Below are 64832 nucleotides of genomic sequence, written 5' to 3' on the forward strand. Positions count from 1 at the left end.
TCACCCATCCTCTATTATCATATCTACCTACATACACCTCACCTCCACCTGTCCTCTCCTTACTGCACCCATCCTCTATTATCATATCTACCTACATACACCTCACCTCCACCTGTCCTCTCCTTACTGTCACCCATCCTCTATTATCATATCTACCTACATACACCTCACTTCCACCTGTCCTCTCCTTACATTCACCCATCCTCTATTATCATATCTACCTACATACACCTCACCTCCACCTGTCCTCTCCTTACTGCACCCATCCTCTATTATCATATCTACCTACATACACCTCACCTCCACCTGTCCTCTCCTTACTGTCACCCATCCTCTATTATCATATCTACCTACATACACCTCACCTCCACCTGTCCTCTCCTTACTGTCACCCCTCCTCTATTATCATATCTACCTACATACACCTCACCTCCACCTGCCCTGTCTTTATTCTGTCTGTATCCAGCTGCAGTTGAACTATCTGGGGAACTATGTCCCGAATGCCTGGACCCATGAAGGTGGCTGTGAGATTTGTGACGATGACCTGTTGGACATCTCTGAGGTTGAGGTGAGTACACGCCTCACACCACCATATTCACAAGATCTTGTAAATGTCACGTAGGTGTGGGATAACCCCTGTAATGAGATTCTTAGTTATTACAGACTGGATACATAATCAGTGCTGGATGATAGAATATATATATAATATATTTTCTCTTAATCGTCATTGGGGCCGAGAGCCCCTCAACTTGACCAAGATGGCTGCCTCAGCACTGCTAGTGTTAACCCTCAGTGCTGCTGCTGTAAATGGGTTATACCTTGGTGTAAGCCAGGAGAGTGTGATCCGGGCCGCAGCACCGATTAACGCTCAGCCCCAGTGCGGTTTTATTGTTATTTATTTCATATATCTGCACCTTCCTATCCATGCTGTTATACAGGGATCTGATGTCCATCACGGGTTGTTGCTCCAGTTCCCACGCTGGACGCTTGTGTTTTGCCACGGAGTCCCCCCACCCTTTTATAGTCGAGTGGGTGGGGTTGCCTTGTAGCTCTTGGATGGAGCAGTCTCTCTCGGCCAACGCAAAGACCCCTCCGGCCGGCAGCGGCAAGTGAGACTAGCTGCTGGAGTGTCTGGTAATGGAGCCTCCTGAGTCCCAGCCAGTGAGCTGCTACACTGGAGCCCGGAGGCTGGGGTCATCCAAGGAACTGTCCTCCCGGAATATGGCCACTCTCCCTCTGGGAGCCCATTTCGGCCAGATGGGAGAGACAGGACCAGGGGCCAAAGTCTCTGAAAGTAATTTTTTAGGTGTGAGATCAGCAGACTAGAGCCCTCATCTAGGTCCTCAGACGCCGGGGAGTGAATCCTCTTCTCGCCGACAGCTTGTGGAAAGGACTGAGGAACACTCTCCCCTCTGGACACTCCGTATCGAGCTTTGGAAACTGTTCCGGGGGATGTACTTGGGCTTTCCACCACTTGCATTGGTTTACGGAGACTGGTCCACTGCTGTATTATGTGACTGGCTATACAAGGGGCTCTGCGAGCCCAGGAAGAGGAGGTACCATCCTGACCACATTGATGTAGGCGGTGTGTACTCTTGGTAGTGTCACTTTAGCGCTACAATAACGCTTGCATCTGCTGTGTATCCTGCCAATGCTGATTCATTCTCTGGCTGTCCTGATTTGACCCCAGTGTCTCCGAGCTCGCCTTCTGCTCGCTGTCAGAGCAGAACTGGCCCACAGTAAGTGCCCACTGGGGAATTAGCTGTCACCATCCAAGAGGTGCCTCAGCAGGGTGACCTCACACATACCCAGAGGTAAGCCGTTCCAGCTCCGATGGTTGGATTCACCTTCAGACTCCAGGGAGAGATGGAACAGAAGTCCAGTGATGTACAATTGGTCTTCTGAAGTCCCCACACAAATGGTCTTTAGTAGAGATGAGCGGTTCGGTTCTTCTCGGTTAAGTTGGTATCTGAAAACCGGCATCTTATGGGGCTATCCAGCTCTCGTGTGTTTTGGGTAGCCAATGAGATAAATCCAAACTTGTGCTAATTTGGATGAAAAGAACTCGCAACTCGAGAATCTCCCCCTTTGAAACTTTTGGCTCTGCCGGAGTTGAGGTTTCACTTTTCTGTCGGTTTTCTTGGCGGTCAGGCGCTATTGGCTTATGTCATGGCCTCCTTTTCTCATCTATCATGAAGACGGGGCTGTCCTCTGGGCTAAACCGTCCTTTCAAATAAGGAAAGTAGTGAATTAGGAGGGCACGGGGCACCCGGGTGCAGCTGCGGCTACGTGAGAATTACCAGGTGACACGGAACACGCCTTATAGTTCAGTTGGATACACAGAATGTGTAAATGAATGTAAAATCACACCCTTATATTTAAGCCTTAAAGAGGGACTTAATTTTGACAAATGGTTGAATTACAATTTGTTTTGTCACATTATTGCGTTGATAAGTGGGAATAAGTTTTCAATTAAATCGGTCCTAGTTCCATGTTGTAACTCTGGGAGGTATAGACCTTATTATGGCCAGTGTATCCGCCGGTTTAGTCCCCTCGTCAGCGGAGCTGGTTATTGGTGTGACCAGGCAGTGACCTATCCCGGTGACGCTGCTAGGCCTAAGCTTGGCTGACCGCAGGAATCCATCTTGTCTCTTGCAGGATGACGACCTGCCCCATATCCTCCTGGGCGTCTTCATCGAGCAGCCAACCCCGTTCCTGCCTCAGTTCCTGGAGAGATTGGTGGCGTTAAACTACCCGCGGAACCGCCTGTCTCTCTACATCCATAACAGTGTAAGTGTGGATTCCCCCTTTACCCTCCCGACTTGCATCTGAGACCCCTGACCCAAAACTACACCGACACTCCGTAAACCCCCTTCCCCCCCACTCATGACGTCTCGCAACGCTTTTACTGTCTCCTATACCCCTGAAGTCCTGACTTTTGTCCCTATTTTTTGTCCCTACAGGAAGTTGTTCATGAGAAGCACATCCAGACTTTCTGGGAGAGTCACAAAAACCAGTTCCCCAGTGTGAAAATTGTGGGTCCGGAAGAAGCCCTGGGCCAGGCGGAGGCCAGAGACATGGGCATGTATGTACAGGCGCATCCCACCTGTGCAGGGCTTCTGAACGCCGGGATGAGGGGTTTAATACAGCTGCCTGTACCGGGTCTAAGGGTAACTATTTCATAGCATGAGTAACGTGTGGTCTTCCCCCCCCCCCCCCCCCCCCGCAGGGACCTGTGCCGCCAGGACGAGACCTGCGACTTCTACTACAGCGTAGACTCGGACGTGGTGCTGACAAACCCGGACACCCTGTACATTCTCATCCAGGAGAACCGGTCAGTGCGGGTGACGGGAGATAGAGGTGGTATCTGGGTCTAGACCGCTACTAACCCCCTGTCACCCTCTCATTGCAGGAAAATCATCGCCCCCATGGTGTCTCGTAGCGGGAAACTCTGGTCCAACTTCTGGGGTGCGCTGAGCCCCGAGGGATATTACGCCCGGTCAGAGGACTATGTTGATATTGTACAAGGGAAAAGGATGTGAGTAATTCAATAACTCCCTACAAGGGGAGGGACAGGCTCATGGTTCCCTTCTGTCTGTGTAACCCTGCAGGGGGAGGGACAGGCTCATAGCTCCCTTCTGTCTGTGTCACCCTGCAGGGGGAGGGACAGGCTCATAGCTTCCTTCTGTCTGTGTCACCCTACAGGGGGAGGGACAGGCTCATAGCTCCCTTCTGTCTACGTCACCCTGCAGGGGGAGGGACAGGCTCATAGCTCCCTTCTGTCTGTGTCACCCTGCAGGGGGAGGGCCAGGCTCATAGCTCCCTTCTGTCTGTGTCACCCTGCAGGGGGAGGGACAGGCTCATAGCTCCCTTCTGTCTGTGTCACCCTGCAGGGGGAGAGACAGGCTCATAGCTCCCTTCTGTCTGTGTCACCCTGCAGGGGGAGGGACAGGCTCATAGCTCCCTTCTGTCTGTGTCACCCTGCAGGGGAGGGACAGGCTCATAGCTCCCTTCTGTCTGTGTCACCCTGCAGGGGGCGGGACAGGCTCATAGCTCCCTTCTGTCTGTGTCACCCTGCAGGGGGAGGGACAGGCTCATAGCTCCCTTCTGTCTGTGTCACCCTGCAGGGGGCGGGACAGGCTCATAACTCCCTTATGTGTATCTTTCAGTGGGGTGTGGAACGTGCCGTACATCGCCCATACCTACCTAATTAGGGGAGAGACTCTGCGGAAAGAACTGTCTCACAAGAATGTCTTCACGTTGGCCGGATTGGACCCGGATATGGCGTTCTGTAAGAGTGTGAGAGACAAGGTAAGTGTCTGCATTGTGTCCTTCCACCCACATAATGTACAGAGCGATCTCGCAGTTACATGGCTCCTGGTGATGTCCTCTCAGCGGTCAGCCTCATGGCAGGGACCTATTTCAGCCTGTACAGTAGATTAGGGGCTCATTCAGTTATGTTGTTCGTTGTACCCCCACGTGCACGTTGCGCAGGGCGCCTCTGGTAACCGGTGTGTAACACGCGTGTCATTGTTCCTAGAGCGTGTTCCTGCACATCAGCAACAGAGATGAGTTTGGCCGCCTGGTTTCCACGTCCCGATACAACACCTCCCATCTGCACAATGACTTATGGCAGATATTCGAGAACCCTGTGGTAAGGAGCTCTTACCCACTGATCCCCCCCAGCTGCGGTCCCGTCACATGACTGATAAATCTGCTAACCAGTAGTCTCCTCTCCCCCTGCAGGACTGGCGGGAAAAGTACATCCATGAAAACTACTCCAAGATTTTCGAAGAGAATCATTTTGAGCAGGTAATTTCCATAATTCTGCATATTCATGAGGACACATCGGGGGGGGCGGAGCTTCCTGATGTCTGCAACCTGCTCCCAATCCTATACATGTTCCACCTATACATATACAGACGGGGGAAGGGTGCTGGTCTCTGTCTGCATAAAGATCTTTCTCCTTCATCCACTAGGGGACACTGGAGTATTCATGACAGTGGGGTATAGATGTGTGCTAACCGGGAGCTGGCACTTTAAATTAGAAAGTGTGACTAGCTCCTCCCCCCTGTATACCCCCACCTACAAGCCAGTCTTAGTATTGTGCCCGAGGGAGCTGGTCACACTTTGGGCTTCTCCTTAGGGCATATTTCAGGTTTTTTTTATAGACAGATGAAGATCTTCAGAAGCATTGAGGATATGACAGGCAGCTGGCTTCCCCCGCCTGTCTGCGATGATGGAGCTGCCGGGGGGGTACCCTATCGCCTGCTGTTCGTGCATGGGTCCTCTGCTACTCTGGGGTAGTACCCGACTCCGCGGCGAGCGTCGCAGTCCCCCCTTAGCCACGCCGCCACGTACGGGCTGGCCTCGGCAGTCTGTGAGTATGGGAGGCAATCGGGAAGCCGACTGCCTATATACCGGCAGCCGGCTTCCCGACTGTCTTATCCCAGCAAGATGTAGACGCCCGCATTTCCCCGACGCCGGGAGACCGGTGCCCGGCATCATTATTGTAGTGATGCCGGGCGCCGCGAGCGGACAGCCGCGGGGGGGAGGGTTAGGGTTAGGGATCCCGGGGGGGACTTAGGGTTAAGCACTTCCCCGGGAGGGTTAGGGTTAGGCTAGGGGGAGGGAGGGAGGGTCAGGGTTAGGCACCCCCCCGGGGGACTTAGGTTTAGGCAGCGGGGAAGGGGGTGGTTAGGGTTAGGTACTTAGAGGTGGGAATTTAGGGTTAGGCACCCCTAAGGAGGGTTAGGGGGGTTAGGTTAGTAAATACTCACCTCTCCACGATCGGGATTTCTAGCGCTGTCGGGCTTCCGCTGCGTCGCACTCTGCTCCTGTCGGGCTGCCAGGCGGCCGGCGGTATTTCATACCAATCCCGTGAGTATAGCCTAGCTCCCCGATTAGCGGGGTTGCCAGGCACAAACAAATGGCGCTTTTGCATTAGGAGCCACAGCAGCAGTCTACTGGCGCCATATTTAATGGTTAAAAATGGGCGCCATAGCGGGTGGGCAGAGCCTAACTCTGTGAGTCTGCTCCCAGCTTCCCTGGCGCTTCCTGTAAGCAGTCACATGCCAGCAGCCATTACAACTCACTACCCTACCTGCTGCTGCTGGCTGCGCTGAGACTGAGACCGCTTACCCAGGATTTGTGAGTGATCAGTGGGGTTGAGGCTTGTTAGGAGAGCATTTGGAGCACAGGGTGACATTAGTTACTGTAGCTAACGGTGCCTAGCGTTTTACCACTGCTAACAGCGCTGTTAGGGCGTGTGTGATTCTCCTGCCTCTCTGCACATATAAGGCTCTACCCTAACACTGTCCACTACGCTACTGTGTTGTTTGTGTGTCAGTGTTGTGTACCATTACTGTAAAGGACTCCACAGGCGCAGGAACCACCGGCTTTGGCAGCGCAATTCACTTCTGTTCTGTCACACCTGTCTGCAAAACTGGAGGCCTCTCGTAAAGATAGAGAGGTTTCCAGATCACAGAGGTCTGCCCTCTTCCCAGACCCTTGAACCGGCCTGGGCTCAAGTCCCTAGCAAAGTCGGTGGAGGGGGCTCACTAAAGCCATGGCCCCGTCCCGTGCCCCTTCCGTGGGGCCTTCACCATAGGTCTCCTGTTACCCTCAGTCCTGCAGACGGAGGATGAGGATATGCCCCCACTAGAGCAGTGGTCGGGGAACAGGGGTAAATTGCTCCACATGGGGTAAAAATGAAATTCCTGGGGGTAATGGACGGACAGCCGGGCATGCATATGAATCACTCTATAATCAATGATTCATATGCATGCCCGGCTGTGCCGCAGGGAGGCTCTAAGCCGGACGCCCGCTGAGGTGTTATTACCAGCGGTCGCCAGGCTACTTACCTGCAGCGCTGCGTTAGCCGGAGGCTGGAGTTCTCTTATTCCTCTCATAATGCGCACTATGGGAGAGAAGTCATGACATCTCTCCCATAATTCCGAGGAGCAGCCGGGCGGACAGGACGGCGGCGGATGCAGGAGCGGGGATTAAGGTAAATGGTTTTTTGGGGTTTTTTTTTTGTACAAGCGGCACTACAGGGGCATTATATGGGGGCACTGCTACAGGGGCATTATATGGGGGCACTGCTACAGGGGCAGTATATGGGGGCACTGCTACAGGGGCATTATATGGGGGCCACTACTACAGGGGCATTATATGGGGGCACTGCTACAGGGGCATTATATGACGGCACTGCTACAGGGGCATTATATGGGGGCACTACTACAGGGGCATTATATGGGGGCCACTACTACAGGGGCATTATATGGGGGCCACTACTACAGGGGCATTATATGGGGGCCACTACTACAGGGGCATTATATGGGGGCACTACTACAGGGGCACTACTACAGGGGCATTATATGGGGGCCACTACTACAGGGGCATTATATGGGGGCACTACTATATGATTTCCTTCCTTTCAAATCAAGGGGGTAACGTCGGCGTATCTAAATATATTTTGGGGTAAAAGGTAAAAAAGTTCCCTGACCCCTGCACTACAGGAAGGCAAATTTCCACAGGATTCTGGGGAGGGGCAGGTCCCGGAGGCGCCAGAAACCTTTGTCCCAGGGGATAGAGGCGTTGATTTTAGTAATCCGCCAGGTGTTAAACGTGGAGGACGCGGACCAAGGTTCTGCACGGCCGTCTTTCTTTGGAAAAAAGCGAAGACCCGGCTGCCTCCTTTCCAGCATCAGAGGAACTGGATTCTATCCTGGCTACGGCTTGGAAACACCCGGATAAAAAATTCCAGGTATCCCGCCGGCTTTGTCCGCCTACCCTTTCCCTGCAGGAAGCTATGCGAGACCCCCCCCCCCCCCCCCGCTTCGGTAGATCCCTCAGTGTCTCGTCTGTCCTAGAAAACTGTTCTGCCGGTCCCAGGTCCTTTTAAAGGAGAGTTTGGACAGGAAGTTGTGAAAACACCCTAAAGTCCACATACACAGCAGCGGGCGTGATTCTTCGCCCTGCGCTAGTGGGCTGCTGATTCAACAAGGTGATTGAAGCCTGGGCAAAACAACTATCTGAGGGTCTGCGGGCAGAACTTTCCCCTGAGGATCTTATTCCTATAGCAGAACAGATTGGGGAGTCGGCCGCTTATTCGGTATGTATTTTGAATTTCACACATGTTATGTGTTATGGTTATGTGTACTTGCTTCAACTTCTCCTCTGCCGTTTGTTCTTCCAGCTCTCCTCGGGCACAGTAGGGGGGGTACATAGGGGGAGGAGCTAGTCACACTTTCTAAATTTAAAGTGCCAGCTCCCGGTTAGCACACGTCTATACCCCACTGTCATGAATACTCCACTGTCCCCTGTGGAATCGGAGAAAGGGATTTATCCTGTTTTGTGTTTGTGTCCTTAGCCGTGCCCCGATGTGTACTGGTTCCCCATCTTCAAAGATGTGATGTGCGACGAGTTTGTGGAGGAGATGGAAAACTACGGACGGTGGTCTGGTGGAAAGAATGAGGTAATATTTACTGCGATTGTGTTTACAGAATGTTTTTTTTTCTATAGATGGGAGACTGTTGTTGTCGGCAATAGTCACAGTCACTGGTGGTTCTTTACAGATGGGAGACAGTTGTTGGTGCCAGTCACTGTCACTGGTGGTTCCTTATAGATGGGAGACAGTTGTTGTCGGTGCCAGTCACTGTCACTGGTGGTTCCTTATAGATGGGAGACAGTTGTTGTCGGTGCCAGTCACTGTCACTGGTGGTTCCTTATAGATGGGAGACAGTTGTTATCGGTGCCAGTCACAGGTGGTTCCTTATAGATAAGAGACAGTTGTTGTCGGTGCCAGTCACTGTCACTGGTGGTTCCTTATAGATGGGAGACAGTTGTTATCGGTGCCAGTCACAGGTGTTTCTTTATAGATAAGAGACAGTTGTTGTCGGTACCAGTCACTGTCACTGGTGGTTCCTTATAGATGGGAGACAGTTGTTATCGGAGCCAGTCACAGGTGGTTCCTTATAGATAAGAGACAGTTGTTGTCGGTACCAGTCACTGTCACTGGTGGTTCCCTATAGATGGGAGACAGTTGTTGTCGGTGCCAGTCACAGTTACTGGTGGTTCCTTATTGAAGAGAGACAGTTGTTGTCGGTGCCAGTCACAGTCACTGGTGGTTCCTTTTAGATGGGAGACAGTTGTTGGTGCCAGTCACTGTCACTGGTGGTTCCTTATAGATGGGAGACAGTTGTTGTCGGTACCAGTCACTGTCACTGGTGGTTCCTTTATAGATGGGACACAGTTGTTGTCGGTGCCAGTCACTGTCACTGGTGGTTCCTTATAGATGGGAGACAGTTGTTGTCGGTGCCAGTCACTGTCACTGGTGGTTCCTTTATAGATGGGAGACAGTTGTTGTTGGTGCCAGTCACTTCTGGTTCCTTATAGATGGGAGACCGTTGTTGTTGGTGTCAGTCACTGTCACTTCTGGTTCCTTATAGATGGGAGACAGTTGTTCTCGGCGCCAGTCACTGTCACTGGTTGTTCCTTACAGATGGGAGACAGTTGTTGTCGGCGCCAGTCACTTACACTGGTGGTTCCTTATAGATGGGAGACAGTTGTTGTTGGCACCAGTCACTGTCACTGGTGGTTCCTTTATAGATGGGAGACAGTTGTTGTCGGTGCCAGTCACTGTCACTGGTGGTTCCTTTATAGATGGGAGACAGTTGTTGTCGGTGCCAGTCACTGTCACTGGTGGTTCCCTATAGATGAGAGACAGTTGTTGTCGGTACCAGTCACTGTCACTGGTGGTTCCCTATAGATGGGAGACAGTTGTTGGTGCCAGTCACTGTCACTGGTGGTTCCTTATAGATGGGAGACAGTTGTTGTTGGTGCCAGACACTGTCACTGATGGTTACTTACAGATGGGAGACAGTTGTTGGTGCCAGTCACTGTCACTGGTGGTTCCTTATAGATGGGAGACAGTTGTTGTTGGTGCCAGTCAATGTCACTGGTGGTTCCTTTATAGATGGGACACAGTTGTTGTCGGTGCCAGTCACTGGTGGTTCCTTATAGATGGGAGACAGTTGTTGTCGGTGCCAGTCACTTCTGGTTCCTTATAGATGGGAGACCGTTGTTGTTGGTGTCAGTCACTGTCACTGGTGGTTCCTTATAGATGGGAGACAGTTGTTGTCGGCGCCAGTCACTTACACTGGTGGTTCCTTACAGATGGGAGACAGTTGTTGGCACCAGTCACTGTCACTGGTCTTTCTTATAGATGGGAGACAGTTGTTGTCGGAGCCAGTCACTGTCACTGGTGGTTCCTTATAGATGGGAGACCGTTGTTGTCGGTGCCAGTCACAGTCACTGGTGGTTCTTTATAGATGGGAGACAGTTGTTGTCGGCGCCAGTCACAGTCACTGGTGGTTCCTTATAGATGGGAGACAGTTGTTGTCGGTGCCAGTCACAGTCACTGGTGGTTCCTTATAGATGGGAGACAGTTGTTGTTGGCGCCAGTCACTGTCACTGGTGGTTCTTATAGATGGGAGACAGTTGTTGGTGCCAGTCACAGTCACTGGTGGTTCCTTATAGATGGGAGACAGTTGTTGTTGGCACCAGTCACTGTCACTGGTGGTTCTTATAGATGGGAGACAGTTGTTGGCACCAGTCACAGTCACTGGTGGTTCTTATAGATGGGAGACAGTTGTTGGTGCCTGTCACTGGTGGTTCCTTATAGATGGTAGACCATTGTTGTTGGTGTCAGTCACAGTTGCTGGTGGTTCCTTATAGATGGGAGACAGTTGTTGTTGGTGCCAGTCACTGTCACTGGTGGTTCCTTATAGATGGGAGACAGTTGTTGTCGGTGCCAATCACAGTCACTGGTGGTTCCTTATAGATGGGAGACAGTTGTTGTTGGCACCAGTCACTTTCACTGGTGGTTCTTATAGATGGGAGACAGTTGTTGGCACCAGTCACTGTCACTGGTGGTTCCTTATAGATGGGAGACAGTTGTTGGTGCCAGTCACTGTCACTGGTGGTTCCTTACAGATGTGAGACAGTTGTTGGCACCAGTCACTGTCACTGGTGGTTCCTTATAGATGGGAGACAGTTGTTGTCGGTGCCAGTCACTGTCACTGGTGGTTCCTTATAGATGGGAGACAGTTGTTATTGGTACCAGTCAGTGTCACTGGTGGTTCCCTATAGATGGGAGACAGTTGTTGTTGGTGCCAGTCACAGTCACTGGTGGTTCCTTATAGATGGGAGACAGTTGTTGTCGGTGCCAGTCACTGGTGGTTCCTTATAGATGGGAGACAGTTGTTGTCGGCGCCAGTCACTGTCACTGGTGGTTCCTTTTAGAAGAGAGACAGTTGTTGTCGGTGTCAGTCACAGTCACTGGTGGTTCCTTATAGATGAGAGACAGTTGTTGTCGGTAGCAGTCAGTGTCACTGGTGGTTCCCTACAGATGGGCGACTGTTGTTGGTGGTGCCAGTCACTGGTGGTTCCCTATAGATGGTAGACAGTTGTTGTCGGTGCCAGTCACTGGTGGTTCCTTACAGATGGGAGACAGTTGTTATCGGAGCCAGTCACTGTCACTGGTGGTTCCTTATAGATGGGAGACAGTTGTTGTCGGTGCCAGTCACTGTCACTGGTCTTTCTTATAGATGGGAGACAGTTGTTGTCGGAGCCAGTCACTGTCACTGGTGGTTCCTTATAGATGGGAGACAGTTGTTGTCGGCGCCAGTCACAGTCACTGGTGGTTCCTTATAGATGGGAGACAGTTGTTGTCGGTGCCAGTCACAGTCACTGGTGGTTCCTTATAGATGGGAGACAGTTGTTGTTGGCGCCAGTCACTGTCACTGGTGGTTCTTATAGATGGGAGACAGTTGTTGGTGCCAGTCACAGTCACTGGTGGTTCCTTATAGATGGGAGACAGTTGTTGTTGGCACCAGTCACTGTCACTGGTGGTTCTTATAGATGGGAGACAGTTGTTGGCACCAGTCACAGTCACTGGTGGTTCTTATAGATGGGAGACAGTTGTTGGTGCCTGTCACTGGTGGTTCCTTATAGATGGTAGACCATTGTTGTTGGTGTCAGTCACAGTTGCTGGTGGTTCCTTATAGATGGGAGACAGTTGTTGTTGGTGCCAGTCACTGTCACTGGTGGTTCCTTATTGAAGAGAGACAGTTGTTGTCGGTGCCAGTCACAGTCACTGGTGGTTCTTTATAGATGGGAGACAGTTGTTGTTGGCGCCAGTCACAGTCACTGGTGGTTCTTATAGATGGGAGACAGTTGTTGTTGGTGCCAGTCACTGTCACTGGTGGTTCCTTATAGATGGGAGACAGTTGTTGTCGGTGCCAATCACAGTCACTGGTGGTTCCTTATAGATGGGAGACAGTTGTTGTTGGCACCAGTCACTTTCACTGGTGGTTCTTATAGATGGGAGACAGTTGTTGGTGCCAGTCACAGTCACTGGTGGTTCCTTATAGATGGGAGACAGTTGTTGTTGGCACCAGTCACTGTCACTGGTGGTTCTTATAGATGGGAGACAGTTGTTGGCACCAGTCACTGTCACTGGTGGTTCCTTATAGATGGGAGACAGTTGTTGGTGCCAGTCACTGTCACTGGTGGTTCCTTACAGATGTGAGACAGTTGTTGGCACCAGTCACTGTCACTGGTGGTTCCTTATAGATGGGAGACAGTTGTTGTCGGTGCCAGTCACTGTCACTGGTGGTTCCTTATAGATGGGAGACAGTTGTTATCGGTACCAGTCAGTGTCACTGGTGGTTCCCTATAGATGGGAGACAGTTGTTGTTGGTGCCAGTCACAGTCACTGGTGGTTCCTTATAGATGGGAGACAGTTGTTGTCGGTGCCAGTCACTGGTGGTTCCTTATAGATGGGAGACAGTTGTTGTCGGCGCCAGTCACTGTCACTGGTGGTTCCTTTTAGAAGAGAGACAGTTGTTGTCGGTGTCAGTCACAGTCACTGGTGGTTCCTTATAGATGAGAGACAGTTGTTGTCGGTAGCAGTCAGTGTCACTGGTGGTTCCCTACAGATGGGCGACTGTTGTTGGTGGTGCCAGTCACTGGTGGTTCCCTATAGATGGTAGACAGTTGTTGTCGGTGCCAGTCACTGGTGGTTCCTTACAGATGGGAGACAGTTGTTATCGGAGCCAGTCACTGTCACTGGTGGTTCCTTATAGATGGGAGACAGTTGTTGTCGGTGCCAGTCACTGTCACTGGTCTTTCTTATAGATGGGAGACAGTTGTTGTCGGAGCCAGTCACTGTCACTGGTGGTTGCTTATAGATGGGAGACAGTTGTTGTCGGCGCCAGTCACAGTCACTGGTGGTTCCTTATAGATGGGAGACAGTTGTTGTCGGTGCCAGTCACAGTCACTGGTGGTTCCTTATAGATGGGAGACAGTTGTTGTTGGCGCCAGTCACTGTCACTGGTGGTTCTTATAGATGGGAGACAGTTGTTGGTGCCAGTCACAGTCACTGGTGGTTCCTTATAGATGGGAGACCGTTGTTGTTGGCACCAGTCACTGTCACTGGTGGTTCTTATAGATGGGAGACAGTTGTTGGCACCAGTCACTGTCACTGGTGGTTCCTTACAGATTGGAGAGAGTTGTTGTCGGTGCCAGTCACTGGTGGTTCCTTATAGATGGAAGACACTTGTTGTCGGTGCCAGTCACTGGAGGTTCCTTATAGATGGGAGACAGTTGTTGTCGGTGCCAGTCACTGTCACTGGTGGTTCCTTATAGATGGGAAACAGTTGTTGTCGGTGCCAGTCACTGGAGGTTCCTTATAGATGGGAGACAGTTGTTGTCGGTACCAGTCAGTGTCACTGGTGGTTCCTTATAGATGAGAGACAGTTGTTGTTGGTGTCAGTCACTGTCACTGGTGGTTCCTTATAGATGGGAGACAGTTGTTGTCGGTGCCAGTCACTGTCACCGGTGGTTCCTTATAGATGGGAGACAGTTGTTGTTGGTGCCAATCACAGTCACTGGTGGTTCCTTATAGATGAGAGACAGTTGTTGTTGGCACCAGTCACTTTCACTGGTGGTTCTTATAGATGGGAGACAGTTGTTGGTGCCAGTCACTGGTGGTTCCTTATAGATGGGAGACAGTTGTTGGTGCCAGTCACTGTCACTGGTGGTTCCTTTATAGATGGGAGACCGTTGTTGTTGGTGCCAGTCACTGTCACTGGTGGTTCCTTATTGAAGAGAGACAGTTGTTGTCGGTGCCAGTCACTGTCACTGGTGGTTCCTTACAGATGTGAGACAGTTGTTGGCACCAGTCACTGTCACTGGTGGTTCCTTATAGATGGGAGACAGTTGTTGTCGGCGCCAGTCACTGTCACTGGTTGTTCCTTACAGATGGGAGACAGTTGTTGTCGGCGCCAGTCACTTACACTGGTGGTTCCTTACAGATGGGAGACAGTTGTTGGCACCAGTCACTGGTGGTTCCTTACAGATGTGATACAGTTGTTGGCACCAGTCACTGTCACTGGTCTTTCTTATAGATGGGAGACAGTTGTTGTCGGAGCCAGTCACTGTCACTGGTGGTTCTTTATAGATGGGAGACAGTTGTTGTCGGAGCCAGTCACTGTCACTGGTGGTTCTTATAGATGGGAGACAGTTGTTGGTGCCTGTCACTGGTGGTTCCTTATAGATGGTAGACCATTGTTGTTGGTGTCAGTCACAGTTACTGGTGGTTCCTTATAGATGGGAGACAGTTGTTGTTGGTGCCAGTCACTGTCACTGGTGGTTCCTTATTGAAGAGAGACAGTTGTTGTCGGTGCCAGTCACTGTCACTGGTGGTTCCTTACAGATGTGAGACAGTTGTTGGCACCAGTCACTGTCACTGGTGGTTCCTTATAGATGGGAGACAGTTGTTGTCTGTGCCGGTCACTGTCACTGGTGGTTCCTTACAGATTGGAGAGAGTTGTTGTCGGTGCCAGTCACTGGTGGTTCCTTACAGATGGGAGACAGTTGTTATCGGTACCAGTCAGTGTCACTGGTGGTTCCTTATAGATGTGAGACAGTTGTTGTCGGTGCCAGTCACTGGTGGTTCCTTATAGATGCAAGACAGTTGTTGTCGGCGCCAGTCACTGTCACTGGTGGTTCCTTATAGAAGAGAGACAGTTGTTGTCGGTGTCTGTCACAGTCACTGGTGGTTCCTTATAGATGGGAGACAGTTGTTGTCGGCGCCAGTCACTGTCACTGGTGGTTCCTTACAGATTGGAGAGAGTTGTTGTCGGTGCCAGTCACTGGTGGTTCCTTACAGATGGGAGACAGTTGTTATCGGAGCCAGTCACTGTCACTGGTGGTTCCTTATAGATGAGAGACAGTTGTTGTCGGTAGCAGTCAGTGTCACTGGTGGTTCCCTATAGATAGGCGACTGTTGTTGGTGGTGCCAGTCACTGGTGGTTCCCTATAGATGGTAGACAGTTGTTGTCGGTGCCAGTCACTGGTGGTTCCCTATAGATGGTAGACAGTTGTTATCGGAGCCAGTCACTGTCACTGGTGGTTCTTTACAGATGGGAGACAGTTGTTGGTGCCAGTCACTGTCACTGGTGGTTCCTTATAGATGGGAGACAGTTGTTGTCGGTGCCAGTCACTGTCACTGGTGGTTCCTTATAGATGGGAGACAGTTGTTGTCGGTGCCAGTCACTGTCACTGGTGGTTCCTTATAGATGGGAGACAGTTGTTATCGGTGCCAGTCACAGGTGGTTCCTTATAGATAAGAGACAGTTGTTGTCGGTGCCAGTCACTGTCACTGGTGGTTCCTTATAGATGGGAGACAGTTGTTATCGGTGCCAGTCACAGGTGTTTCTTTATAGATAAGAGACAGTTGTTGTCGGTACCAGTCACTGTCACTGGTGGTTCCTTATAGATGGGAGACAGTTGTTATCGGAGCCAGTCACAGGTGGTTCCTTATAGATAAGAGACAGTTGTTGTCGGTACCAGTCACTGTCACTGGTGGTTCCCTATAGATGGGAGACAGTTGTTGTCGGTGCCAGTCACTGTCACTGGTGGTTCCTTATTGAAGAGAGACAGTTGTTGTCGGTGCCAGTCACAGTCACTGGTGGTTCCTTTTAGATGGGAGACAGTTGTTGGTGCCAGTCACTGTCACTGGTGGTTCCTTATAGATGGGAGACAGTTGTTGTCGGTACCAGTCACTGTCACTGGTGGTTCCTTTATAGATGGGACACAGTTGTTGTCGGTGCCAGTCACTGTCACTGGTGGTTCCTTATAGATGGGAGACAGTTGTTGTCGGTGCCAGTCACTGTCACTGGTGGTTCCTTTATAGATGGGAGACAGTTGTTGTTGGTGCCAGTCACTTCTGGTTCCTTATAGATGGGAGACCGTTGTTGTTGGTGTCAGTCACTGTCACTGGTGGTTCCTTATAGATGGGAGACAGTTGTTCTCGGCGCCAGTCACTGTCACTGGTTGTTCCTTACAGATGGGAGACAGTTGTTGTCGGCGCCAGTCACTTACACTGGTGGTTCCTTATAGATGGGAGACAGTTGTTGTTGGCACCAGTCACTGTCACTGGTGGTTCCCTATAGATGGGAGACAGTTGTTGGTGCCAGTCACTGTCACTGGTGGTTCCTTATAGATGGGAGACAGTTGTTGTTGGTGCCAGACACTGTCACTGATGGTTACTTACAGATGGGAGACAGTTGTTGGTGCCAGTCACTGTCACTGGTGGTTCCTTATAGATGGGAGACAGTTGTTGTTGGTGCCAGTCAATGTCACTGGTGGATCCTTTATAGATGGGACACAGTTGTTGTCGGTGCCAGTCACTGGTGGTTCCTTATAGATGGGAGACAGTTGTTGTCGGTGCCAGTCACTTCTGGTTCCTTATAGATGGGAGACCGTTGTTGTTGGTGTCAGTCACTGTCACTGGTGGTTCCTTATAGATGGGAGACAGTTGTTGTCGGCGCCAGTCACTTACACTGGTGGTTCCTTACAGATGGGAGACAGTTGTTGGCACCAGTCACTGTCACTGGTCTTTCTTATAGATGGGAGACAGTTGTTGTCGGAGCCAGTCACTGTCACTGGTGGTTCCTTATAGATGGGAGACCGTTGTTGTCGGTGCCAGTCACAGTCACTGGTGGTTCTTTATAGATGGGAGACAGTTGTTGTCGGCGCCAGTCACAGTCACTGGTGGTTCCTTATAGATGGGAGACAGTTGTTGTCGGTGCCAGTCACAGTCACTGGTGGTTCCTTATAGATGGGAGACAGTTGTTGTTGGCGCCAGTCACTGTCACTGGTGGTTCTTATAGATGGGAGACAGTTGTTGGTGCCAGTCACAGTCACTGGTGGTTCCTTATAGATGGGAGACAGTTGTTGTTGGCACCAGTCACTGTCACTGGTGGTTCTTATAGATGGGAGACAGTTGTTGGCACCAGTCACAGTCACTGGTGGTTCTTATAGATGGGAGACAGTTGTTGGTGCCTGTCACTGGTGGTTCCTTATAGATGGTAGACAGTTGTTGTCGGTGCCAGTCACTGTCACTGGTCTTTCTTATAGATATGGTAGACAGTTGTTATCGGAGCCAGTCACTGTCACTGGTGGTTCCTTATAGATGAGAGACAGTTGTTGTCGGTGCCAGTCACAGTCACTGGTGGTTCCTTTATAGATGGGACACAGTTGTTGTCGGTGCCAGTCACAGTCACTGGTGGCTCCTTATAGATGGGAGACAGTTGTTGTCGGTGCAAGTCACAGTCCCTGGTGGTTCCTTATAGATGGGAGACAGTTGTTGTTGGCGCCAGTCACTGTCACTGGTGGTTCTTATAGATGGGAGACAGTTGTTGGTGCCAGTCACAGTCACTGGTGGTTCCTTATAGATGGGAGACAGTTGTTGTTGGCACAAGTCACTGTCACTGGTGGTTCTTATAGATGGGAGACAGTTGTTGGCACCAGTCACAGTCACCGGTGGTTCCTTATAGATGGGAGACAGTTGTTGTCGGTGCCAATCACAGTCACTGGTGGTTCTTATAGATGGGAGACAGTTGTTGGTGCCAGTCACTGGTGGTTCCTTATAGATGGGAGACAGTTGTTGGTGCCAGTCACTGTCACTGGTGGTTCCTTTATAGATGGGAGACCGTTGTTGTTGGTGCCAGTCACTGTCACTGGTGGTTCCTTATTGAAGAGAGACAGTTGTTGTCGGTGCCAGTCACTGTCACTGGTGGTTCCTTACAGATGTGAGACAGTTGTTGGCACCAGTCACTGTCACTGGTGGTTCCTTATAGATGGGAGACAGTTGTTGTCGGCGCCAGTCACTGTCACTGGTTGTTCCTTACAGATGGGAGACAGTTGTTGTCGGCGCCAGTCACTTACACTGGTGGTTCCTTACAGATGGGAGACAGTTGTTGGCACCAGTCACTGTCACTGGTCTTTCTTATAGATGGGAGACAGTTGTTGTCGGAGCCAGTCACTGTCACTGGTGGTTCTTTATAGATGGGAGACAGTTGTTGTCGGCGCCAGTCACTGTCACTGGTGGTTCTTATAGATGGGAGACAGTTGTTGGTGCCTGTCACTGGTGGTTCCTTATAGATGGTAGACCATTGTTGTTGGTGTCAGTCACAGTTACTGGTGGTTCCTTATAGATGGGAGACAGTTGTTGTCGGTGCCAGTCACTGTCACTGGTGGTTCCTTATTGAAGAGAGACAGTTGTTGTCGGTGCCAGTCACTGTCACTGGTGGTTCCTTACAGATGTGAGACAGTTGTTGGCACCAGTCACTGTCACTGGTGGTTCCTTATAGATGGGAGACAGTTGTTGTCGGTGCCGGTCACTGTCACTGGTGGTTCCTTATAGATGGGAGACAGTTGTTATCGGTACCAGTCAGTGTCACTGGTGGTTCCTTATAGATGTGAGACAGTTGTCGGTGCCAGTCACTGGTGGTTCCTTATAGATGGGAGACAGTTGTTGTCGGCGCCAGTCACTGTCACTGGTGGTTCCTTATAGAAGAGAGACAGTTGTTGTCGGTGTCTGTCACAGTCACTGGTGGTTCCTTATAGATGGGAGACAGTTGTTGTCGGCGCCAGTCACTGTCACTGGTGGTTCCTTACAGATTGGAGAGAGTTGTTGTCGGTGCCAGTCACTGGTGGTTCCTTACAGATGGGAGACAGTTGTTATCGGTACCAGTCAGTGTCACTGGTGGTTCCTTATAGATGTGAGACAGTTGTTGTCGGTGCCAGTCACTGGTGGTTCCTTTTAGATGGGAGACAGTTGTTGTCGGCGCCAGTCACTGTCACTGGTGGTTCCTTATAGAAGAGAGACAGTTGTTGTCGGTGTCTGTCACAGTCACTGGTGGTTCCTTATAGATGGGAGACAGTTGTTGTCGGCGCCAGTCACTGTCACTGGTGGTTCCTTACAGATTGGAGAGAGTTGTTGTCGGTGCCAGTCACTGGTGGTTCCTTACAGATGGGAGACAGTTGTTATCGGAGCCAGTCACTGTCACTGGTGGTTCCTTATAGATGAGAGACAGTTGTTGTCGGTAGCAGTCAGTGTCACTGGTGGTTCCCTATAGATAGGCGACTGTTGTTGGTGGTGCCAGTCACTGGTGGTTCCCTATAGATGGTAGACAGTTGTTGTCGGTGCCAGTCACTGGTGGTTCCCTATAGATGGTAGACAGTTGTTGTCGGTGCCAGTCACTGGAGGTTCCTTATAGATGGGAGACTGTTGTTGTCGGTACCAGTCAGTGTCACTGGTGGTTCCTTATAGATGAGAGACAGTTGTTATCGGAGCCAGTCACTGTCACTGGTGGTTCCTTATAGATGGGAGACAGTTGTTGTCGGTGCCAGTCACTGTCACTGGTCTTTCTTATAGATATGGGAGACAGTTGTTGTCGGCGCCAGTCACTGTCACTGGTGGTTCCTTATAGATGAGAGACAGTTGTTGTCGGTGCCAGTCACAGTCACTGGTGGTTCCTTTATAGATGGGACACAGTTGTTGTCGGTGCCAGTCACAGTCACTGGTGCTTCCTTATAGATGGGAGACAGTTGTTGTCGGTGCAAGTCACAGTCACTGGTGGTTCCTTATAGATGGGAGACAGTTGTTGTTGGCGCCAGTCACTGTCACTGGTGGTTCTTATAGATGGGAGACAGTTGTTGGTGCCAGTCACAGTCACTGGTAGTTCCTTATAGATGGGAGACAGTTGTTGTTGGCACAAGTCACTGTCACTGGTGGTTCTTATAGATGGGAGACAGTTGTTGGCACCAGTCACAGTCACTGGTGGTTCCTTATAGATGGTAGACCGTTGTTGTCGGTGCCAGTCACTGGTGGTTCCTTATAGATGGAAGACACTTGTTGTCGGTGCCAGTCACTGGAGGTTCCTTATAGATGGGAGACTGTTGTTGTCGGTACCAGTCAGTGTCACTGGTGGTTCCTTATAGATGAGAGACAGTTGTTGTCGGTGCCAGTCACTGTCACTGGTGGTTCCTTATAGATGAGAGACAGTTGTTGTTGGTGCCAGTCAGTGTCACTGGTGGTTCCTTATAGATGAGAGACAGTTGTTGTCGGTGCCAGTCACTGTCACTAGTGGTTCCTTATAGATGGGAGACAGTTGTTGTCGGTGCCAGTCACTGTCATCGGTGGTTCCTTATAGATGGGAGACAGTTGTTGTCGGTGCCAATCACAGTCACTGGTGGTTCCTTATAGATGGGAGACAGTTGTTGTTGGCACCAGTCACTTTCACTGGTGGTTCCTTATAGATGGGAGACAGTTGTTGGTGCCAGTCACTGGTGGTTCCTTATAGATGGGAGACAGTTGTTGGTGCCAGTCACTGTCACTGGTGGTTCCTTTATAGATGGGAGACCGTTGTTGTTGGTGTCAGTCACTGTCACTGGTGGTTCCTTATAGATGGGAGACAGTTGTTGTCGGCGCCAGTCACTGTCACTGGTTGTTCCTTACAGATGGGAGACAGTTGTTGTCGGCGCCAGTCACTTAAACTGGTGGTTCCTTACAGATGGGAGACAGTTGTTGGCACCAGTCACTGTCACTGGTCTTTCTTATAGATGGGAGACAGTTGTTGTCGGAGCCAGTCACTGTCACTGGTGGTTCCTTATAGATGGGAGACAGTTGTTGTCGGTGCCAGTCACAGTCACTGGTGGTTCCTTATAGATGGGAGACAGTTGTTGTTGGTGCCGGTCACAGTCACTGGTGGTTCTTTATAGATGGGAGACAGTTGTTGTCGGCGCCAGTCACTGTCACTGGTCTTTCTTATAGATATGGGAGACAGTTGTTGTCGGCGCCAGTCACTGTCACTGGTGGTTCCTTATAGATGAGAGACAGTTGTTGTCGGTGCCAGTCACAGTCACTGGTGGTTCCTTTATAGATGGGACACAGTTGTTGTCGGTGCCAGTCACAGTCACTGGTGCTTCCTTATAGATGGGAGACAGTTGTTGTCGGTGCAAGTCACAGTCACTGGTGGTTCCTTATAGATGGGAGACAGTTGTTGTTGGCGCCAGTCACTGTCACTGGTGGTTCTTATAGATGGGAGACAGTTGTTGGTGCCAGTCACAGTCACTGGTGGTTCCTTATAGATGGGAGACAGTTGTTGTTGGCACAAGTCACTGTCACTGGTGGTTCTTATAGATGGGAGACAGTTGTTGGCACCAGTCACAGTCACTGGTGGTTCCTTATAGATGGTAGACCGTTGTTGTCGGTGCCAGTCACTGGTGGTTCCTTATAGATGGAAGACACTTGTTGTCGGTGCCAGTCACTGGAGGTTCCTTATAGATGGGAGACTGTTGTTGTCGGTACCAGTCAGTGTCACTGGTGGTTCCTTATAGATGAGAGACAGTTGTTGTCGGTGCCAGTCACTGTCACTGGTGGTTCCTTATAGATGAGAGACAGTTGTTGTTGGTGTCAGTCACTGTCACTGGTGGTTCCTTATAGATGGGAGACAGTTGTTGTCGGTGCCAGTCACTGTCACCGGTGGTTCCTTATAGATGGGAGACAGTTGTTGTCGGTGCCAATCACAGTCACTGGTGGTTCCTTATAGATGGGAGACAGTTGTTGTTGGCACCAGTCACTTTCACTGGTGGTTCTTATAGATGGGAGACAGTTGTTGGTGCCAGTCACTGGTGGTTCCTTATAGATGGGAGACAGTTGTTGGTGCCAGTCACTGTCACTGGTGGTTCCTTTATAGATGGGAGACCGTTGTTGTTGGTGTCAGTCACTGTCACTGGTGGTTCCTTATAGATGGGAGACAGTTGTTGTCGGCGCCAGTCACTGTCACTGGTTGTTCCTTACAGATGGGAGACAGTTGTTGTCGGCGCCAGTCACTTAAACTGGTGGTTCCTTACAGATGGGAGACAGTTGTTGGCACCAGTCACTGTCACTGGTCTTTCTTATAGATGGGAGACAGTTGTTGTCGGAGCCAGTCACTGTCACTGGTGGTTCCTTATAGATGGGAGACAGTTGTTGTCGGTGCCTGTCACAGTCACTGGTGGTTCCTTATAGATGGGAGACAGTTGTTGTTGGTGCCGGTCACAGTCACTGGTGGTTCTTTATAGATGGGAGACAGTTGTTGTCGGCGCCAGTCACTGTCACTGGTGGTTCCTTATAGATGGGAGACAGTTGTTGTCTGTGCAAGTCACAGTCACTGGTGGTTCCTTATAGATGGGAGACCATTGTTGTTGGTGTCAGTCACAGTTACTAGTAGTTCCTTTTAGATGGGAGACAGTTGTTGGTACCTGTCACTGGTGGTTCCTTATAGATGGTAGACCATTGTTGTTGGTGTCAGTCACAGTTACTAGTGGTTCCTTATAGATGGGAGACAGTTGTTGTCTGTGCCAGTCACTGTCACTGGTGGTTACTTATTGAAGAGAGACAGTTGTTGTCGGTGCCAGTCACAGTCACTAGCGGTTCTTTTTAGATGGGAGACAGTTGTTGTCGGCGCCAGTCACTGTCACTGGTGGTTCCTTACAGATGTGAGACAGTTGTTGACACCAGTCACTGTCACTGGTGGTTCCTTACAGATGTGAGACAGTTGTTGGCACCAGTCACTGTCACTGGTGGTACCTTATAGATGGGAGACAGTTGTTGTCGGCGCCAGTCACTGTCACTGGTGGTTCCTTACAGATGTGAGACAGTTGTTGACACCAGTCAGTGTCACTGGTGGTTCCTTGTAGATGTGAGACAGTTGTTGTCGGTGCCAGTCACTAGTGGTTCCTTATAGATGGGAGACAGTTGTTGTCGGCGCCAGTCACTGTCACTGGTGGTTCCTTAGAGATGGGAGACAGTTGTTATCGGTGCCAGTCACTGTCACTGGTGGTTCCTTACAGATGGGAGAGAGTTGTTGTCGGTGCCAGTCACTGGTGGTTCCTTACAGATGGGAGACAGTTGTTATCGGAGCCAGTCACTGTCACTGGTGGTTCCTTATAGATGAGAGACAGTTGTTGTCGGTACCAGTCAGTGTCACTGGTAGTTCCCTATAGATGGGCGACTGTTGTTGGTGGTGCTAGTCACTGGTGGTTCCCTATAGATGGTAGACAGTTGTTGTCGGTGCCAGTCACTGGTGGTTCCTTATAGATGGGAGACAGTTGTTGTCTGTGCAAGTCACAGTCACTGGTGGTTCCTTATAGATGGGAGACCATTGTTGTTGGTGTCAGTCACAGTTACTAGTAGTTCCTTTTAGATGGGAGACAGTTGTTGGTACCTGTCACTGGTGGTTCCTTATAGATGGTAGACCATTGTTGTTGGTGTCAGTCACAGTTACTAGTGGTTCCTTATAGATGGGAGACAGTTGTTGTCTGTGCCAGTCACTGTCACTGGTGGTTACTTATTGAAGAGAGACAGTTGTTGTCGGTGCCAGTCACAGTCACTAGCGGTTCTTTTTAGATGGGAGACAGTTGTTGTCGGCGCCAGTCACTGTCACTGGTGGTTCCTTACAGATGTGAGACAGTTGTTGACACCAGTCACTGTCACTGGTGGTTCCTTACAGATGTGAGACAGTTGTTGGCACCAGTCACTGTCACTGGTGGTACCTTATAGATGGGAGACAGTTGTTGTCGGCGCCAGTCACTGTCACTGGTGGTTCCTTACAGATGTGAGACAGTTGTTGACACCAGTCAGTGTCACTGGTGGTTCCTTGTAGATGTGAGACAGTTGTTGTCGGTGCCAGTCACTAGTGGTTCCTTATAGATGGGAGACAGTTGTTGTCGGCGCCAGTCACTGTCACTGGTGGTTCCTTAGAGATGGGAGACAGTTGTTATCGGTGCCAGTCACTGTCACTGGTGGTTCCTTACAGATGGGAGAGAGTTGTTGTCGGTGCCAGTCACTGGTGGTTCCTTACAGATGGGAGACAGTTGTTATCGGAGCCAGTCACTGTCACTGGTGGTTCCTTATAGATGAGAGACAGTTGTTGTCGGTACCAGTCAGTGTCACTGGTAGTTCCCTATAGATGGGCGACTGTTGTTGGTGGTGCCAGTCACTGGTGGTTCCCTATAGATGGTAGACAGTTGTTGTCGGTGCCAGTCACTGGTGGTTCCTTATAGATGGGAGACAGTTGTTATCGGAGCCAGTCACAGTCACTGGTGGTTCCTTATAGATGAGAGACAGTTGTTGTCGGTGCCAGTCACTGTCACTGGTGGTTCCCTATAGATGAGAGACAGTTGTTGTCGGTGCCAGTCACTGTCACTGGTGGTTCCTTATAGATGGGAGACAGTTGTTATCGGTAGCAGTCAGTGTCACTGGTTGTTCCTTATAGATGGGAGACAGTTGTTGTCGGTGCCAGTCACTGTCACTGGTGGTTCCTTATAGAATGGAGACAGTTGTTATCGGTGCCAGTCACTGTCACTGGTGGTTCCTTACAGATGGGAGACAGTTGTTGTCGGTGCCAGACACTGGTGGTTCCTTACAGATGGGAGACAGTTGTTATCGGAGCCAGTCACTGTCACTGGTGGTTCCTTATAGATGTGAGACAGTTGTTGTCGGTGCCAGTCACTGGTGGTTCCTTATAGATGGCAGACAGTTGTTGTCGGCGCCAGTCACTGTCACTGGTGGTTCCTTATAGATGGGAGACAATTGTTGTCGGCGCCAGTCACTGTCACTGGTGGTTCCTTGTAGATGGGAGACAGTTGTTGTCGGCGCCAGTCACTGTCACTGGTGGTTCCTTATAGATGGGAGACAGTTGTTGTCGGCACCAGTCACTGTCACTGGTGGTTCCTTATAGATGGGAGACAGTTGTTGTCGGCGCCAGTCACTGTCACTGGTGGTTCCTTATAGAAGAGAGACAGTTGTTGTCGGTGCCAGTCACAGTCACTGGTGGTTCCTTACAGATGGGAGACAGTTGTTGTCGGTGCCAGTCACTGGTGGTTCCTTACAGATGGGAGACAGTTGTTATCGGAGTCAGTCACTGTCACTGGTGGTTCCTTATAGATGAGAGACAGTTGTTGTCGGTACCAGTCAGTGTCACTGGTGGTTCCTTATAGAAGGGAGACAGTTGTTGTCGGCGCCAGTCACTGTCACTGGTGGTTCCTTACAGATGTGAGACAGTTGTTGACACCAGTCACTGTCACTGGTGGTTCCTTACAGATGTGAGACAGTTGTTGGCACCAGTCACAGTCACTGGTGGTTCCTTATAGATGGGAGACAGTTGTTGTTGGCACCAGTCACTTTCACTGGTGGTTCTTATAGATGGGATACAGTTGTTGGTGCCAGTCACTGGTGGTTCCTTATAGATGGGAGACAGTTGTTGGCACCAGTCACTGTCACTGGTCTTTCTTATAGATGGGAGACAGTTGTTGTCGGAGCCAGTCACTGTCACTGGTGGTTCTTTATAGATGGGAGACAGTTGTTGTCGGCGCCAGTCACTGTCACTGGTGATTCCTTACAGATTGGAGAGAGTTGTTGTCGGTGCCAGTCACTGGTGGTTCCTTACAGATGGGAGACAGTTGTTATCGGAGCCAGTCACTGTCACTGGTGGTTCCTTATAGATGAGAGACAGTTGTTGTCGGTAGCAGTCAGTGTCACTGGTGGTTCCCTATAGATAGGCGACTGTTGTTGGTGGTGCCAGTCACTGGTGGTTCCCTATAGATGGTAGACAGTTGTTGTCGGTGCCAGTCACTGGTGGTTCCTTACAGATGGGAGACAGTTGTTATCGGAGCCAGTCACTGTCACTGGTGGTTCCTTATAGATGGGAGACAGTTGTTGTCGGTGCCAGTCACTGTCACTGGTCTTTCTTATAGATATGGGAGACAGTTGTTGTCGGCGCCAGTCACTGTCACTGGTGGTTCCTTATAGATGAGAGACAGTTGTTGTCGGTGCCAGTCACAGTCACTGGTGGTTCCTTTATAGATGGGACACAGTTGGTGTCGGTGCCAGTCACAGTCACTGGTGGTTCCTTATAGATGGGAGACAGTTGTTGTCGGTGCAAGTCACAGTCACTGGTGGTTCCTTATAGATGGGAGACAGTTGTTGTTGGCGCCAGTCACTGTCACTGGTGGTTCTTATAGATGGGAGACAGTTGTTGGTGCCAGTCACAGTCCCTGGTGGTTCCTTATAGATGGGAGACAGTTGTTGTTGGCACCAGTCACAGTCACTGGTGGTTCCTTATAGATGGTAGACCGTTGTTGTCGGTGCCAGTCACTGGTGGTTCCTTATAGATGGAAGACAATTGTTGTCGGTGCCAGTCACTGGAGGTTCCTTATAGATGGGAGACTGTTGTTGTCGGTACCAGTCAGTGTCACTGGTGGTTCCTTATAGATGAGAGACAGTTGTTGTCGGTGCCAGTCACTGTCACTGGTGGTTCCTTATAGATGAGAGACAGTTGTTGTTGGTGTCAGTCACTGTCACTGGTGGTTCCTTATAGATGGGAGACAGTTGTTGTCGGTGCCAGTCACTGTCACCGGTGGTTCCTTATAGATGGGAGACAGTTGTTGTTGGTGCCAATCACAGTCACTGGTGGTTCCTTATAAATGGGAGACAGTTGTTGTTGGCACCAGTCACTTTCACTGGTGGTTCTTATGGATGGGAGACAGTTGTTGGTGCCTGTCACTGGTGGTTCCTTATAGATGGGAGACAGTTGTTGGTGCCAGTCACTGTCACTGGTGGTTCCTTTATAGATGGGAGACCGTTGTTGTTGGTGTCAGTCACTGTCACTGGTGGTTCCTTATAGATGGGAGACAGTTGTTGTCGGCGCCAGTCACTGTCACTGGTTGTTCCTTACAGATGGGAGACAGTTGTTGTCGGCGCCAGTCACTTAAACTGGTGGTTCCTTACAGATGGGAGACAGTTGTTGGCACCAGTCACTGGTGGTTCCTTACAGATGTGAGACAGTTGTTGGCACCAGTCACTGTCACTGGTCTTTCTTATAGATGGGAGACAGTTGTTGTCGGAGCCAGTCACTGTCACTGGTGGTTCCTTATAGATGGGAGACAGTTGTTGTCGGTGCCTGTCACAGTCACTGGTGGTTCTTTATAGATGGGATACAGTTGTTGTCGGCGCCTGTCACTGTCACTGGTGGTTCTTATAGATGGGAGACAGTTGTTGGTGCCTGTCACTGCTGGTTCCTTATAGATGGTAGACCATTGTTGTTGGTGTCAGTCACAGTTACTGGTGGTTCCTTACAGATGGGAGAGAGTTGTTGTCGGTGCCAGTCACTGGTGGTTCCTTACAGATGGGAGACAGTTGTTATCGGAGCCCGTCACTGTCACTGGTGGTTCCCTATAGATGGGCGACTGTTGTTGGTGGTGCCAGTCACTGGTGGTTCCCTATAGATGGTAGACAGTTGTTGTCGGTGCCAGTCACTGGTGGTTCCTTACAGATGGGAGACAGTTGTTATCGGAGCCAGTCACTGTCACTGGTGGTTCCTTATAGATGGGAGACAGTTGTTGTCGGCGCCAGTCACTGTCACTGGTTGTTCCTTACAGATGGGAGACAGTTGTTGTCGGCGCCAGTCACCTACACTGGTGGTTCCTTACAGATGGGAGACAGTTGTTGGCACCAGTCACTGGTGGTTCCTTACAGATGTGAGACAGTTGTTGGCACCAGTCACTGTCACTGGTCTTTCTTATAGATGGGAGACAGTTGTTGTCGGTGCCAGTCACTGGAGGTTCCTTATAGATGGGAGACTGTTGTTGTCAGTACCAGTCAGTGTCACTGGTGGTTCCTTATAGATGAGAGACAGTTGTTGTCGGTGCCAGTCACTGTCACTGGTGGTTCCTTATAGATGAGAGACAGTTGTTGTCGGTGCCATTCACTGTCACTGGTGGTTCCTTATAGATGGGAGACAGTTGTTATCGGCGCCAGTCACTGTCACTGGTGGTTCCTTATAGATGAGAGACAGTTGTTGTCGGTGCCAGTCACTGTCACTGGTAGTTCCTTATAGATGGGAGACAGTTGTTGTCGGTGCCAGTCACTGGTGGTTCCTTATAGATGGGAGACAGTTGTTATCGGTGCCAGTCACTGTCACTGGTGGTTCCTTATAGATGGGAGACAGTTGTTGTCGGTGCCAGTCACTGGTGGTTCCTTATAGATGGGAGACAGTTGTTGTCGGTGCCAGTCACTGTCACTGGTGGTTCCTTATAGATGGGAGACAGTTGTTGTCGGCGCCAGTCACTGTCACTGGTGGTTCCTTGTAGATGGGAGACAGTTGTTATCGGAGCCAGTCACTGTCACTGGTGGTTCCTTATAGATGAGAGACAGTTGTTGTCGGTACCAGTCAGTGTCACTGGTAGTTCCTAGATGGGCGACTGTTGTTGGTGGTGCCAGTCACTGGTGGTTCCCTATAGATGGGAGACAGTTGTTGTCGGTGCCAGTCACTGGTGGTTCCTTATAGATGGGAGACAGTTGTTATCGGAGCCAGTCACAGTCACTGGTGGTTCCTTATAGATGAGAAACAGTTGTTGTCGGTGCCAGTCACTGTCACTGGTGGTTCCCTATAGATGAGAGACAGTTGTTGTCGGTGCCAGTCACTGTCACTGGTTGTTCCTTATAGATGGGAGACAGTTGTTGTCGGTGCCAGTCACTGTCACTGGTGGTTCCTTATAGAATGGAGACAGTTGTTATCGGTGCCAGTCACTGTCACTGGTGGTTCCTTACAGATGGGAGACAGTTGTTGTCGGTGCCAGACACTGGTGGTTCCTTACAGATGGGAGACAGTTGTTATCGGAGCCAGTCACTGTCACTGGTGGTTCCTTATAGATGTGAGACAGTTGTTGTCGGTGCCAGTCACTGGTGGTTCCTTATAGATGGGAGACAGTTGTTGTCGGTGCCAGTCACTGTCACTGGTGGTTCCTTATAGATGGGAGACAATTGTTGTCGGCGCCAGTCACTGTCACTGGTGGTTCCTTGTAGATGGGAGACAGTTGTTGTCGGCGCCAGTCACTGTCACTGGTGGTTCCTTATAGATGGGAGACAGTTGTTGTCGGCACCAGTCACTGTCACTGGTGGTTCCTTATAGATGGGAGACAGTTGTTGTCGGCGCCAGTCACTGTCACTGGTGGTTCCTTATAGAAGAGAGACAGTTGTTGTCGGTGCCAGTTACAGTCACTGGTGGTTCCTTACAGATGGGAGACAGTTGTTGTCGGTGCCAGTCACTGGTGGTTCCTTACAGATGGGAGACAGTTGTTATCGGAGTCAGTCACTGTCACTGGTGGTTCCTTATAGATGAGAGACAGTTGTTGTCGGCGCCAGTCACTGTCACTGGTGGTTCCTTACAGATGTGAGACAGTTGTTGACACCAGTCACTGTCACTGGTGGTTCCTTACAGATGTGAGACAGTTGTTGGCACCAGTCACTGTCACTGGTCTTTCTTATAGATGGGAGGCAGTTGTTGTCGGAGCCAGTCACTGTCACTGGTGGTTCCTTATAGATGGTAGACCATTGTTGTTGGTGTCAGTCACAGTTACTGGTGGTTCCTTATAGATGGGAGACAGTTGTTGTCGGTGCCAGTCACTGTCACTGGTGGTTCCTTATAGAAGAGAGACAGTTGTTGTCGGTGTCAGTCACAGTCACTGGTGGTTCCTTATAGATGGGAGACAGTTGTTGGTGCCAGTCACTGTCACTGGTGGTTCCTTATAGATGGGAGACAGTTGTTGTCGGTGCCAGTCACTGTCACTGGTGGTTCCTTATAGATGGGAGACAGTTGTTGTCGGTGCCAGTCACTGGTGGTTCCTTAGAGAATGGAGACAGTTGTTGTCGGAGCCAGTCACGGTCACTGGTGGTTCCTTAGAGAATGGAGACAGTTGTTGTCGGAGCCAGTCACGGTCACTGGTGGTTCCTTACAGATGGGAGACAGTTGTTGTCGGAGCCAGTCACTGTCACTGGTGGTTCCTTATAGATGGGAGACAGTTGTTGTCGGTGCCAGTCACAGTCACTGGTGGTTCCTTACAGATGGGAGACAGTTGTTATCGGTGCCAGTCACTGGTGGTTCCTTATAGATGGGAGACAGTTGTTATCGGTGCCAGTCACTGGTGGTTCCTTATAGATGGGAGACAGTTGTTATCGGTGCCAGTCACTGGTGGTTACTTACAGATGGGAGACAGTTGTTGGTGCCAGTCACTGTCACTGGTGGTTCCTTATAGTTGGTAGACCATTGTTGTTGGTGTCAGTCACAGTCACTGGTGGTTCCTTATAGATGGGAGACAGTTGTTGTCGGTGCCAGTCACTGTCACTGGTGGTTCCTTTATAGATGGGAGACAGTTGTTGTCGGTGCCAGTCACTGGTGGTTCCTTAGAGAATGGAGACAGTTGTTGTCGGTGCCAGTCACGGTCACTGGTGGTTCCTTACAGATGGGAGACAGTTGTTGTCGGAGCCAGTCACTGTCACTGGTGGTTCCTTACAGATGGGAGACAGTTGTTGTCGGAGCCAGTCACAGTCACTGGTGGTTCCTTATAGATGGGAGACAGTTGTTGTCGGAGCCAGTCACTGTCACTGGTGGTTCCTTACAGATGGGAGACAGTTGTTGTCGGAGCCAGTGACTGTCACTGGTGGTTCCTTATAGATGGGAGACAGTTGTTATCGGTGCCAGTCACTGGTGGTTCCTTATAGATGGGAGACAGTTGTTATCGGTGCCAGTCACTGGTGGTTCCTTATAGAAAGTGAAAGCATGAGGATTTTGTTCAAATTTTGGTCACAACGTGTAAGCCTGCAGCCCAGCGTTAGGGCTTCCTCAATGTCTGCTTGTTTCTTCACTATTAAATGTGCTGTAAATACCTTTGAAAATGCAGCTAAACTCATCTCCCAGGTACAAGGTTTATAACATTAAGACAATGTCAGACCTGTGAGCCTGAACCAAAAAAAGGTTTTATATAACCTGGATTACCACTTGTATATCCTGGATTAGCACTTGTATAGCCTGGATTAGCACTTGTATAGCCTGGATTAGCACTTGTATAGCCTGGATTAGTACTTGTATAGCCTGGATTAGCACTTGTATAGCCTGGATTAGCAGCAGTCATGGTAATAGGCAAAATTGAGGTGGGGAGGGGGACAGAAAAATGTAATATTTGCCGAGTGGCTGTCTGTCTACGCAGTTGATAAACCTCTGACAGTTGTAACCCAAATACTCCGATCTTCAAAGATTAGCCGTCACCGGGGCCTCTCAGCGCATTCCTGTTGTCGCACTCCTGGGTGATCCCCCCCGTATCCATCGCAAGATTGGTGGTATTTTTACTAAGTCGGAGGGTTTGACCTCAAAATTTAAAGCGGTGCTGATCCGAAGTGCAAAGCCCATCACTCTAAATGTATTTCTCCAAATGAATCTATCCCGTAACAGGATCTCTGTAGAGGATTAGCGGAATGTCGCTTAACCCGTCCCTGTGTAGACACGGATTTCCATTCCAGCATAGACTCCCTCAGGTGCTGAGGGAAAGCCGTGGTGAGATGGCACTTGGTAGGGATGAGGAGGGGTGCCAGCTGTGACCTTTATTATATGACCAGTTACTCCTATCTCTGTGTTTATCTGCATAGTGTCCTTATGCCAAGCGCATCTAGACTGTCCCCTTCTCAGTTCCCACTTTCTGTGCCACCCTCCCTCCCCCCAGGACCAGCGCCTGGCTGGCGGCTACGAGAGCGTCCCCACGGTAGACATCCACATGACCCAGGTTGGATTCCAGGAGGAGTGGTTAAAGTTCCTGCAGGAGTACATCGCCCCCGTCACTGAGAAAATCTTCCCCGGCTATTTCACCAAGGTAACCTAAACACCCGGAGTGCTGGGTCAGTTATTGCTAAGGGGGCTACTTCCTCATTGTAATGTATATCGCTACCTGGGGAACCTACAATCACCGATCTCTCCCTCATCAGGCAAAGGCGCTTCTCAACTTCATAGTCCGATACCGGCCAGACGAGCAGCCCTTCCTGCGTCCTCATCATGACTCCTCCACGTTCACCATCAACGTCGCCCTCAACAGGAAAGGGATTGACTATGAGGTGAGAGCACTATCAAGACCCTCGTTACCCCCCTTAACCTGTTACGTCACAGTCATCCCCAGCTCCTGTAACCCATGATATCCCTACTCGCGTCACTCCAAATCCTCACACGTCTTTCGTCTGTTTCCCGGCCCTTCCTCACGTTCCTCTCATCTTTACCCCCTTCCTGCCCCTTGTCTCATCTTCCTCTCTCTCACCCACTCAGGGCGGCGGGTGCCGATTCATCCGCTACAACTGCCAAGTGGAATCTCCGCGCAAAGGATGGTCCTTGATTCACCCGGGCCGGCTAACCCATTACCACGAGGGCCTCCCCACCACCGTGGGGACTCGTTACATTATGGTGTCCTTCGTAGACCCTTGACCCAAAGCTTCCTCCACCACACAAGTAAGGACACTGCGCCCGAGAGAAGAAGGACACCTAATCTGTCTCACCGGCTGAACCGTGTAGTACCAGATGTGTCAGATTTACCCGTTCATCTCCGATGGCGGCGTGCGGGCCAATTAGGACCTTCTGGTGAACGACAAAGCAAGATGTCATCTATAATCACTGTACGAAGGCGATGGCCAGTGTGCCGTCAGATCGTTTTCTCTGTCGATGATTTTTTTTTTCTCCCAGTGTTGCCGATTAGTCAACTACTACAAACATTTCAATACTTTAAAACCTGCGCCATCGTGCGCAATTTTCCCACCTCTCCAGCTTGGGCCTAAAGGACAATGTCACCGCTTCTATCCCCGAGACACAATACGGCGAGAACGGCCGTGGTTACGCTTCTATAACGATTCTACTTCTACCAACACAAAATCATCAGTCATGACCAGGACCCCAGTGATTACCTCGCGCTGCCTTCATTTTGCCTTTTTTTTTTTTTTACTTTTTTTTTTTTGCACATAAAAGCCAAATTATTTGCACAGTGGCCACAAATCGGCAGAGAGGGTTCTTTTCATAACCATTTCAAGCTTTCAAAGTTTAATTAAGTGGACACCAGGGAAGCAGCGCCCCACATATCGGGACCGCACCTTAATGGGGAAACACTGAGTCAGTGGCCGAGGGGAGGGGGATGGGGATGTTGCTGATTTTAATTGAGTTATAAAGTGCATTTGCTGGCTTTGTACAAAATGCTTTAAATTATTTGCTGCCTAATTATCATTTTTATTTTTTTTTTTAAATAGAAATAATTTTACAGACAATCACGTATACACGTTGTACATTGTTGAATAAAATGTTTCTCTACCTTTTTGAGAAGGTGTCATGGTTTTTATTCCCTATTTGAGAAAATCCACCAAGAAAAGAATAAAGTAGTAAACCATACTATCCCCTCACATCCTGCCATCCTCAGAGGGGCAATGCCCCCAGTATCCCCTCACATCCTGCCATCCTCAGAGGGGCAATGCCCCCAGTATCACCTCACATCCTGCCATCCTCAGAGGGGCAATGCCCCCAGTATCCCCTCACATCCTGCCATCCTAAGAGGAGTAATGCCCCAGTATCCCCTCACATCCTGCCATCCTAAGAGGAGTAATGCCCAAGTATTTTCTCACATCCTGCCATCCTAAGAGGGGCAATGCCCCCAGTATCCCCTCACATCCTGCCATCCTAAGGGAGGCAATGCCCCAGTATCCCCTCACATCCTGCCATCCTAAGAGGAGTAATGCCCCAGTATCCCCTCACATCCTGCCATCCTAAGAGGAGTAATGCCCCAGTATCCCCTCACATCCTGCCATCCTAAGAGGAGTAATGCCCAAGTATTTTCTCACATCCTGCCATCCTAAGAGGGGCAATGCCCCCAGTATCCCCTCACATCCTGCCATCCTAAGGGAGGCAATGCCCCAGTATCCCCTCACATCCTGCCATCCTCAGAGGGGCAATGCCCCAGTATCCCCTCACATCCTGCCATCCTAAGAGGAGTAATGCCCCAGTATCCCCTCACATCCTGCCATCCTAAGAGGAGTAATGCCCAAGTATTTTCTCACATCCTGCCATCCTAAGAAGGGCAATGCCCCCAGTATCCCCTCACATCCTGCCATCCTAAGGGAGGAAATGCCCCAGTATCCCCTCACATCCTGCCATCCTAAGAGGAGTAATGCCCCAGTATCCCCTCACATCCTGCCATCCTAAGGGAGGCAATGCCAGATTATCTACTCACATCCTGCCATCCTAAGGGAGGCAATGCCCCAGTATCCGCTCACATCCTGCCATCCTAAGAGGGACAATGCCCCAGTATCCACTCGGAATCGGTATGATTTACCGCCGGACCCATGCCCGGCGGTTGGAATCCCGACAGCGGCATCCCGTCAAAGGTAAGTATTCTCTAACCTATTTCTATCCCCTAACTCTAATCCCCCCTCTAAGTGTCTAAACCTAACCCCCTTCCCCGCCGCCTAAACCTAAGTCCCCCGGGGGGGGGGGTGCCTAACCCTAAGTCCCCCTCTCCGGAGGTGCCTAAAGCTAACCCCCCTTCCCCTAGCCTAAGCCTAACCTCCCGGGGGGGTGCCTAACCTAACTCCCCCCCCCCCCCCCCGCGCGGCTATCCGCGCCCGGCGTCCCTTCGTTCGGGATGCTGGGCGTTGGGCTCCCAGCGTATGTCTAATGACAGGCGTCGGCATATCGACACCTGTCTTTAGACCCTTGCCGGGATATGACAGTCGGGAAGCCGGCTGTCGGGATTAGGTCCACCGGCTTCTCGACTGCATACCATCCGCTCACGTCTCTGCCATCCTATGAGGGGCAATGCCCCATTATCCCCTCAGATCCTGCCATCCTAAGAGCACCACCTGGACTCCACCTCCCCTGGCCCATCACCAACTCAGTAGATTGAAAAGCTAGACATTGTAAGCAGTAGTTTCAGGTGGGTTCAAACTAAGAGATCACAGATGGGTGGATTCCCAGAAATGATACTTAAATTTACACTTTTATATTCAATTTGTTTCTTTATTATAATACTTTAGCTACATTTGTCGATTTAATTCAGTAGATACAGCATTCACATCAGCAAATCCAGGAGCCCTTCTCTCAGCATCTAGAGACTGGATTATGTTCAAATGTCCTAGCACTTCTGTCTGCAGTCAGTGTTATTCCAGGAATAAGGCTAATTCTATACTGACACATTACAGCTTATATAGGCTGTTTCTGAGAGAAAAACTCCTGAGTAGGCAGTTTAACAGGTATAAAGGTCACTTTTAGAAATATACATAATATTAATAGGCAGTAGGGGGCACTGTTGCCTCAATTATGAATATTGGAATTCATATCTCAATAACAATGTTTATGGCATTTATTTTGTATTTGAAGGTAAGACCATGTTGACACAGGCTTAAGTATGTTTGATTACATAACTAAACATTTGCAATAGCTAACTAGTTAGCTTTCTAAAACATTGACATATACTGAACTTTGTCACAATCTGTATATGATGCAAAAATGACTGAGAGCACTGAACATCAAAATGACTTGAAAACTCAGTTTTGGTTACTCCTGATACAGTAGTGAATGTGACAAGCCATAGACATGAGCGTTCCCTGCTGGTTAGTAAGTGAGAAGCCTAGAGCAGATCTTTTTTCCCAGGTGGTCTCCTGGACATGCCCTGGGAGCAGAGAGTCCAGTCATTGCTCTCATACTACTGTATAATAACAGAGATCGTTGCTATTTCATGCAGTGTAGCCATGAGCTTATTAGATCCAAAAACATTTGGGGAAAGAAGTTTCCTCACTGCACCCGAAAAACTGTATGCAAGTCTATAGGAGGATGAACTCATTAGCCAGATCGCCGTGAATTTAAATGTAATTTATGTCCCCAGCCCCCTGAGAGGGAGGAGCTAGTTTGTTTCCCTACCTTACTAAGTTGTTATAAGCAGCACCACAGCCAGCAATAGCATGTAGACCGGCAGTTTACACGTGCGATGTACGTGATGACATCATGCAGCGCACGCACGCCTACTTTCTTTGTGCGCGCTGTGCTGTGCCCAAGATTTGGAGCAATGGATGAGCTGCCTCAGCCGCGCACCACCATGCCAGTTGGAGGACCAGCCGAACAGTGACAGAGCCAATTGTCAGCTCCCTATCCCAGATGTATGCGAGGAGGGCGCAAATGTGCGCCTAACACCGGCCCTGCGGACAGTTATACTCAGCTGATACAATTGTATATTATAGGGTATAAATTAGTAATATACCATCACCCTTTAATGTAAATACTACCTAAATACATGTTGCTTTGAAAAACGACTGGCAACAGTAATGAACCAATGTTACACTGTCTCGATACCTATGATTACAATGCCAGATTAATACAATGAAGAGTATCTGGTCACAGCTATGAATTAATGGTGAACTGTTTACAGGCATATTAACCAATTACCGTGTAGCATTTTCTTGCTGCTTATTTGAATGACGGGAACAATCTGTTCCCACATAAGGTCAGAATATTGTACTAATGCCACAAATAGTTCAGCAATAGATCGGCGGATGCTAAAGGTGCGTACACACGTAATGTTTTTTTTTTTTACTTTTTAACTATAATGACGTCGTTATCGATAAATCGTTTAAAAAATAGTTTTTTTGGGGGGTGAACGATAATCATCCAAGCACGCTCCCATTTTTAGTTTGTAGTTCATCGTCCATTCTGACTGTCCAACATAACGATTTTCATTCAGAAAATCGTTCATGTTGTACAGAATGAACGATGAACGATGTCCATTCACTGTATGCATGATTAAAAAATCGTTCATCGTTCATGAAAATTGTTGACAAAATCGTTCATTAATTTAGTAGCCAACGATTTTTGTAAACTATTTTTGTTAACATTTTCAAGGGAAAAACTGAACGAAAATCATTGGTTACTAAAATCGTTACGTGTGTATGCAGTTTAAGAGATTACCTTTATATCATATACTTTCTAGCTGCTGTATTTCTCACTAATACCCTAAAGGGGAATTGAGAGATTGTCATATATTTCCGCCTTAAACTGGAATAGGCCGCTATATTCTACGCCACTGAAAATCTTACCATATTATACGATTTCTACCTCAGGGTCCTTAGGGATCCACAGGGATACCTTGGGGTATAGGTCTTGGCTCCACAGCCATGGGCACCACAGAGTTAAAGATGTCCTCCCAGGATGCACTGGGCCCCCTCCTATACCCCGCCCCCAGGCCAAGGCACCTCAGTTTTCAGTAGGTGCCCGGCCGGGAAGCTGGGTCATCGCAGAGGGGGGCTGTGTGACAGCCCCTGAAGATCTTCAAGAGCGGTAGCATAGGACTGTCCAGCGGACGTCCATGCTACCGCTCTGACACCCCCGCCGGCGCCGACCACCGGTAGTGATCCGGGGAGCTCGGCGGGCTCTTGGGGGTTCCTGCTAGCGGAACCTCCAGGGGCCTGGGACTGTGGCCGGACCTACGGGGGGCAGCAGGTAAGCAGCGGGTGTCTGCGGTAGGCGCCCGCTGAATCACAGTCCGGCGTCCCCAGGGCTGGGGGCTCCCTGGGGATGGCAGTATAGTGGAGCCAGGCGGATGCCTGCGCTCTCCACTAGACCACCAGGATACGGGGCTGGAGCGTTGCGGAACACGCTCCAGCATCCCGGGGGGTTAATGGCCTGCCAGGGGAGGATGCCTTCCCTGTAGCGCACAGGAGGCTCCTCCCCATCACTGCTGTCGGCGCCTTACATTAAGGTTTTGGCGGGCTGAGGCAGTGATCCTCCTCAGGCCCGCCTCCCTTCATCCTCCGGCGGCCATTTTATGTGTCCCAGGACGCTGTGGTGACAAGGGTGCGGAGCCTGGGGCGCCCCTTACATACCTCTCCTCCAGTAAAGGTCAGCGTATGTAGCGCTATCACTACCGGACTGTAAGTCTGTGTAAGTGATAGTGCACTTAGTGCAGGGTTTTTCTGCATTGTATGTGACTTTATGCTAGCTCTGTGTAGCCTGATTTTTCTCCTGTCAGCCATTTTAGCTATCCCTATTTCTTCCTCCTGACCAGCCCTCTCAGTGCCAGTACTGTCAGGGTAGGAATTTACCTCACAGTTTAAGATTTACTTCTGTGAGAGGAGAGTCACATACCACTATGTCCAGTGAGGACTCTGTTAGAGGAGCACCTCTCCTATTTTCCTGCTCCAGATGTAAAGCAGGTGTGGGGGAGGGGGCGGTACTCCAGGATGGGTTATGTGCTGCATGTTTGGCCATCCCTGGTACCTCTGCTGTACCCAGCACCTCTCAGGAACCACCTTGGGCTTGTTTTGCACAAGCCCTGACTGTTCTTGTAAATAGGCTTGCAGCCCCTCCTACGTTTCCACAATTGGGGTTTGCACAGCAGGCGGTAGTCCCGCCTCCTGTTCTGGGAGTTCCGGGACTGATAGTAATGCAGTGCCCCCCGCAACAGGTCCTTAATCAGGCTGACCCAGGTTTGTCTGATTCTGGGGTGCGGAGCACTCAGCAGGATCAATCTAGACCTGAAAAAAGACCGTTATTGTCATATCCATCCGCTCAGGATGATGACGATGACGGGTCGTCTGATGAGGGCGAAATTCTAGATTTGTCGGACACTGACACTCCTCAAGCAGAGGCTAAGTCTAGTATTTACATTCCAGGCCTCATGGTAATTACTGACGACAACTTACCTGCAGCGCCTACTCATGCTTATTTTAAAGAGGTTAAAGGAGCTGCAGCAGTTTTTCCCCTATCTGGTCAGCTAGTTGATCACATGGAGGAGGCCTGGAAATCTCCAGGAAAAAGATTTCAACCTCACAAGCGTCTGGCACGTACTTATCCCTTTGCGGAAGATTATTTCACTAAATGGGAGTCTCCTCCTCAGGTGGATTCTCACGTTACGCGCTTAGTAAAGAGCGCAACTTTGCCTATGCCGTCTATGTCTTCTCTGATGGATACTACAGACAGTAAGGTGGAGGTGTGTCTTAAGTCCATCTATTCCCTTGCTGGAGGAGCATCTAGACCAGCTATGGCTGTCTGCTGGGTGGCCCAGGCTATGGAAAGGTGGGCGGACGCTTTGGAGACATCATTCGCTTCTGAGGGTACCAGCGAACAGGTTATGTTAGTGGGTAACCTTCGGGATTCTGCTACGTACATTAACGAAGCAGCTTTGGATTTGAGCCTGCTTACTTCTAGGATTTCTGCAGCGGCTGTGGCCGCTCGACGCTCCTTGTGGTTACGTTCGTGGAGGGCGGACGCTGAATCCAAGAAAGGCTTGGAATGCTTACCCTACAATGGACAGGTCCTGTTTGGACCAGCCTTGGACAAAATAGTAGACACGTTGGCGGCTGCCAAATCTGCGTGTCTACCCTCAGCCCCGACTCCGTCTGGGTCTAAAAATCCGTCCTTTCGGCCCTATCGCCCTCCGGGAAAACCTAGGGTTCAGTCCTTTCCGAGACCTTCAGGTCCCAAAAAGACCACTAAGACCAAGAAGCAAGCTTGGAGTACCAGACGTCCAGCTGCCAAGCCGGACGACAAACCCTCAGCCTGACGGGTTGGGCCTCCCCTTGGGGGATCCCAGGGTGGGAGGCTGACTTCTGCAATATGCCCAGTGTTGGTTCAAAACCATCACAGACACTTGGGTACGGGAGGTGGTATCTCAAGGATATGCCCTCTCCTTCCGCAGAAGGCCTCCTCATCAGTTCTTTGTAACAGCAGGTCCTTCAGATCCAACGAAGGCTCTAGCGATCCAAGAGTCGGTGCGTTCTATGCTTCAAATGGGAGTAATAGAACCTGTTCCGTTATCCCTGAGAGGGACCGGATATTACTCCAACCTTTTTCTGGTTCAAAAACCAAATGGATCATACCGACCTATACTCAACCTCAAGTCCCTGAACAAGTTTTTAAGGGTCCCTCGGTTCCGGATGGAGACTCTGCGTTCTATTGTTTTAGCTATGCAGCCTGGGGATTTTATGGTGTCCCTGGATATTCAGGATGCTTACCTGCATATCCCCATTGCCAGGGTTCATCAGCACTACCTCAGATTTACAGTGTTGGACCTCCATTACCAGTTTCAGGCCCTACCGTTTGGCCTTTCCACGGCTCCTCGGGTGTTCACAAAAGTAATGGCGACCATGGCGGCACACCTGCGGTTGCAGGGAATTCGCCTGTTACCTTACTTGGTCGACCTTCTGTTGTTGGCAGGGTCGCCACAAGTCCTTTGCAGCCATCTACAACTGACAATATCGGTATTGCAGGCTCACGGCTGGATAGTGAACTGGAAGAAGTCCTCTCTAATTCCTTCTCAGAGAATGGTCCATCTCGGGACATTGTTGGACTCTCAGCAACAGAGGATCTTTTTGACGGAGGAAAAGATAGCCCTGTTGCAGTCCAAGATACGCAATGTTCTAAGCAGTCGCCGAGTGTCTCTTCTCTCGGCGATGAAGTTACTGGGATCTATGGTGTCAACGTTCGACATGGTGGATTATGCCCAGTTCCACTCCAGGACTCTACAGATGTTGATCCTGTCCAGATGGGACAGAAATCCCCGTCGAATAAAGACACAGATGATCAGGCTCACTCCGGAAGTGCGCCTGTCTTTGACGTGGTGGTTACAAAAGTCTCATCTCAGCAGGGGACGTCCGTTTTGGATTTCGGATTGGGTCCTTCTAACAACGGATGCTTGCCTTCGGGGCTGGGGCGCTGTGACAGGCCCACATGTCTTCCAGGGCCGGTGGACGTCGGAGGAATCGAACCTGCCAATCAATATATTGGAAATTCGAGCAGTGTTCAGGGCGCTGCAACATGCAAGACCGTTCCTGCTAGGGAAACCTGTGCAGGTTCAGTCAGACAACGCCACCACGGTGGCTTACCTAAATCGTCAGGGAGGAACTCGAAGCCAAGCGGCTCTAAAGGAGGTGTCCCGCATTCTAACTTGGGCAGAAGGCAATCTGCCGGCCATTTCGGCCGTCTTCATTCCGGGTGTGCTGAACTGGGAGGCGGACTTCCTCAGCCGCCACGATGTACACCCGGGGCAATGGTCTCTTCACCAGGAGGTGTTCCAACTCCTGGTGGACAAGTGGGGTCTTCCCGAAATAGACCTCATGGCCTCCAGACACAACCGCAAGCTGTGGGCATACGGATCCCGAACAAGAGACACGGGAGCTCTCCTGGTGGACGCTCTGTCGGCACGGTGGAACTTCCAATTCGCGTACCTGTTTCCTCCATTCTCCCTGCTGCCTCGAGTAATTCGAAAGTTCAGGCAGGAAGGAGGCAAGATCCTGCTGGTGGCCCAGAAGGAGTTGGTACTTGGATCTCCAGTGTCTATCCATCGACACTCCTTGGCTGTTACCTCAGAGGCCGGACCTATTGTCTCAGGGTCCTTGTCTCTACCCGGACCTGAGTCGGCTATCTTTGATGGCATGGCTCTTGAGGCTTCCCTCTTGAGGTCCAAGGGTTTCTCTAGAGCGGTGGTCAATACCATGTTACATGCTCGTAAGCCGGCTTCAGCTAGAATTTACCACAGGGTGTGGCATACCTATTTTGAGTGGTGTCGCCCTAAAGCGTACGATCCTCGCGAGTTTAGAATATCGAGAGTGTTGGCTTTCCTTCAGGCAGGCTTGGATTTAGGTCTACACCTTGCTTCACTGAAGGTGCATGTTTCTGCCCTGTCGGTTTTGTTTAAACGAAGGATTGCCACGCGGCCTGATATCCGTACCTTTATGCAGGGTGTCCTTCGCATCCAGCCTCCCTATGTCCATCCGGTAGCTCCATGGGATCTGGCTGTGGTCCTGAAGGCACTACAGGATCCTCCATTTGAACCTCTGGGTTCTGTGGATCTGAAATGGCTTACGGCAAAAACAGTGTTCCTTCTGGCTATTGCTTCAGCCAGAAGGGTGTCGGATTTGGGGGCTCTTTCGTGTCGTCCCCCATTTCTAATTTTTCATTCGGACAGGGCAGTACTTCGTACCCGTCCCGAATTCCTTCCTAAAGTAGTGTCTAGTTTCCACATTAACGAGGAAATTGTGGTCCCAGCCTTTAATTCATCTGATCTCTCAGCTGGTGAGGCTTCTTTGGATGTGGTACGGGCTCTGCGGATTTACGTGGACCGTACCTGTTCTTTGAGAAAATCGGACTCTTTGTTCGTCCTATATGGATTTCATAGGAGGGGTTGGCCTGCCAATAAACAGACTTTGGCACGCTGGATCTGCATGGCGATCTCTGAGGCATACACTCACGAGGGACTCCCAGTGCCACCCTCTGTGAAAGCTCATTCTACAAGATCTGTGGGACCTTCGTGGGCAGCTCGACGTGGCACCTCAGCTCTTCAGCTTTGTAAGGCGGCCACGTGGTCCTCTGTCCATACTTTCGTCAAGCATTACGCCTTTGACACATTTGCTTCTCAGGATGCTTCCTTCGGGCGGCGGATTCTCCTCTCAGCACAGGAGCGTCCCCTCCCTTGAAGGATACTGCTTTTGGACATCCCCAAGGTATCCCTGTGGATCCCTAAGGACCCTGAGGTAGAAAACAGGAGATATGGTAAGAACTTACCTTTGTTATCTCCGTTTCTACGAAGTCCTTAGGGTCCACAGGGCGCCCGCCCTGACGCCCTGTGCTTCTGTAGGGGGGTGTTCTGGTCACCAGTTTCTGTCTCCCTTTTCTATGAGAATGTGAATCTTGTGTGTTCCAGACTTTCTTCTTCCTTTTTCCTCTCTCCCGGCCTATGGCTTGATACTAAAACTGAGGTGCCTTGGCCTGGGGGTGGGGTATAGGAGGGGGCCCAGTGCATCCTTGGAGGACATCTTTAACTCTGTGGTGCCCATGGCTGTGGAGCCAAGACCTATACCCCAAAGTATCCCTGTGGACCCTAAGGACTTCGTAGAAACGGAGATAACAAAGGTAAGTTCTTACCATATCTCCTGTTTTTCTCCTTGTAATGTCTTTTCTTTTTGATCTTGTATTTTAATTGACAATGAATTAAAAGTTTTGGTTCAACACCCATTTCGTATATGTAATTACATCTACAGTAATTTATACAAAAGGAGTGTCCCCACAAAAAAGCTTTTTTCTTTGTGCACCCTGGCAATAAAACTACCCAAGTAACAGTTCTGAGCACTATCAAACCCAACAGTAGCCATGACACATTCACCCCGCTGCACTGAGTAGTGGCCCTCTCATGTTGGCGGCAATGGGTGAGGAGCCTTGCTATAAAGACTCACACCCGAAGTAATAACCCACAGTTGTCTACAAGGTGACTGGTGTCATACAGTAATTGTGTTCCTTTTGTGTTTTGTTATAACTGTTATAGAGTGACTGATTTATCCTTTCGTACGAGTTGGCTACGGGACGCCGGCTACAGACACCTGCCAGTAAGCGTCCTAACCGTATCCCTCCACCCTCCGAAGCCTAAGCCTTACCCCAATACTTATGGTCGGGACACCGTCTTTCTTCCTAAATTCTCAGTATATATTCCTAATCCAAATCCTGCAGATTCAAACTCTAAAGACGTTCCTCATTACCCCAAATGTCTTGAACAAGTTGTCTCTACGGTGTGCTTCTCTTACCCTATCCAGCAATCCACGAGTAGAAACTTTATTAAGCCACCCGACTTTGTTCATTTCATCTCCAACCTCAGATTCCAGTCCGGGTACATCTAATTCTCAAGTCATGGCAGGAGGCGAGAGACGAAGGTAATAGGCTGTACGTAGCCCGCTAGTCGCTGACTTGGTGCAAATAGCCTGTGGTTGCCCCAGAATCATGATGATAACCGTCTCCAAATGTATTCCCAATCCTCCTTGGCCTCTCCCACCCACTGTAATCTTTCGCTCCCTGGATCTCATCTTCTGCCTCTCTTCTATTCTATTGACACCTTCTCCTTATCTTCTATTATCAGGATTATTGGAGACAGAACTATCTGCCTTTCTATAAATGCCAGCCACCTACCATCTGCCTGTAATCTACTCCAGTGGCTTGTCTATGACAGGTTTGCCCGCTTTATCTCGTCTCGCTCTCTTTGACCCTCTGCAAACTGTTTTTTCATCCCCTTCATTGTTACTGCCCAGGGACCCCCATAAAGAACCTAATGATCTTCTCGGCGCTAAGCCCGAGTCACTTCTCCATGTCCATCTATCTGGATCTCTTTGCCACCTCTCAACAGTGTCGTGCAGCCTCCACTCCATTAGCATTCTCTCTGTTCTCTCCTGGTTCACTTCCTACCTCTTTAAGCAATCCTTCTGTGGTTCTACCTCCAACATAATTACTATTCTCCTTTTCCTCTCATGGTTGGAGTTCTGTAATGCTCTGTCCTAAAGCCTGACTCCCCACCTTGCAGTTCGCCTCCTCTAATCCAAGCCTTTGGTTTTACGTACAATCTCTACAATGATGAGACTCAAATCTACATCTCCTCCCCTGACCATTCACTTTCCCTTCCCTGTCTTGTCTTCAGCTGTCTTTTTGCTGTCTCCTCATGGGTGTCTCAAGACTAACTGAGCTCAATATTTGTAAAGCTGATCTGATCAATCTCAAGGAACGCTCTCCCCTGTCTACCAACCAGCAGAGATTTAAACGTGCCCTGAAAACTCACCTGTCCATCAATGCTCACCAGCCCTCCTCACACTCTTATCTCATACCCTCTGTCCTCCTTCCTCAACTCTTCTCTGTTGAAGTCCAAGTGTTACCCCAATCGTATTGGCTGTAAGCTCTAACGGGTAGGGCCCCCCACCATCTTGGTTGTCATCCTGCACTATCCCAATCTCCAGCGTGCCCCCCAATAACAGTCAGTGACTGATACCTTTTGTTAGGGATGGATATCGACCATTGATGAATCAAAATCATCGATGGTCTATGTCGAATGTTTTTGACATCAATGGGGGAGTTCCATCGATGTAAAAGCATAACCGAATAGTTTTTTTTTAACCAAGTGCCGGGACACGGAGCATAGCTCCGCCCCCTCCCGACACCCGCTAAGCCCCACCTCCATGTTCTGATTGGCCTACAGGCCGGTCAGTCAAAAGACAGGGATGACCATCGGTTGGTGAAACCATCGATGGTCATCCAGTAAGTAGTTTGTAAAATAGCAAGTAACCATTGATGGTTACTCCACCGATGGCCATCCCTACCTTTTGTCCAGCCCTCCTTTTATATTTGTACCGTGTGTGCATCCAATAGTAATTCTCCTTATATAGCGCTATGGATACACTATGGCGGCTTATAAGCAAAAGACTGTCCCTCCTTCTAGAGTATCCCACCCTTCCAACATCTCTCACATTGGATATTACACTCTCTGATGTTCCTCATGTCTGCTAACTGGGAGTCACCATTGACTCTACCTTTCCCTATCAGTCCCCAGTCTCTCATCCGCATGAAACTTCCAATCATAAGGAGGATACAAGTCCTTCTCTCCCCTGATGTGCTCAGTCCACGCTGTTATTATCTGCTGCTTTACCTGCTATAACCCCCTCCTGCCTGGCCTCCTACTCACACTTCTCTCCCCACATATATCCGTGCCCTATATCTTCCTCTTCCACTATAACAGTGGTTCTCAAACTCGGTCCTCAGGACTCCACACAGGTCATGTTTTCCAGGTCACCCAGCAGGTGCACAGGCGCAGTCATTACTCACTGACACATTTTAAACGATCCACAGGTGGAGCTAATTATTTCACTTGTTATTTTGTGAGGAGACCTGGAAAACAAGCACTATTTTGGGTCCAGAGGACTGAGTTTGAGAACCTGTGCGCTATAAGATCTACTTGTGATTTCCCACTCGGGCCACAGGGATATAACATGTACATTGCTGGTCATTGTAGTGCACTGAGCATCTAGATGTAACAAACGCCAGCGGGTGGTAGCATTGATGCCCCCTAATACAGCAGTGGTAGCATAGTGTGCTTGCGGAAGCCTAGGGATGCTGACACTGCTAGTAATGCAGGAGAGTCTCAGGGTTCCATCCAGTCGGCATGGATGCCAGGGAGCGACACGCAAGGAGAGGTCTTTGGGCTTTCTGGCTGCGCTCCAGCAGGTCCTGGAGACCACCGGATCAGCCCGTCTACTGGCCTATGGATTGAGGCAGCACCAGAGCGTACCTCATCCAACATAAACGCATGCCCATAGCATAGGATGCATTTTGAAAATCAGAACATTAACAGTAATATTAAGTGCTAGTGGGTATAGGCGTGCACAGGCTCAAGAGAAGGGGTGTGCAGCCCTCCCCCCCCCCCCCCATCATGTACTACCCCCTTTCCAGGACATACATTGCCTGTCCCACCCCAGAACATACGCCACCCCCCCGTCCCCAAACATATACACTAATAACCACTCTAACAACTCTTCTCCCCCCGGGACACTGCCCTCCCTACTTACCACCCCGGGACATTAGACTGTAACTACTTTTGAGCAGGGCCCTCTTCCCTCATGTGCTTTTCCTTCCCTCACTTATACCATCATCTCCTCCCCACTGCCATCAACAGCACCAAACATTTGGGGCGGGCTGCTCCAATACTTGGATATTATGACAGATGCTACAGCTGGGTTTATACCATGTCCATGTCCTGGAATGTTCTGTAAGTGACTTTTTTCTTGTTTTGTTCACACAGTTCCTGTTTACGTACTTTGTAAAGCGCTGCGGATCCCTTGTGGCACCATATAAACAATACTATTAATAAATAATAATACACTACTCACCTGACCCAAGCGGCGGACACTGCTGTTGTCGCCTTCCCGCTCTTGCCGGTTCTCAGAGAGGAGGCAGCCTCATTTTCAATCCAAGATGGCTGATGTGGAACTGCACTATACAGATGCAGAGGTTTCACATCAGCCATCCTGGATTAAAAAATAGGCTGCCTCTTCCCCGGGAGCCGGCAACAGCGGGGAGGAGACGCTCTAGGTAGGGGTAGTGGGTATGGTAACACTAGCAGCAATGGTGCTGTGAGTACGCACAGTGACAAGTCACACAGGATACACTACACCAGTTGTGTCAAACTCCGGCCCTTCAGCTTTTGTGGGACTACATATTCCAGCATGCCCTGCCACAGTTTTAGCATGCCCTAATAGCACAACTGGCACTGCATGCTGGGATGTGTAGTTCCACTGCAGCTGGAGGGCTAGAGTTTGACACCACTGCAATACACGGACCTGCTGTAGCATGGAGGGTGGTCTCATAAGAGGCAGATCATTGAAAGTTAAAATCTGTTTACAATAAAAATTGAATGTATTAAAACCTAATTTTAAATGTTAAGTAGTTTGGACATTGCATAAAAAAGAGTTTATTTATTTTGTTTGAAAATGAGCAATGAGATTTTTTAATGGGCTAAAATTGTTACCAGCACTGTTTAAGGCTATTTATCACCATGTTAAACCCCAGCCATATGTATCTTACATACAAAACATGCATGCAAAACTTCAGAACGGCCAAATGTATATTATGTTTGTGGTTGGCAATATGAAGTTACTAGTTGCTGCCACCAGGGAGCAGTGTAATCCCAACAACTAGTGGAGCAAAGGTCTGAAACACAGCAAGACTATACAGTACCCTCTAGTGGTAACATGTGGCACTGCGGCTGCCAATAAAAATAATGATCCATGGGAGGGATTATGCTGTTTATTATCTTTATTTCATTATTGTTTTCATTACCAGCGCTCCTCCTGCCTCATTAGGAAGACCTGACATTGGTGACACTATTGGAACTACCTACAAGCCTGTCGATAAAGGAATATCATAATAATAATAATAAAAAAAAAACACAGGGTAGCGTACTTTTATACGATGATGGAAAGGTCCTATAGTTGGCTATTATGAGCAGAAAGGGATGGGTACAGTTCCACCACTGCATGTAAAACTTTGTGGCTGAAACTAAAGCAGCAGGGAAGAGCAAATGATTATGGGCAAGAGACCAAATATTGAAATTTTTTGAGTGGCGAGGAGTCAGACGTAAATCAACCCTCATTGATCTAAATATGGCATAAGGGATAATTTAGTCCTATCACTAAATAATCTAACACTTTCATAATGATTTCATAGGTTCTTTATGTCATCACTAGCTCCAAGTGAAAGGATAGACTGCACCCTGTGATGTCACTGATTACTAGTAAACGCATAGGCTGCATTCTCAGTGATGTCACTGCATCCTAGTGAAAGGATAGACTGCACTCTGTGATCTCATTGGTTCCTAGTTAACAGATAGTACAGCCTATCAGTGATGTCACTGGTTCCTAGTGAATGGATAGGCTGTTGTCACTGGTTCCTAGTGAATGGATAGGCTACATACCCTGGTGACATCACCGGTTACTAGTGAATGGCTAGAGGCGCTATTCTCTGTGATGTCACTGGTCACTAGTGACTGGATAGGCTGCATTCTCTGTGAGTCACTGGTCACTAGTGACTAGATAGGCTGCATTCTCAGTGATGTCACTGGTCACTAGTGACTGGATAGGCTGCAGTCTCAGTGATGTCACTGGTCACAAGTGAATGGATAGGCTGCACTCTGTGATGTCACTGGTCACTAGTGAATGGATAGGCTGCACTCTATGATCTCATTGGTTCCAAGTTAACAGATAGTACAGTCTATCAGTAATGTCACTGGTTCCTAGTGAATGGATAGGCTGCATTCCCCAGTGACATCACTGGTTCCTAGTGAATAGCTAGAGACGCTATTCTCTGTGATGTCACTGGTCACTAGTGACTGGACAGGCTGCATTCTCAGTGACGTCACTGGTCACTAGTGACTGGATAGGCTGCATTCTCAGTGCTGTCACTGGTCACTAGTGAATGGATAGGCTGCATTCTCAGTGCTGTCACTGGTCACTAGTGAATGGATAGGCTGCTCTCTCAGTGATTTCACTGGTCACTAGTGAATGGGTAGGCTGCATTCTCTGTGATGTCACTGGTCACTAGTGACTGGATAGGCTGCAATCTCTGTGCTGTCACTGGTCACTAGTGAATGGATAGGCTGCATTTTCTGTGATGTCACTAGTCACTAGTGAATGGATAGGCTGCATTCTCAGTGATGTCACTGGTCACTAGTGACTGGATAGGCTCCATTCTCAGTGATGTCAGAGGTCACTAGTGAATGGATAGGCTGCTCTCTCAGTGATGTCAGTGGTCACTAGTGAATGGATAGGCTGCATTCTCAGTGCTGTCACTGGTCACTAGTGAATGGATAGGCTGCAGTCTCAGTGATGTCACTAGTGAATGGATAGGCTGTTCTCTCGGTGATGTCACTGGTTCCTAGTGAATGGATAGGCTGCATTCCCCGTTGACATCACTGGTTCCTAGTGAATAGCTAGAGATGCTATTCTCTGTGATGTCAATGTTCACTAGTGACTGGATAGGCTGCATTCTCAGTGCTGTCACTGTTCAAAAGTGACTGGATAGGCTGCATTCTCAGTGCTGTAACTGTTCACTAGTGAATGGATAGGCTGCATTCTCAGTGCTGTCACTGGTCACTAATGACTGGATAGGTTGCATTCTCTGTGATATCACTAGTGAATGTGTAGGCTGCATTCTCAGTGATGTCACTGGTCACTAGTGAATGGGTAGGCTGCATTCTCAGTGATGTCACTGGTTCCTAGTGACTGGATAGGTTGCATTCCCCGGTGACATCACTGGTTCCTAGTGAATAGCTAGACGCTATTCTCTGTGATGTCACTGTTCACTAGTGACTGGATAGGCTGCATTCTCAGTGCTGTCACTGTTCACTAGTGAATGGATAGGCTGCATTCTCAGTGCTGTCACTGGTCACTAATGACTGGATAGGTTGCATTCTCTGTGATATCACTAGTGAATGGATAGTCTGCATTCTCTGTGATATCACTAGTCACTAGTGAATGGATAGGCTGCATTCTCAGTGATGTCACTGGTCACTAATGAATGGGTAGGCTGCATTCTCAGTGCTGTCACTGTTCACTAGTGAATGTATAGGTTGCATTCTCTGTGATATCACTAGTGAATGGATAGGCTGCATTCTCAGTGATGTCACTGGTCACTAGTGAATGGGAAGGCTGTATTCTCAGTGCTGTCACTGTTCACTAGTGAATGGGTAGGTTGCACTCTCAGTGCTGTCACTGGTCACTAGTGACTGGATAGGTTGCATTCTCTGTGATATCACTAGTGAATGGGTAGGCTGCATTCTCAGTGATGTCACTGGTTCCTAGTGACTGGATAGGTTTCATTCCCCAGTGACATCACTGGTTCCTAGTGAATAGCTAGAGATGCTATTCTCTGTGATGTCACTGTTCACTAGTGACTGGATAGGCTGCATTCTCAGTGATGTCACTGGTCACTAGTGAATGGATAGGCTGCACTCTCAGTGATGTCACTGGTCACTATTGAATGGATAGGCTGCACTCTCAGTGATGTCACTGCATCCTAGTGAAAGAATAGACTGCACTCTGTGATCTCATTGGTTCCTAGTTAACAGATAGTACAGCCTATCAGTGATGTCACTGGTTCCTAGTGAATGGATAGGCTGTTGTCACTGGTTCCTAGTGAATGGATAGGCTACATACCCTGGTGACATCACCGGTTACTAGTGAATGGCTAGAGGCGCTATTCTCTGTGATCTCACTGGTCACTAGTGACTGGATAGGCTGCATTCTCTGTGAGTCACTGGTCACTAGTGACTAGATAGGCTGCATTCTCAGTGATGTCACTGGTCACTAGTGACTGGATAGGCTGCATTCTCATTGATGTCACTGGTCACTAGTGAATGGGTAGGCTGCATTCTCAGTGCTGTCACTGTTCACTAGTGAATGGATAGGTTGCATTCTCTGTGATATCACTAGTGAATGGATAGGCTGCATTCTTAGTGATGTCACTGGTTCCTAGTGAATGGATAGGCTGCATTCCCCGTTGACATCACTGGTTCCTAGTGAATAGCTAGAGATGCTATTCTCTGTGATGTCACTGTTCACTAGTGACTGGATAGGCTGCATTCTCAGTGCTGTCACTGTTCACTAGTGAATGGATAGGCTGCATTCTCAGTGCTGTCACTGGTCACTAATGACTGGATAGGTTGCATTCTCTGTGATATCACTAGTGAATGGATAGGCTGCATTCTCAGTGATGTCACTGGTTCCTAGTGACTGGATAGGTTGCATTCCCCAGTGACATCACTGGTTCCTAGTGAATAGCTAGAGACGCTATTCTCTGTGATGTCAATGTTCACTAGTGACTGGATAGCCTGCATTCTCAATGATGTCACTGGTCACTTTTGACTGGATAGTCTGCATTCTCTGTGATGTCACTAGTGAAAGGGTAGGCTCCATTCTCAGTGATGTCACTGGTCACTAGTGAATGGATTGGCTGAATTCTCAGTGATGTCACTAGTGAAAGGGTAGGCTGCATTCTCAGTGCTGTCAATGTTCACTAGTGAATGGATAGGTTGCATTTTCTGTGATATCACTAGTGAATGGATAGGCTGCATTCTCAGTGATGTCACTGGTCACTAGTGAACGGATAGGCTGCATTCTCCAGTGACATCACTGGTTCCTAGTGAATAGCTAGAGACACTATTCTCTGTGATGTCACTGTTCACTAGTGACTGGATAGGCTGCATTCTCAGTGACGTCACTGGTCACTAGTGACTGGATAGGCTGCATTCTCAGTGATGTCAGTGGTCACTAGTGAATGGATAGGCTGCTCTCTCACTGATGTCACTGGTCACTAGTGAATGGATAGGCTGCATTCTCAGTGCTGTCACTGGTCACTAGTGAATGGATAGGATGCAGTCTCAGTGATGTCACTAGTGAATGGATAGGCTGTTCTCTCAGTGATGTCACTGGTTCCTAGTGAATGGATAGGCTGCATTCCCCGTTGACATCACTGGTTCCTAGTGAATAGCTAGAGATGCTATTCTCTGTGCTGTCACTGTTCTTTAGTGAATGTATGGGCTGCATTCTCAGTGCTGTCACTGGTCACTAATGACTGGATAGGTTGCATTCTCTGTGAAATCACTAGTGAATGGATAGGCTGCATTCTCAGTGATGTCACTGGTCACTAGTGAATGGGTAGGCTGCATTCTCAGTGATGTCACTGGTTCCTATTGACTGGCTAGGTTGCATTCCCCGGTGACATCACTGGTTCCTAGTGAATAGCTAGACGCTATTCTCTGTGATGTCACTAGTCACTAGTGAATGGATAGGCTGCATTCTCAGTGATGTCACTGGTCACTAGTGAATGGGTAGGCTGCATTCTCAGTGCTGTCACTGTTCACTAGTGAATGGATAGGTTGCATTCTCTGTGATATCACTAGTGAATGGATAGGCTGCATTCTCAGTGATGTCACTGGTCACTAGTGAATGGGTAGGCTGCATTCTCAGTGCTGTCACTGGTCACTAGTGAATGGGTTGGCTGCATTCTCAGTGCTGTCACTGTTCACTAGTGAATGTATAGGTTGCATTCTCTGTGATATCACTAGTGAATGGATAGGCTGCATTCTCAGTGTTGTCACTGGTCACTAGTGAATGGGTAGGCTGCATTCTCAGTGTTGTCACTGGTCACTAGTGAATGGGTAGGCTGCATTCTCAGTGATGTCACTGGTCACTAGTGAATGGGTAGGCTGCATTCTCAGTGATGTCACTGGTCACAAGTGAATGGATAGGCTGCATTCTCTGTGCTGTCACTGGTCACTAGTGAATGGGTAGGCTGCACTCTCAGTGTTGTCACTGGTCACTAGTGAATGGGTAGGCTGCATTCTCAGTGATGTCACTGGTCACTAGTCAATGGGTAGGCTGCATTCTCAGTGATGTCACTGGTCACTAGTGACTGGATAGGCTGCATTCTCAGTGCTGTCACTGGTCACTAGTGAATGGGTAGGCTGCATTCACAGTGATGTCACTGGTCACTAGTGAATGGGTAGGCTGCATTTTCAGTGATGTCACTGGTCACTAGTGAATGGATAGGCTGCACTCTGTGATGTCACTGGTCACTAGTGAATGGATAGGCTGCACTCTCAGTGATGTCACTGCATCATAGTGAAAGGATAGACTGCACTCTATGATCTCATTGGTTCCTAGTTAACAGATAGTACAGTCTATCAGTAATGTCACTGGTTCCTAGTGAATGGATAGGCTGCATTCCCCAGTGACATCACTGGTTCCTAGTGAATAGCTAGAGACACTATTCTCTGTGATGTCACTGTTCACTAGTGACTGGATAGGCTGCATTCTCAGTGACGTCACTGGTCACTAGTGACTGGATAGGCTGCATTCTCAGTGCTGTCACCAGTCACTAGTGAATGGATAGGCTGCTCTCTCAGTGATTTCACTGGTCACTAGTGAATGGGTAGGCTGCATTCTCTGTGATGTCACTGGTCACTAGTGACTGGATAGGCTGCATTCTCTGTGCTGTCACTGGTCACTAGTGAATGGATAGGCTGCATTTTCTGTGATGTCACTAGTCACTAGTGAATGGATAGGCTGCATTCTCAGTGATGTCACTGGTCACTAGTGAATGGATAGGCTGCACTCTCAGTGATGTCACTGCATCCTAGTGAAGGGATAGACTGCACTCTGTGATCTCATTGGTTCCTAGTTAACAGATAGTACAGCCTATCAGTAATGTCACTGGTTCCTAGTGAATGGATAGGCTGCATTCCCCGGTGACATCACTGGTTCCTAGTGAATAGCTAGAGACGCTATTCTCTGTGATGTCACTGTTCACTAGTGACTGGATAGGCTGCATTGTCAGTGATGTCACTGGTCACTAGTGACTGGATAGGCTGCATTCTCAGTGATGTCAGTGGTCACTAGTGAATGGATAGGCTGCTCTCTCAGTGATGTCACTGGTCACTAGTGAATGGATAGGCTGCATTCTCAGTGCTGTCACTGGTCACTAGTGAATGGATAGGCTGCAGTCTCAGTGATGTCACTAGTGAATGGATAGGCTGTTCTCTCAGTGATGTCACTGGTTCCTAGTGAATGGATAGGCTGCATTCCCCGTTGACATCACTGGTTCCTAGTGAATAGCTAGAGATGCTATTCTCTGTGCTGTCACTGTTCTTTAGTGAATGTATGGGCTGCATTCTCAGTGCTGTCACTGGTCACTAATGACTGGATAGGTTGCATTCTCTGTGAAATCACTAGTGAATGGATAGGCTGCATTCTCAGTGATGTCACTGGTCACTAGTGAATGGGTAGGCTGCATTCTCAGTGATGTCACTGGTTCCTATTGACTGGCTAGGTTGCATTCCCCGGTGACATCACTGGTTCCTAGTGAATAGCTAGACGCTATTCTCTGTGATGTCACTAGTCACTAGTGAATGGGTAGGCTGCATTCTCAGTGCTGTCACTGTTCACTAGTGAATGGATAGGTTGCATTCTCTGTGATATCACTAGTGAATGGATAGGCTGCATTCTCAGTGATGTCACTGGTCACTAGTGAATGGGTAGACTGTATTCTCACTGCTGTCACTGTTCACTAGTGAATGGGAAGGTTGCACTCTCAGTGCTGTCACTGGTCACTAGTGACTGGATAGGTTGCATTCTCTGTGATATCACTAGTGAATGGGTAGGCTGCATTCTCAGTGATGTCACTGGTCCCTAGTGACTGGATAGGTTTCATTCCCCAGTGACATCACTGGTTCCTAGTGAATAGCTAGAGATGCTATTCTCTGTGATGTCACTGTTCACTAGTCACTGGATAGGCTGCATTCTCAGTGATGTCACTGGTCACTAGTGACTGGATAGGCTGCATTCTCTGTGATGTCACTAGTCACTAGTGACTGGATAGGCTGCATTCTCAGTGCTGTCACTGTTCACTAGTGAATGGATAGGCTGCATTCTCAGTGCTGTCCCTGGTCACTAATGACTGGATAGGTTGCATTCCCCTGTGACATCACTGGTTCCTAGTGAATAGCTAGAGACGCTATTCTCTGTGATGTCAATGTTCACTAGTGACTGGATAGGCTGCATTCTCAATGATGTCACTGGTCACTAGTGACTGGATAGTCTGCATTCTCTGTGATGTCTCTAGTGAATGGGTAGGCTGCATTCTCAGTGATGTCACTGGTCACTAGTGAATGGATAGGCTGCATTCTCAGTGATGTCACTAGTGAATGGGTAGGCTGCATTCTCAGTGCTGTCACTGTTCACTAGTGAATGGATAGGTTGCATTTTCTGTGATATCACTAGTGAATGGATAGGCTGCATTCTCAGTGATGTCACTGGTCACTAGTGAATGGATAGGCTGCATTCTCAGTGATGTCACTGGTCACTAGTGAATGGATAGGCTGCATTCTCAGTGATGTCACTGGTCACTAGTGAATGGGTAGGCTGCATTCTCAGTGCTGTCACTGTTCACTAGTGAATGGATAGGTTGCATTCTCTGTGATATCACTAGTGAATGGATAGGCTGCATTCTCAGTGTTGTCACTGGTCACTAGTGAATGGGTAGGCTGCATTCTCAGTGATGTCACTGGTCACTAGTGAATGGGTAGGCTGCATTCTCAGTAATGTCACTGGTTCCTAGTGAATGGATAGGCTGCATTCCCCAGTGACATCACTGGTTCCTAGTGAATAGCTAGAGACGCTATTCTCTGTGATGTCACTGTTCACTAGTGACTGGATAGGCTGCATTCTCAGTGACATCACTGGTCACTAGTGACTGGATAGTCTGCATTCTCAGTGCTGTCACTGGTCACTAGTGAATGGATAGGCTGCATTCTCAGTGCTGTCACTGGTCACTAGTGAATGGATAGGCTGCTCTCTCAGTGATTTCACTGGTCACTAGTGAATGGGTAGGCTGCACTCTCTGTGATGTCACTGGTCACTAGTGACTGGATAGGCTGCATTCTCTGTGCTGTCACTGGTCACTAGTGAATGGATAGGCTGCATTTTCTGTGATGTCACTGGTCACTAGTGACTGGATAGGCTGCATTCTCAGTGCTGTCACTGTTCTTTAGTGAATGGATAGGCTGCATTCTCAGTGCTGTCACTGGTCACTAATGACTGGATAGGTTGCATTCTCTGTGAAATCACTAGTGAATGGATAGGCTGCATTCTCAGTGATGTCACTGGTCACTAGTGAATGGGTAGGCTGCATTCTCAGTGATGTCACTGGTTCCTATTGACTGGATAGGTTGCATTCCCCGGTGACATCACTAGTTCCTAATGAATAGCTAGACGCTATTCTCTGTGATGTCACTAGTCACTAGTGAATGGAGAGGCTGCATTCTCAGTGATGTCAATGGTCACTAGTGAATGGGTAGGCTGCATTCTCAGTGTTGTCACTGTTCACTAGTGAATGGATAGGTTGCATTCTCTGTGATATCACTAGTGAATGGATAGGCTGCATTCTCAGTGATGTCACTGGTCACTAGTGAATGGGTAGGCTGTATTCTCAGTGCTGTCACTGTTCACTTATGAGAGGGTAGGTTGCATTCTCAGTGATGTCACTGGTTCCTAGTGACTGGATAGGTTTCATTCCCCAGTGACATCACTGGTTCCTAGTGAATAGCTAGAGATGCTATTCTCTGTGATGTCACTGTTCACTAGTGACTGGATAGGCTGCATTCTCAGTGATGTCACTGGTCACTAGTGACTGGATAGGCTGCATTCTCTGTGATGTCACTAGTCACTAGTGAATGGATAGGCTGCATTCTCAGTGCTGTCACTGGTCACTAGTGAATGGATAGGCTGCACTCTCAGTGATGTCACTGGTCACTATTGAATGGATAGGCTGCACTCTCAGTGATGTCACTGCATCCTAGTGAAAGAATAGACTGCACTCTGTGATCTCATTGGTTCCTAGTTAACAGATAGTACAGCCTATCAGTGATGTCACTGGTTCCTAGTGAATGGATAGGCTGCATTCCCCGGAGACATCACTGTTTCCTAGTGAGTAGCTAGAGACGCTATTCTCTGTGATGTCACTGTTCACTAGTGACTGGATAGGCTGCATTCTCAATGATGTCACTGGTCACTAATGACTGGATAGTCTGCATTCTCAGTGCTGTCACTGTTCACTAGTGAATGGATAGGTTGTATTCTCTGTGATATCACTAGTGAATGGATAGGCTGCATTCCCAGTGATGTCACTGGTCACTAGTGAATGGGTAGGCTGCATTTTCAGTGATATCACTGGTCACTAGTGTATGGGTAGGCTGTATTCTCAGTGCTGTCATTGTTCACTAGTGAATGGGTAGGTTGCACTCTCAGTGATGTCACTGGTTCCTAGTGACTGGATAGGTTTCATTCCCCAGTGACATCACTGGTTCCTAGAGAATAGCTAGAGATGCTATTTTCTGTGATGTCACTGTTCACTAGTGACTGGATAGGCTGCATTCTCAGTGATGTCACTGGTCACTAGTGACTGGATAGGCTGCATTCTCTGTGATGTCACTAGTCACTAGTGAATGGATAGGCTGCATTCTCAGTGCTGTCACTGGTCACTAGTGAATGGATAGGCTGCACTCTCAGTGATGTCACTGGTCACTATTGAATGGATAGGCTGCACTCTCAGTGATGTCACTGCATCCTAGTGAAAGAATAGACTGCACTCTGTGATCTCATTGGTTCCTAGTTAACAGATAGTACAGCCTATCAGTGATGTCACTGGTTCCTAGTGAATGGATAGGCTGCATTCCCCGGAGACATCACTGTTTCCTAGTGAGTAGCTAGAGACGCTATTCTCTGTGATGTCACTGTTCACTAGTGACTGGATAGGCTGCATTCTCAATGATGTCACTGGTCACTAATGACTGGATAGTCTGCATTCTCAGTGCTGTCACTGTTCACTAGTGAATGGATAGGTTGTATTCTCTGTGATATCACTAGTGAATGGATAGGCTGCATTCTCAGTGATGTCACTGGTCACTAGTGAATGGGTAGGCTGCATTCTCAGTGATATCACTGGTCACTAGTGTATGGGTAGGCTGTATTCTCAGTGCTGTCATTGTTCACTAGTGAATGGGTAGGTTGCACTCTCAGTGCTGTCACTGGTCATTAGTGACTGGATAGGTTGCATTCTCTGTGATATCACTAGTGAATGGAAAGGCTGCATTCTCAGTGATGTCACTGGTTACTAGTGAATGGGTCGGCTGCATTCTCAGTGATGTCACTGGTTCCTAGTGACTGCATAGGTTGCATTCCCCAGTGACATCACAGGTTCCTAGTGAATAGCTAGAGATGCTATTCTCTGCGATGTCACTGTTCACTAGTGACTGGATAGGCTGCATTCTCAGTGATGTCACTGGTAACAAGTGAATGGGTAGGCTGCATTCTCAGTGATGTCACTGGTTCCAAGTGACTGGATAGGTTGCATTCTCTGTGATATCACTAGTGAATGGATAGGCTGCATTCTCAGTGATGTCACTGGTCACTAGTGAATGGGTAGGCTGCATTCTCAGTGATGTCACTGGTTCCAAGTGACTGGATAGGTTGCATTCCCCGGTGACATCACTGGTTCCTAGTGAATAGCTAGACGCTATTCTCTGTGATGTCACTGTTCACTAGTGACTGGATAGGCTGCATTCTCAGTGCTGTCACTGTTCACTAGTGAATGGATAGGCTGCATTCTCTGTGCTTTCACTGGTCACTAATGACTGGATAGGTTGCATTCTCAGTGCTGTCACTGGTCACTAGTGACTGGAGAGGCTGCATTCTCTGTGATGTCACTGGTCACTAGTGACTGGATAGTCTGCATTCTCTGTGATGTCACTAGTCACTAGTGAATGGATAGGCTGCATTCTCATTGATGTCACTGTTCACTAGTGAATGGGTAGGTTGCACTCTCAGTGCTGTCACTGGACACTAGTGACTGGATAGGTTGCATTCTCTGTGATATTACTAGTGAATGGATAGGCTGCATTCTCAGTGATGTCACTGGTCACTAGTGAATGGATAGGCTGCACTCTCAGTGATGTCACTGCATCCTAGTGAAAGAATAGACTGCACTCTGTGATCTCATTGGTTCCTTGTTAACAGATAGTACAGCCTATCAGTGATGTCACTGGTTCCTAGTGAATGGATAGGCTGCATTCCCCGTTGACATCACTGGTTCCTAGTGAATAGCTAGAGATGCTATTCTCTGTGATGTCACTGTTCACTAGTGACTGGATAGGCTGCATTCTCAGTGCTGTCACTGTTCACTAGTGAATGGATAGGCTGCATTCTCAGTGCTGTCACAGGTCACTAATGACTGGATAGGTTACATTCTCTGTGATATCACTAGTGACTGGATAGGCTGCATTCTCAATGATGTCACTGGTCACTAGTGACTGGATAGTCTGCATTCTCTGTGATGTCACTAGTGAATGGGTAGGCTGCATTCTCAGTGATGTCACTGGTCACTAGTGAATGGATAGGCTGCATTCTCAGTGATGTCACTAGTGAATGGGTAGGCTGCATTCTCAGTGCTGTCACTGTTCACTAGTGAATGGATAGGTTGCATTTTCTGTGATATCACTAGTGAATGGATAGGCTGCATTCTCAGTGATGTCACTGGTCACTGGTGACTGGATAGGCTGCATTCTCAGTGCTGTCACTGGTCACTAGTGAATGGGTAGCTTGTATTCTCAGTGATGTCACTGGTCACTAGTGAATGGGTAGGCTGCATTCTCAGTGATGTCACTAGTGAATGGGTAGGCTGCATTCTCAGTGCTGTCACTGTTCACTAGTGAATGGATAGGTTGCATTTTCTGTGATATCACTAGTGAATGGATAGGCTGCATTCTCAGTGATGTCACTGGTCACTGGTGACTGGATAGGCTGCATTCTCAGTGCTGTCACTGGTCACTATTGAATGGGTAGGCTGCATTCTCAGTGATGTCACTGGTCACTAGTGAATGGGTAGGCTGCATTCTCAGTGATGTCACTGGTCACTAGTGAATGGGTAGGCTGCATTCTCAGTGATGTCACTGGTCACTAGTGAATGGGTAGGCTGTATTCTCAGTGCTGTCACTGTTCACTAGTGAATGGGTAGGTTGCACCCTCAGTGCTGTCACTGGTCACTAGTGACTGGATAGGTTGCATTCTCTGTGATATCACTAGTGACTGGATAGGTTGCATTCCCCAGTGACATCACTGGTTCCTAATGAATAGCTAGAGATGCTATTCTCTGTGATGTCACTGTTCACTAGTGACTGGATAGGCTGCATTCTCAGTGATGTCACTGGTCACTAGTGACTGGATAGGCTGCATTCTCTGTGATGTCACTAGTCACTAGTGAATGGATAGGCTGCATTCTCAGTGCTGTCACTGGTCACTAGTGAATGGATAGGCTGCACTCTCAGTGATGTCACTGGTCACTATTGAATGGATAGGCTGCACTCTCAGTGATGTCTCTGCATCCTAGTGAAAGAATAGACTGCACTCTGTGATCTCATTGGTTCATAGTTAACAGATAGTACAGCCTATCAGTGATGTCACTGGTTCCTAGTGAATGGATAGGCTGCATTCCCCGGTGACATCACTGTTTCCTAGTGAATAGCTAGAGACGCTATTTTCTGTGATGTCACTGTTCACTAGTGACTGGATAGGCTGCATTCTCAGTGCTGTCACTGTTCACTAGTGACTGGATAGGCTGCATTCTCAATGATGTCACTGGTCACTAGTGACTGGATAGTCTGCATTCTCTGTGATGTCACTAGTCACTAGTGAATGGATAGGCTGCATTCTCATTGATGTCACTGGTCACTAGTGAATGGGTAGGCTGCATTCTCAGTGGTCACTGTTCACTAGTGAATGGATAGGTTGCATTCTCTGTGATATCACTAGTGAATGGATAGGCTGCATTCTCAGTAATGTCACTGGTCACTAGTGAATGGGTAGGTTGCATTCTCTGTGATATCACTCGTGAATGGATAGGCTGCATTCTCAGTGATGTCACTGGTCACTAGTGAATGGGTAGGCTGCATTTTCAGTGATATCACTAGTGAATGGGTAGGCTGCATTCTCAGTGATGTCACTGGTCACTAGTGAATGGGTAGGCTGCATTCTCAGTGATGTCACTGGTCACTAGTGAATGGGTAGGCTGCATTCTCAGTGATGTCACTGGTCACTAGTGAATAGGTAGGCTGCATTCTCAGTGATGTCACTGGTCACTAGTGACTGGATAGGTTGCATTCTCTGTGATATCACTAGTTAATGGGTAGGCTGCATTCTCAGTGATGTCACTGGTTCCTAGTGAAAGAATAGACTGCACTCTGTGATCTCATTGGTTCCTAGTTAACAGATAGTACAGCCTATCAGTGATGTCACTGGTTCCTAGTGAATGGATAGGCTGCATTCCCCGGTGACATCACTGTTTCCTAGTGAATAGCTAGAGACGCTATTCTCTGTGATGTCACTGTTCACTAGTGACTGGATAGGCTGCATTCTCAATGATGTCACTGGTCACTAGTGACTGGATAGTCTGCATTCTCTGTGATGTCACTAGTCACTAGTGAATGGATAGGCTGCATTCTCATTGATGTCACTGGTCACTAGTGAATGGGTAGGCTGCATTCTCAGTGCTGTCACTGTTCACTAGTGAATGGATAGGTTGCATTCTCTGTGATATCACTAGTGAATGGATAAGCTGCATTCTCAGTGATGTCACTGGTCACTAGTGAATGGGTAGGCTGCATTCTCAGTGATATCACTGGTCACTAGTGAATGGGTAGGCTGTATTCTCAGTGCTGTCACTGTTCACTAGTGAATGGGTAGGTTGCACTCTCAGTGCTGTCACTGGTCACTAGTGACTGGATAGGTTGCATTCTCTGTGATATCACTAGTGAATGGGTAGGCTGCATTCTCAGTGATGTCACTGGTCACTAGTGAATGGGTAGGCTGCATTCTCAGTGATGTCACTGGTTCCTAATGACTGGATAGGTTGCATTCCCCAGTGACATCACAGGTTCTTAGTGAATAGCTAGAGATGCAATTCTCTGCGATGTCACTGTTCACTAGTGACTGGATAGGCTGCATTCTCAGTGATGTCACTGGTCACTAGTGACTGGATAGGCTGCATTCTCTGTGATGTCACTAGTCACTAGTGAAAGGATAGGCTGCACTCTCAGTGATGTTACTGTTCACTATTGAATGGATAGGCTGCACTCTCAGTGATGTCAGTGCATCCTAGTGAAAGAATAGACTGCACTCTGTGATCTAATTGGTTCCTAGTTAACAGATAGTACAGCCTATCAGTGATGTCACTGGTTCCTAGTGAATGGATAGGCTGCATTCCTGGTGACATCACTGTTTCCTAGTGAATAGCTAGAGACGCTATTCTCTGTGATGTCACTGTTCACTAGTGACAGGATAGGCTGCATTCTCAGTGCTGTCACTGTTCACTAGTGACTGGATAGGCTGCATTCTCTGTGATGTCACTGGTCACTAGTGACTGGATAGTCTGCCTTCTCTGTGATGTCACTAGTCACTAGTGAATGGATAGGCTGCATTCTCATTGATGTCACTGGTCACTAGTGAATGGGTAGGCTGAATTCTCAGTGGTCACTGTTCACTAGTGAATGGATAGGTTGCATTCTCTGTGATATCACTAGAGAATGGATAGGCTGCATTCTCAGTGATGTCACTGGTCACTAGTGAATGGGTAGGCTGCATTCTCAGTGATGTCACTGGTCACTAGTGAATGGGTAGGTTGCACTCTCAGTGCTGTCACTGGTCACTAGTGACTTGATAGGTTGCATTCTCTGTGATATCACTAGTGAATGGATAGGCTGCATTCTCAGTGTTGTCACTGGTCACTAGTGAATGGGTAGGCTGCATTCTCAGTGATGTCACTGGTCACTAGTGAATGGATAGGCTGCATTCTCAGTGATGTCACTGGTCACTAGTGAATGGGTAGGCTGCATTCTCAGTGATGTCACTGCATCCTAGTGAAAGAATAGACTGCTCTCTGTGATCTCATTGGTTCCTAGTTAACAGATAGTACAGCCTATCAGTGATGTCACTGGTTCCTAGTGAATGGATAGGCTGCATTCCCCGGTGACATCACTGTTTCCTAGTGAATAGCTAGAGACGCTATTCTCTGTGATGTCACTGTTCAGTAGTGACTGGATAGGCTGCATTCTCAATGATGTCACTGGTCACTAGTGACTGGATAGTCTGCATTCTCTGTGATGTCACTAGTCACTAGTGAATGGATAGGCTGCATTCTCATTGATGTCACTGGTCACTAGTGAATGGGTAGGCTGCATTCTCAGTGGTCACTGTTCACTAGTGAATGGATAGGTTGCATTCTCTGTGATATCACTAGTGAATGGATAGGCTGCATTCTCAGTGATGTCACTGGTCACTAGTGACTGGATAGGCTGCATTCTCTGTGATGTCACTAGTCACTAGTGAATGGATAGGCTGCATTCTCAGTGCTGTCACTGGTCACTAGTGAATGGATAGGCTGCCCTCTCAGTGATGCCACTGGTCACTATTGAATGGATAGGCTGCACTCTCAGTGATGTCACTGCATCCTAGTGAAAGAATAGACTGCACTCTGTGATCTCATTGGTTCCTAGTTAACAGATAGTACAGCCTATCAGTGATGTCACTGGTTCCTAGTGAATGGATAGGCTGCATTCCCCGGTGACATCACTGTTTCCTAGTGAATAGCTAGAGACGCTATTCTCTGTGATGTCACTGTTCACTAGTGACTGGATAGGCTGCATTCTCATTGATGTCACTCGTCACTAGTGACTGGATAGTCTGCATTCTCTGTGATGTCACTAGTGAATGGATAGGCTGCATTCTCATTGATGTCACTGGTCACTAGTGAATGGGTAGGCTGCATTCTCAGTGCTGTCACTGTTCACTAGTGAATGGATAGGTTGCATTCTCTGTGATATCACTATTGAATGGATAGGCTGCATTCTCAGTGATGTCACTGGTCACTAGTGAATGGGTAGGCTGCATTCTCAGTGATATCACTGGTCACTAGTGAATGGGTAGGCTGTATTCTCAGTGCTGTCACTGTTCACTAGTGAATGGGTAGGTTGCACTCTCAGTGCTGTCACTGGTCACTAGTGACTGGATAGGTTGCATTCTCTGTGATATCACTAGTGAATGGGTAGGCTGCATTCTCAGTGATGTCACTGGTCACTAGTGAATGGGTAGGCTGCATTCTCAGTGATGTCACTGGTTCCTAATGACTGGATAGGTTGCATTCCCCAGTGACATCACAGGTTCCTAGTGAATAGCTAGAGATGCTATTCTCTGCGATGTCACTGTTCACTAGTGACTGGATAGGCTGCATTCTCAGTGATGTCACTGGTCACTAGTGACTGGATAGGCTGCATTCTCTGTGATGTCACTAGTCACTAGTGAAAGGATAGGCTGCACTCTCAGTGATGTCACTGTTCACTTTTGAATGGATAGGCTGCACTCTCAGTGATGTCACTGCATCCTAGTGAAAGAATAGACTGCACTCTGTGATCTCATTGGTTCCTAGTTAACAGATAGTACAGCCTATCAGTGATGTCACTGGTTCCTAGTGAATGGATAGGCTGCTTTCCCGGTGACATCACTGTTTCCTAGTGAATAGCTAGAGACGCTATTCTCTGTGATGTCACTGTTCACTAGTGACTGGATAGGCTGCATTCTCAGTGCTGTCACTGTTCACTAGTGACTGGATAGGCTGCATTCTCAATGATGT

At 48.9% G+C, this 64832-nt stretch overlaps 1 protein-coding gene across 1 annotated transcript; it reads left to right on the forward strand.

The window, feature by feature from the left end:
• Positions 1 to 37: 37 nt before the first annotated feature.
• Positions 38 to 33576, forward strand: LOC148473242 (multifunctional procollagen lysine hydroxylase and glycosyltransferase LH3-like; the record flags this gene model as incomplete). The annotated part of the gene is made up of 12 exons (XM_088459914.1): positions 38 to 568; positions 2659 to 2790; positions 2964 to 3085; positions 3230 to 3334; positions 3413 to 3538; positions 4170 to 4311; positions 4541 to 4654; positions 4747 to 4812; positions 8375 to 8479; positions 31957 to 32103; positions 32216 to 32341; positions 32547 to 33576. Coding segments are annotated over 12 exons (1872 nt in total), but the record flags the coding sequence as incomplete, so codon positions are not given.
• Positions 33577 to 64832: the final 31256 nt, after the last annotated feature.

The sequence above is a fragment of the Taudactylus pleione genome, unplaced genomic scaffold, assembly GCF_031769625.1.
Source record: "Taudactylus pleione unplaced genomic scaffold, aTauple2 ptg000949l, whole genome shotgun sequence".
Classification (NCBI taxonomy): domain Eukaryota; kingdom Metazoa; phylum Chordata; class Amphibia; order Anura; family Myobatrachidae; genus Taudactylus; species Taudactylus pleione.